The sequence below is a fragment of the Salvelinus namaycush genome, unplaced genomic scaffold (assembly GCF_016432855.1).
Source record: "Salvelinus namaycush isolate Seneca unplaced genomic scaffold, SaNama_1.0 Scaffold28, whole genome shotgun sequence".
Taxonomy (NCBI): Eukaryota; Metazoa; Chordata; class Actinopteri; order Salmoniformes; family Salmonidae; genus Salvelinus; species Salvelinus namaycush.
The window spans coordinates 569,636-641,724 of record NW_024059674.1 but is presented as its reverse complement, the minus strand read 5'-3'; the positions used below and the strand labels follow the sequence as shown (position 1 = coordinate 641,724).

Below are 72,089 nucleotides of genomic sequence, written 5' to 3'. Positions count from 1 at the left end.
CCGGCGGCAGCTAACGTGGCCATGTTTTTCTCTCACAAGATTTTATCTCAAGTAGAATAGCAGCCTACACAAGAAATAACTTCTACTGATCACCAACTAGATGCCACCTTGATACATAGCCTACATGCTACTAAATGGGGGGGCATGAACGGCAACGCCGGGACACAGTGCCCTTCGCTCCCGCTTGACAAGCACTACTGTCCAGCAACGGCGTGGGAAGTAGCTACCTAGTAGCCAATAGCAGGATGACAGTCACAGTAAGCACACACATGCAACTCATGAAGCATTTTAATCAAAAATATACAATCGTCAGTGAAAATGTATAATTATTTGTGTAAAAACGAACAATGAAATACGACTGACTCATCCTCTGGCTTCAGAACAGAAGTCCAAACTCTCGGGGTATGGAAGCTCAATGTACGGTTGTTGCGTTTTAAGAAACGGAAAAAACACAACTTATAGCAGAGTGCTTTTGACACACCCACTACTTTCCTTTCGACACACCCACCCCTTTTGACACGCCCACTACTTTCCTTTCGACACACCCACCCCTTTTGACACACCCACTACTTTCCTTTCGACACACCCACCCCTTTCTACACGCCCACTACTTTCCTTTCGACACACCCACCCCTTTTGACACGCCCACTACTTTCCTTTCGACACACCCACCCCTTTCTACACGCCCACTACTTTCCTTTGGACACACCCACCCCTTTTGACACACCTACCCCTTTTGACACACCCACCCCTTTCCTTTAAACTGATGGGCGATTCACGACATACAGTACCAGTCAAGAGTTTGGACACACCTACTACACCTTCCAGGGTTTTCCTTTATTTTTACTATTTACTACATTGTAGAATAATAGTGAAGACATCAAAACTATGGAATCATGTAGGAAACAAACAAAAAAATATTTATTTATTTGAGATTCTTCAAAGTAGCCACTTAATATTCTCTCAACCAGCTTCATGAGGAATGCTTTTCCAACAGTCTTAAAGAAGGTCCCACATATGCTGAGCACTTGTTGGATGCTTTTCCTTCACTCTGCGGTCCAACTCATCCCAAACCATCTCAATTGGGTTGAGGTCAGGTGATTGTTTGTAAACAAACACTATATAGTCCCAAAATATAGTTAAAACTGTAATTTAGATTTCATGGATGGCCAGTCCTTGCATCTATAGCTCTGTCAATGAATTTGAGAGTGGTTAGATTTCTCCTGCCCCATCCCTCCGCTTTTTATCAAAACAGGGTCGGGGATTACGCTTTGTTATTGTTTGAACTGCTGATCGGTGCTTTAAGTAAAAAATGTAAGATTGACAATCTAATGTTGAAAATGGTTTGATTTGACAGACTCCGCAATAATAGAATGCAGCTACACATCTAGATAGATGGTAAAAACTGTTTGTGTTTTTCACACCATGTTCTCCTATTTCCACAGGTGACCTCACAAGGAGATTCCACAGGTGACCTCACAAGGAGATTCCACTGCTCTGGTGACAGGAAGAAGATCTGGTGTTATGACAACTCCAGATATGGGTTCTCTATTTTTTTCTTAACACTTATTTTTCTTAAAACTGCATTGTTGTTGAAGGGCTTGTAAGTAAGCATTTCACTGTAAGGTTTACACATGTTGTATTTGGCGCATGTGAAAAATAACATTTGATTTGACACAGGAGAGAGACACAGCTCCATTCAATAACCAGTTCTTATTGCTACTTTTACCAAGAAACATTCAAACTCTGCTGGGACAAAAATGAATCGAGAGGAGGGAGCGTTGATGGATGAAATTGAAAAGAGTTTATGGAATTTGACTGAGGACAATTTACGTTACCTTTGTGAACGTTATGGCCAAGATGCATCCGAAGTTAAAGGCATGGATCACCGCTCGCTGAGGCGTAAAATCATGGAGGAAATGTGGGACAATACGGATTCAATGAAATTGAAGGAGCAGGGAATGTCTTGGTTAGTCCAACTGAAAGAGGACATCAGGAGGATACAGGAGGATGCTAGTGGTGCACCGTCGAGTCCCCTCCAGGCTGATGATGCTGTAGACTGGGATGAAGAGTGGAGCGGAGAGGGAAGGGCTGGGTTACCTAGCAACGGGTTGGAGGCGGAGTCCGTGAGTCCCAGACAATCCAACGACGCTGCAGACTGCGACGTGGAGGACGCGGATTGGTTACCTAGCAACAGACTGGAGGCGGAGTTATCTCCAGAAAGGCACACACTAGAGCAAAGAGTGAGAGGCGTGAGTATTTATTTTCCCAGTCGGAAAGGGAGTGTATTTTTTGTCCCAGTAAGAAAGGGAGTATTTATTTATTGTCCCAGTCGGAAAGGGAATGTTTGTCCCAGTCGGAAAGGGAATGTTTGTCCCAGTCGGAAAGGGAGTGTTTATTGTCCCAGTTGGAAAGGGAGTATTTATTGTCCCAGTTGGAAAGGGAGTATTTATTGTCTCAGTAAGAAAGGGAGTGTTTATTTTCCCAGTCGGAAAGGGAGTGTTTATTTTTTGTCCCAGTAAGAAAGGGAGTATTTATTTATTGTCCCAGTCGGAAAGGGAGTGTTTATTTATTTATTGGCCCAGTCGGAAAGGGAGTGTTTGTCCCAGTCGGAAAGGGATTGTTTATTTATTTATTGGCCCAGTCGGAAAGGGAGTGTTTATTGTCCCAGTCGGAAAGGGAGTGTTTATTGTCCCAGTCGGAAAGGGAGTGTTTATTGTCCCAGTCGGAAAGGGAGTGTTTATTGTCCCAGTCGGAAAGGGAGTGTTTATTGTCCCAGTCGGAAAGGGAGTGTTTATTGTCCCAGTCGGAAAGGGAGTGTTTATTGTCCCAGTCGGAAAGGGAGTGTTTATTGTCCCAGTCGGAAAGGGAGTGTTTATTGTCCCAGTCGGAAAGGGAGTGTTTATTGTCCCAGTCGGAAAGGGAGTGTTTATTGTCCCAGTCGGAAAGGGAGTGTTTATTGTCCCAGTCGGAAAGGGAGTGTTTATTGTCCCAGTCGGAAAGGGAGTGTTTATTGTCCCAGTCGGAAAGGGAGTGTTTATTGTCCCAGTCGGAAAGGGAGTGTTTATTGTCCCAGTCGGAAAGGGAGTGTTTATTGTCCCAGTCGGAAAGGGAGTGTTTATTGTCCCAGTCGGAAAGGGAGTGTTTATTGTCCCAGTCGGAAAGGGAGTGTTTATTGTCCCAGTCGGAAAGGGAGTGTTTATTGTCCCAGTCGGAAAGGGAGTGTTTATTGTCCCAGTCGGAAAGGGAGTGTTTATTGTCCCAGTCGGAAAGGGAGTGTTTATTGTCCCAGTCGGAAAGGGAGTGTTTATTGTCCCAGTCGGAAAGGGAGTGTTTATTGTCCCAGTCGGAAAGGGAGTGTTTCTTTTCCCAGTCAGTGTTTCTCAACAGTCCTTCATTGATTCCTCAACTTCCTTCTATAAAAGACATTGGAGGAGAATATCTGAGGATCTTCCTCTTGACCTTTCTCCTTTTTGAGAAGGAGGTTACATAATCGTGGATGAGGGGAATTTAAAGACTTTAAAATTAATTGACCGTTAGAAGAGCATTTCCCACCCTGATTAATTCCGTCTCTATTTTTGTGATTTACAGGACACGTCTCTCCCGAAGACCCTGTGTCGTGCCTCTCCCGGTAGCGTCTTCATTTTGGGTCTGAAGAGGGTGTCTGTGCAGCTGATGGACTGCAGGAAAACACCGGAGCAGAAAACCCGCAAGAAAACCCACTCCTGTGCTCAGTGTGGGAAGAGTTTTGCCACAAAAGACATTCTGGAGCGACATCTGCTAACTCACACTGGAGAGAAACAGAAAAATATATGTGCTGAATGTGGGGGAGTATTCAGTACATTTTCCAGCCTTACCAGGCATCTGAAAACTCATACTGGAGAGAAATGTCATGTTTCTGAAACCACATGCTCTGAATGCAGAAAGACATTCAGTACACATTCCAGTCTTAGGAGACATCTGCTAACTCACACTGGAGAGAAACCGTACGTTTGCGCTCGTGGGAAGAATTTCAATGATCCAGGAAACTTGAAGAAACACATCTTTAGAACTCACTCAGGAGAACATTTTGAAGAGGAACCTTCCAAAAACAATGTTGGTTCCTCAGAACATGATGTGGCCGTGAAGAAACAAGTCCTTCATCCATGTGCTCACTGTGGTAAGAAGTTGTCAACCAAAACAAGACTAAAGATTCACCTGAAGACCCACACTGGAGACAAACCTCACGTCTGCCCCGACTGCGGGAAGAGTTTTGCTTTCCGTCCCTCCTTGACCAAACATCAGAAACTTTGTCATTCAGAGCACGGAGGAGTGAAACGGCACAAATGTTCAGTCTGTGGGAAAGTCTTTAATCAGCCAGGAGCCTTGAGGTCCCATCAAAGAACCCACACTGGAGAGAAACCCCACCTCTGCTCCGACTGTGGGAAGAGTTTCTGTTTTCGTTCGTCTCTGAGAAGACATCAGGTACTCCACGCAGGAGACAGTGCGAAGCCCCACGTGTGCTCTGTCTGTGGGAAAGGCTTCAGAGATTCTGGATACTTAAAAAAACATCAATCTATCCATTCAGGAGAGAAACCTCACCTCTGCTCCGATTGTGGAAAAACTTTCACGTCCTTCCTTAGCTTAACAAATCATTCCAAATCACATCGTCTAGATAGAGACCAATTCCAATGCCCTGAATGTAAGCGCCATTTCCCAACAAAGGAAAGGCTGTCAAGCCACCAGAGGACGCATACTGGTGAAAAGCCTTTCTGCTGCTCCCAATGCCACAAGCGCTTCTCTCATTCAAATAGTTATCAAAGGCACCTTCGTATGCACTCCGGTGAGAAACCCTTTGTGTGTCCTCTCTGTGGGAAGCGATTTAACGACTCTTCGAACCTTAGAACACATGTTAGAAGACATAAAGGAGAGAAGGTAGGAAAGACACAGGTCTCTGAGCCATGCCCTCACTGTGGGAAGAGGCTGGCTTCTAAGGCAGGGTTAGAGACTCACCTGCGGATCCACACTGGAGAGAAACCTCACCTCTGCGCCAACTGCGGCAAGCGCTTTACCTTCCTCTCCGCCTTGAGAAGACATCAGAAAACGCAGCACAGAGAGCAAGTAGCAAAGCCACACGTCTGTTCTGTCTGTGGGAAAGGCTTCGTGGAGTCAGGAGCGCTGAAGAAACATGTGGTGACCCACGAGGAGAAACAGCACCTTTGCTCCGATTGCGGGAAGAGTTTCAGGGTGCTTCAGGCCTTGTCGATTCATCAGAAAACCAAGCATCAGAAAACAAATGAGCAAGTAAGAGAGAACAATTCGTACCTCTGCCTTACTTGCGGCCAGGAATTCAATTCAAAGCATAGATTGGTAATCCACGAGAGAAAGCACACAGGAGAGAAACCTTACCAATGCTCCCAGTGTGGCAGGTGCTTCGCTGATAAGACTAACATGAGACGTCACCAGACGGTGCACACAGGAGAGAAACCATTCCAATGCTCCGTCTGCGACATGAAGTTCTCTCAAGTTGCCTCTTTAATACGGCACCGGCTAATACACTCGGGTCAGAAACCGCACCACTGCACTTACTGTGACAAGAGTTTCTCTCAGTCGAACACGCTGAAAACGCACATACTAACCCACACCGGAGAGAAACCGTACCAGTGCCCCGACTGTGGGAAGGGTTTCACTGAAAAGAAAGCCATTAAGAAACACCAACGCGACACACACGGGACAGGGGCACACAGCAACACACTGCTGTCTCATAGAGATTGAGTCAAGACCGGAGCCCTCGAGCAAAGCCGTACCAATGTCCTGACTGTAGAAAATGTTCCTCCGAGAAAAGAGCTCTTGTGAAAAACCAGAAGACACACAGGAGACAGCACCCCCTATTGTTTCATTTTGATCTGAAGGTTTAAGAATGTTTTAAAATAAACATGTGATTTTTAAAATAATGTTTTTTTTCTCCACTTGGCCCCAATTGTGAGTCTGGTTTGGATACAGTCATGAATTTGAGCTCAGAACATTTTCTGGTCTTGAATGTGATGTTTATTTTTGTAGCTGTATAGATGAACCTCTCTGTCGCAGGCGTGCTGCTAGCGACCCACCTCGACAACATCCGGTGAAATTGCAGAGCGCCAAATTCAAAATACAGAAATAGTCATAATAAACATTCATAAAAAATACAAGTGTTATACATCGGCTTAAAGATTAACTTCTTGTTAATCCAGCCGCTTTGTCAGATTTCAAAAAGGCTTTACGGCGAAAGCATACCATGCGATTATCTGAGGACAGCGCCCACTTACAAAAGCATACAAACATTTTCCAACAAAGTAGAGTAGTCACGAAAGTCAGAAATAGCGATAAAATCACTTACCTTTGAAAATCTTCATCTGGTTGCAGTCACAAGAGTCCCAGCTACACAATAAATGTTTGTTTTGTTTGATAAGGTCCCTCTTTATATCCCAAAAACTCTGTTGGCGCGTTTTGTTCAGTAATCCACTGGCTCAAAGGGGCTCAAAACATGCAGACGAATACATCCTAATAGTACCGGTAAAGTTCGTCGAAAAACATGTCAAACGATGTTTATAATTAATCCTCAGGTTGTCAATTTTCTAAATAATCGATAGAATTTCAACTGGACAATATTCAATAGAAAGGAAAAACAACGGCCACGCACGCAAAACAGTACTGCTTCCTCAGTCCACTGACAGAAAGGTCTCATTCTTCTTCATTTTCCAGAAAACAAGCCTGAAACAATGTCTAAAGACTGTTGACATCTAGTGGAAGCCATAGGAACTGCAATCTGGGTCCTAACCCATTAGATAGTCTATAGGCATTCAATTGAAAACCACCCACATCAAAATAATCCCACTTCCTGGATGGATTTTCCTCAGGTTTTCGCCTGCCATATCAGTTCTGTTATACTCACAGACATTATCTTAACAGTTTTGGAAACTTTAGAGTGTTTTCTATCCAAATCTACCAATTGTATGCATATCCTAGCTTCTGGGCCTGAGTAACAGGCAGTTTACTTTGGGCACGCTTGTCATCCAGACGTCAAAATACTGCCCCCAAGCCCAAAGAAGTTAATCATCTGGAAGCTAAAGTGGTCTCAAGTGGATAGAAACATGGATTTATATATTGATATTTCAATAATACTATTGCATTCATCTGCTGGTTTTTGGCAAATTGCTCAATCATAAACATAAACATTCTAACCAAACTAGTGAAATCACCAGCAAACTGACCATCCTTTCTGAGCTGTATCATCATGACATGGGCGTTTACCCAGCGTAGGTAAAACAGATCATTTCATGGGTACGTGTATTTACTCAACAATCATCCTATTGAGTGTTAGGTTTTATGTAGCGATGCAGTGTGTCCATGTCCTCGATGAGGACATCTTCATTAGTTTTCTCCTCTCGCACCTCTTTACATGTGATAGGAAAGCATCCAACAGGAAGGTGGGATTACTGCCAGGAAACAGAGACAGTGGAGCATGTTCTGATACAGTGTGGTCAGTAGGAGAGAGACTGATACAGTGTGGTCAGTAGGAGAGAGACTGATACAGTGTGGTCAGTAGTAGAGACTGATACAGTGTGGTCAGTAGTAGAGACTGATACAGTGTGGTCAGTAGTAGAGACTGATACAGTGTGGTCAGTAATAGAGACTGATACAGTGTGGTCAGTAGTAGGAGAGACTGATACAGTGTGGTCAGTAGGAGAGAGACTGATACAGTGTGGTCAGTAGTAGAGAGACTGATACAGTGTGGTCAGTAGTAGAGAGACTGGTCAGTAGTAGAGAGACTGATACAGTGTGGTCAGTAGTAGAGACTGATACAGTGTGGTCAGTAGTAGAGAGACTGATACAGTGTGGTCAGTAGGAGAGAGACTGATACAGTGTGGTCAGTAGTAGAGACTGATACAGTGTGGTCAGTAGTAGAGAGACTGATACAGTGTGGTCAGTAGTAGAGAGACTGATACAGTGTGGTCAGTAGTAGAGAGACTGATACAGTGTGGTCAGTAGTAGAGACTGATACAGTGTGGTCAGTAGTAGAGAGACTGATACAGTGTGGTCAGTAGGAGAGAGACTGATACAGTGTGGTCAGTAGGAGAGAGACTGATACAGTGTGGTCAGTAGTAGAGAGACTGATACAGTGTGGTCAGTAGTAGAGAGACTGATACAGTGTGGTCAGTAGTAGAGAGACCGATACAGTGTGGTCAGTAGTAGAGAGACTGATACAGTGTGGTCAGTAGGAGAGAGACTGATACAGTGTGGTCAGTAGGAGAGAGACTGATACAGTGTGGTCAGTAGGAGAGAGACTGATACAGTGTGGTCAGTAGGAGAGAGACTGATACAGTGTGGTCAGTAGGAGAGAGACTGATACAGTGTGGCCAGTAGTCAAATCTCCCAGATAACATTCCTTAATAAAAAATTATATGGGGTGCCCCAGAGCGAGACATTTCACTGCCTAATTTCTTCTGGGCAGGCAAGCGGGGAGGGGACAATAAGTAGACCAGAGCCAGCCAATAGCCATGAGCTCACGCGAGAGAGGGAATGCCCACTTACACTGCCAGGAACCTTGAATATTCTTTTAGCGGTAAATGGCCTGAATAAGCTATCTTATTTATCCACCATCTTTGGAAGTACAAAATATTCATATCAAAAGATTGGAGACTATCTAATGATGTTCTGGGCTGCTTGGGTGGGGGCCACAAACAATCTGAACATCATGAGGGGTTCACAGCGGCTCAAGGGTCTGCATACCCACATCCATACCCCCCCCCCCCCCCTCCCTTTGACAGAGGAGATCAAATGTTGCCGTTTTAAAGTAAGTTGGTTGCAATTCTACACATTTTGATATGAGACAGAGAAGATTTTGCAATTTGATATCTAATTCCATGGAATTCTACTCATTTTGACATGGGACAGAGAGAAGATTTTGCACTTTGATATGGAATTCTACACATTTTGACATGGGACAGAGAAAGCCACTTGCTGTTTTACAGCAAATTTCCTTCTACACATTTTACCATCGGGTGGAGAGAGATGTTTGCTGTTTTTAATATAATATTTGAGTGACTAACAAAATCAATGGGGGTCCCAGCGGTCGATAATTCGCCCACGATTACAAGAAGTTTAGATAGCTGGTTAGACTAATTTACAGATCTAAAAAATGTTAGCTGACATGGGCTAGTTGAGGGACTGACATAACAAGAGAAAAACTGCTGAGTTTATTAAATATCCAAATGTCACCTTGTGTATTCTACTATTCTAACTCTCAACAGGAAGTTGATACCCCGACTGAGTCCCCCCCCCCCCCCAAAAAAATCTTACAAAAATAAATTAAAAAAACATTTGTTTTGGAAATTGATGGGCCAGCAGTTGCCCATCCCTGTTGTACATGAACAGTGGAGTCAGAGTGACCAGATGCAACCTGGACTCATGGGTAGACGTAACATAGTAAATGGAAACAGTCCAATTAGTATGATATGGTACATATTAATTTGTGGATGTCCATTATCCATTTCTTATATGTCCCGAATTAAAATCCGTATGATATGTTACGAATGGAAATTAGTACAATATGTTATGAATGTTAATTTGCACAATATGTTATACACTTAAAGGGTTAGGTTAAAAGGTTATGGTTAGGTAATGGTTAGCTAACATGCAAAGTAGCTAAAAAGTAGTAATTAGTTGCAATGTTGCTAAAATGCTGAAGTTGTCTGTGATGAAATTCGAACACGCAACCTTTGAGTTGCTAGATGTTATTGTACATTTTTGCCTGTAACCATACCAAAACGTAACATATCATACTAATTTGAGTTTTCCCGGATTTACGTTCACTATGTTACATCTAATCTATGCGGCCAGGCTGCCAGACGTGGGCTGGTTCTGATTCATTGTATTTCTGAAGAACAGAAGAAAATTGCACAAGGACTCGCAACCATCGCAAATTCCCAAGTAACGTGCTTTGAACTTCAGATTATTTTCTTGAGGTATTCAGCCTCAACTGCCAAAGACACCCAGGAGATGATTCCTTTAACAGGGACCCTACTCTGGTGTGGTTGGTGCCCGTTGCCTGAGATGATTCCTTTAACAGGGACCCTACTCTGGTGTGGTTGGTGCCCGTTGCCTGAGATGATTCCTTTAACAGGGACCCTACTCTGGTGTGGTTGGTGCCCGTTGCCTGAGATGATTCCTTTAACAGGGACCCTACTCTGGTGTGGTTGGTGCTTGTTGCCTGAGATGATTCCTTTAACAGGGACCCTACTCTGGTGTGGTTGGTGCCCGTTGCCTGAGATGATTCCTTTAACAGGGACCCTACTCTGGTGTGGTTGGTGCCCGTTGCCTGAGATGATTCCTTTAACAGGGACCCTACTCTGGTGTGGTTGGTGCTTGTTGCCTGAGATGATTCCTTTAACATGGACCCTACTCTGGTGTGGTTGGTGCCCGTTGCCTGAGATGATTGGGGAACAGTAATACACATGAATCTAAAAGAGAAAGATGCATATGTGATGGGATGTATAGACATTATGGACAGTATGTGGAAAGAATATTTTGTATATCTAGAATTCGTAGGATAGAGTACTATATGTACAGCAATAGTTGAATAGAATACCGTATGTACATATGAAATGAGTGTTCCCTTATTAAAGTGAGGCGGATGGGTTTGTTTCATGATTAACAACTCATGGTGTGATTGTGGTAACGTACAGGAACTCAAGTCCTTCTGTTCTCCGGATCTGAAATACCTCACCATCTTATGCCGACCGCATTACTTCACGAAAATGGTTTTATTTGGTCGTCGTCACTGCCGTGTATATTCCCTCCCCAAGCCGACGTCGCAACGACTCAAGGAACTACACTTGACTATTTGCAAACTGGAAACCGCATTTAATGTTGCTAGGGACTTAAAACCCTTTAACAGGCAGCTCAAACCTGCAGTTGAGCTAATTTGAACAGCAAATTTATGAAATTAAACATATACATTTTGTTTGTCATATTTTATCATCTCAAACAATGCTATTTATCAGACTCACATATTTTTATACACCCAGTCAAAGGTGGTTGAAAACCAGGAAGTAAACGTGAGCAAAACCAAACCTCATTTACCACAAATGTTTTTGTACTAATTGTGTATAAAATGGGAAATTACAAGGTTGTAATGTAATTTAAGGATGATTAAATTACTAATATGTTGTTGTTTTACAATTTTAAAGAACTCTTTAAAAATATGCTCTACCAGGTGGTTGAGTTGCCCATTAAAGGAATGGTATTAAGTCAAAACTAGTGATAATGGGACAATGGAGAAATATTGTTACGGGATCTTGTTGTCTGTGCAAGTACAAAAATCCTTTCAAATCCATATCTTTATTTACAGTCTGCCTGTTATCTTCAATATGTTTCACAACATCATTCAGTACATGTCATTTTACTGGTATTCTAAGCATATACAGTGCATTCGGAAAGTATTCAGACCCCTTGACTTTCTCCACAAATTGAGCTCAGGTGCATCCTGTTTCCATTGATCATCCTTGAGATGTTTCTACAACTTGATTGGAGTCCACCTGTGGTTCACAAGGTGGATTGGGGAAGGGTACCAAAAAATGTCTGCAGCACTGAAGGTCCCCAAGAACACAGTGGCCTCCATCATTCTTAAATGGAAGAAGTTTGGAACCACCAAGACTCTTCCTAAAGCTGGCCGTCCAGCCAAACTGAGCAAACGGGGGAGATGGGCGTTGGTCAGGGAGGTGACCAAGAACCTGATGGTCACTCTGATAGAGCTCCAGAGTTCCTCTGTGGAAGATGGGAGAACCTTCCAGAAGGACAACCATCTCTGCAGCACTCTGCTAAATCAGGCCTTTATGGTGGAGTGGCCAGACGGAAGCCGCTCCTCAGTAAAAGGCACATGACAGCCAAAAGGCACCTAAAGACTCAGACCGTAAGAAACGAGATTCTATTGTCTGATGAAACCAAGAATGAACTCTGGCCTAAATGGCAAGTGTTACGTCTGGAGGAAACCTGGCACCATCCCTACGGTGAAGCATGGGGGTGGCAGCATCATGCTGTGGGCAAGTTTTTCAGCGGCAGGGACTGGTTGACTAGTCAGGATCGAGGCAAAGTACAGAGAGATCCTTGATGAAAACCTGCTCCAGAGCACTCAGGAGCTCAGACTGGGGCAAAGGTTCACATTCCAACAGGACAACAACCCTAAGCACACAGCCAAGACAACGCAGGAGTGGCTTCGGGACAAGTCTCTGAATGTCCTTGAGTGGCCCAGCCAGAGCTCAGACTTGAACCCAATCTAACATCTCAGGAGAGACCTGAAAATAGCTGTGCAGCAACGCTCCCATTCCAACCTGTCAGAGCTTGAGAGGATCTACAGAGAAGAATTGGAGAAACTTCCCAAATACAGGTGTGCCAAGCTTGTACCGTCATACCCAAGAAGACTTGAGGCTGTAATCGCTACCAAAGGTGCTTCAACAAAGTACTGAGTAAAGGTTCTGAATACTTATGTAAATGTGGTGATTATTCATTTATTTTTTTTTATTTTTTTTTTAATTGTTAAAATGTCTTAACCTGTTTTTGCTTTGTCATTATGGGGTATTGTGTGTAAATTGATGAAGGGGGGGGAAACAATTTAATACATTTTGGAATAAGGCTGTAACGTAACAAAATGTGGAAAAAGTCAAGGGGTCTGAATACTTTCCGAATGCACTGTAGATAGTTGTGATATACATTTTATAGATAAAAGGATAAGTAGCATATCGTTTGCATGCTTTTCTCCTTCGAGAAAACAGCTGATTCAAAGGGGGCGTGGCATATTTTAGAAAACTTCCGCGTGTGCCACTTCGAGGATACTCTTGTTCATCCTCTGCCGAAGTAGGACATCGAGCAGTGGAGAAGACTCATTTGTATCGCCTACTAACAAATTGACACCCTCCTCATTGAGAATCTCCCAAAGAGTGGAATGATAGAACATATCTAAACAGACTGTTACCCAGGCTCCTCCGGGAGTCTCAGTTCTATATTTTAATTGGAGGGGGAAGTTATCGATGTTGCCATGTCTGAAACATTTGTGAATCTAAAGTTTGATTTTGATCTGAAGGTTTGTAAATGTTTCAAAAATAAACATGCATTTTTTTTTTTAAATAATGTTTTTTCTCCGCTTGGCCCCAGTGCTAAGTCTGGTTTGAATAAAAATTCATGAATTTGAGCTCGGAACATTTCCCGATCTTGAAAGTGAAGTTTATTTTTATATATTTAGCTGTATAGATTAATCCTCTGGAAGCGAAAGTTGTTTCAAGTGGATAGAAACATGGACTCGTTTATATATCTTTCAATAAGACTATTTTAATGGGCTAAATTTAGGGTCACACAGAGTGTTTCTTGTAAGTCTTAAACAAATCTACTTTGAAACAAGTACATATACCTCACACACATGGTTATAGGCTTATAGAGTTGAGTTGAAATGTATTCAATTTAGAGATTGCATCCCAATATTACACTTTACACTTTATATACATCACAGAAGACTGAAATATAACAAAACCGTTTGACATAAAAACACCAGATTTTCTGCTGTTTAAAAAATATATAAAAATATTTATTATGTAATTATGAAAAATATGAATAACATTTCACCCATGAGGCCACTAAGTAATTTGACTGCAGGAAAGGGCTACAGGGCAATCTGCAGTTCAAACAATAACAAAGTGGGCACCCTGTCATTGTTATGGTAACAAGCTGAGGGATAAGGTTTGGAGAAATGTAGCCACTGTCAAATTGATAGACAGAGCTATAGATGCAAGAACTCACCATTCATGATATCAAAATGATAGTTTTAATAATGTTTTGAGGCTATACAGTGCTTGTTTGTTTACAAACAATGGAGTAAAACAAGATGTGTATTTGGGGTTTTGATAGGGTACGATAGTTGAACTAAAGCTCATGAGGTATTTATAAGTTATTTTCTTCAAGGATCAATGGGTATATGGAATTAATTAGTCCAAAAATGAATGGACCAATCACAGATTGAACCTTTAAAGTTTGCATTCATCTGCCGGTTAAGGCAAATTGCTTTAAAGTTTGCATTCATTTGCCGGTTTTGGTAAACTGCTCAATCATAACCATTGTAAACAAACTAGTGAAAATCATCCAGGAAACTCAATGAACACTCCTCTTTGTCACTGTGCTGTGTCATTACATAGGCAAGGGGTTAATAAAAGACACATTAATTCATTTGTACGTATATTGAGTAATGTTACTTTTTATTTAGCTATGATGCAATATAACGTGTGTCCATGTCCTCAATGAGGATAGCTTCATTAGTTTTCTCTCATCTCTCACTCATTATGCCCGTGGTTCCCAACCTTTTTCGGTTACTGTACTACCAACTGAATTTTGCTCTGCATTTTAACAGAAAGCCTATGGTCTCATGAATCTTCTCAAGTACCCCCTGTGGATGGGCCGAGTACCCCCAGGGGTCCTAGTACCTGTGGATGGGCCGAGTACCCCCAGGGGTCCTAGTACCCCTGGTTGAGAACCACTGCTCTCCTCTCATGTCAAGTCCTTTCTCAGCCTCCGTACTTTCTGTTGGGCCCGCCCCTTTGTTTCTTTTCTCCTCGAACGTGAACAGGTCGCGTTTGAAAAGCTAGCTAGCTAATAGTACACTGCTAAATACAGGGAAATATTTTTTCTTAAATCGAGCTGGTAAGTTAAGTATTAGGTATCTACCAACAGTCATAAAGGGCCTCTAAACGTTGTTATTAGTTGATAGGTTTGCATATCCGTTAGCTAGGCTAGCTACCTGCTCTGCTTAGCTGCTGTTTAGCTTGGTAACGTTAGCTAGCTAGCTAATTGCTCCTGCTAACTAATTTGAAGCTGTGCTCAAATTGAGTCGATATAACAATACAAGTATTGTTTTCTGCTGACTGGTATCGATTGTAGCTGTGTATAATCAATTAGTTACTGTTGTACTTTCTGTTCCTCTTTTCTTAGCTTGTTAGCTAGCGGAATAATGCTTCCGGGTTGTATCCTTCAAAATAAAACCCCTCATGGGAACATTGAAATGTTATTAAATCGGTAAATAAATGTGTCACTGATATTGTTCTATTAAGTAAAAATACAAATTCATTATACAAAAGGTATATATTTGACACACTTGACAAAAAGTAGAATCGGACTATACATGTAGATATTGAATGGCACAAGCAGTTTTTGTTTCACTCCATATCCTCCTATGTACACAGGTGACCATACAAGATCTGGTGTTATGAGACTCCAGTTCCAGAAGACTTGTGAATAAACACAGCCCACTTGGCACACACTGATTGGTGTTATGAGACTCCAGTTCCAGAAGACTTGTGAATAAACACGGCCCACTGGGCACACACTGATTGAATCGGCGTTGTTTTCACATCATTTTAATTCAATTACTTTGAACCAACATGGAATAGACCTTGAATTGACGTCTGTGCCCAGCGGGAGGAGAGACACCTCAAACTTGTGACAGCTCCATTCAATAACTAGGTGTTATTATTGCTGTTTTTACCAAGAAACGTTCTAACTCAACAGACAATATGAGTCAAAAGAAGGGAACATTGATGGATGAAATCGAAAAGACTTTATGGAATTTAACTGAGGACAATTTACGCTCCCTTTGTGAATGTTATGGCCAAGATGCATCCGAAGTTAAAGGCATGGATCACCGCTCGTTGCGGCGTAAAATCATGGAGGAAATGTGGAACAATACTGATTCAATGAAATCAGTGGAGCAGGGAATGTCTTGGTTAGTCCAACTGAAAGAGGACATCAGGAGGATACAGGAGGATGCTAGTGGTGCACCCGTGAGTCCCAGCAAAGCCGATGATCCTGTAGACTGCGATGAAGAATGGAATGGAGAGGGAGGGGCTGGGTTACCTAGCAACAGGTTGGAGGTGGAGCCCATGAGTCTCAGCCAATCTGATGATGATGATGCTGCAGACTGTGACGCAGGGGACACGGATTGGTTGCCTAGCAATGGGCTGGAGGCGGAGTCCATGAGTCCCAGCCAGTCCGATGATTGTGATGCTGCAGACTGCGATGAAGAATTGGACAGGGAGGTCAGGGATTGGATGGTTTGCGATGGGCTGGAGGTGGAGTTATCTCCAGAGAAGCACACACCAGAGCAGAAGGTGAATATTTATTTTCCCATTCAGAAAGTGAGTATTTATTTTTCCCAGTCAGAAAGTGAGTATTCATTTTCCCAGTCAGAAAGTGAGTATTAATTTTCCTAGTCAGAAAGTGAGTATTAATTTTCCCTGTCAGAAAGTGAATATTTATTTTCCCAGCCAGAAAGTGAATATTTATTTTCCCTATCAAAAAGTATTTATTTTCCCAGTCAAAAAGTGAGTATTTATTTTCCCAGCCAGAAAGTGAATATTTAGTATTCATTTTCCCAGTCAAAAAGTGAGTATTTATTTTCTCAATACTTTCATTGATTCCTCAACAACTTCTGCAAAAGGCTTTGGGAGAATATCGGATGTTCTTCCTCTTAGACTTTCTCCTTTATTGAGGAGGTTGAGGAGGATGAAGTTGAGGAGGATGAGGAGGTTGAGGAATCGAGGAGGAGGTTGAGGAGGAGGAGGTTGAGGATGAGGTTGAGGAGGAGGATGAGGTTGAGGAGGAGGAGGATGAGGTTGAGGAATCGAGGACGAGGAATTGAAAGACTTCAAAGTTCATTGACAGGTAGGAGAGGGTTTCCCATCCTGATTAATTAAGTCTCTTTTTTTGTGATTTCTAGGACAAGTGTCGCCCACCGAAGACCCTGTGTCGTGCCTCTCCCGGTAGCGCCTTCATTTTGGGTCTGAAGAGGGTGTCTGTGCAGCTGATGGACTGCAAGAAAACACTGGGGCAGAAAACCTGCAAGAAAACCCACTCCTGTGCTCAGTGTGGGAAGAGTTTTGCCACAAAAGACATTCTGGAGCGACATCTGCTAACTCACACTGGAGAGAAACAGAAAAATATATGTGCTGAATGTGGGGGAGTATTCAGTACATTTTCCAGCCTTTCCAGGCATCTGAAAACTCATACTGGAGAGAAATGTCATGTTTCTGAAACCACATGCTCTGAATGCGGAAAGACATTCAGTACACATTCCAGTCTTAGGAGACATCTGCTAACTCACACTGGAGAGAAACCGTATGTTTGCCCTCGTTGTAAGAAAGGTTTCAATGATCCAGGAAACTTGAAGAAACACATCAGGAGAGCTCACCCAGGAGAGAAGTTGGGTGTGGAGAGGCTCTACCGTGAACCGTGTCCTCACTGTGGGGAGAAGTTTCCCACAAAGAAGGCTTTGGAGGAGCACCTGGTAACCCACACAGGAGAGAAACCTCACCAGTGCTCTGACTGCGGGAGGGGATTCAATGAATTGTCTAGTCTTAAGAGGCATCTGAGAACTCATACTGGGGAGAAACCATACATTTGCCCTCGTTGTGGCAAGCCTTTTAATGATCCAGGAAACTTGAAGAAACACATAAAAAGAACTCACTCCGGAGAACATTCCAAAGAGAAACCTTCTGAGAACAATGTTGGTTCTTCAGAACAGGAGGAGACAGTAAAGAAGCCAGTCCTTCATCCATGTTCTCACTGTGTGAAGAAGTTGTCAACCAAGACAAGACTAAAGATTCACCTGAAGACCCACACTGTAGAGAAATCTCACGTCTGCCCCGACTGTGGGAAGAGCTTTGCTTTCCGTCCCTCCTTGACTAAACATCAGAAACTTAGTCATTCAGAGCACGGAGGAGTGAAAAGGCATGAATGTTCAGTGTGTGGGAAAGTCTTTAATCAGCCAGGAGCCTTGAGGTCCCATCAAAGAACCCACACTGGAGAGAAACCTCACCTCTGTGCTGACTGTGGGAAGAGTTTCTCTTTTCAGTCGTCTCTGAAAAGACATCAGGCACTTCACGCAGCAGGTAGTGCGAAGCCCCACATGTGCTCTGTCTGTGGGAAAGGCTTTAGAGATTCTGGATACTTAAAAAAACATCAAGCCATCCATTCGGAAGAGAAACCTCACCTCTGCTCTGATTGTGGAAAGACTTTTGCATCCTTATTTACCTTAACAAATCATTCCAAATTGCATCGTTTAAACAGAGACCAATTCCAATGCCCTGAATGCAAGCGCCATTTCCCAACAAAGGAAAGGCTGACAAGCCACCAGAGAACGCATACCGGAGAGAAACCATTTCGCTGCTCCCAATGCCACAAACGCTTCTCTCACTCAAGTAGTTATCAAAGGCACCTTCGTATGCACACTGGGGAGAAACCCTTCATTTGCCCCCTTTGCGGGAAGCAATTTAACGACTCTTCGAATCTTAGAACACATGTTAGAAGACATAAAGGAGAGAAGGTAGGAAAGACACAGGTCTCTGAGCCATGCCCTCACTGTGGGAAGAGGCTAGCTTCTAAGGCAGGGTTAGAGACTCACCTGCGGACACACACTGGAGAGAAACCTCACCTCTGCGCCGACTGCGGCAAGAGCTTCGGCTTCCACTCAGCTTTGAGAAGACATCAGAAAACGCAGCACGGAGAGCAATTAGCGAAGCCGCACGTCTGTTCTGTCTGTGGGAAAGGTTTCATGGAATCTGGAGCGCTGAAGAAACATGTGGTGACCCACGAGGAGAAACAGCACCTCTGCCCTGACTGCGGGAAGACCTTCAGGGTGCTTCAGGCCTTGTCAAATCATCAGAGAACCAAGCATCAAAAAACGAACGAGCAAGTAAGAGAGAAGAATCCGTTCCTGTGCCTTACTTGCGGCCAGGAGTTCAATTCAAAGCATCGATTGGTAATCCACGAGCGAAAGCACACAGGCGAGAAGCCTTACCAATGCTCCCATTGCGACAAACGCTTCACTGAGAAGTCTTACATGAAACGTCACCAGACTGTGCACACGGGAGATAAACCTTTCCAATGCTCCGTCTGCGATATGAAGTTCTCGCATGGTGCATCTTTAATACGGCACCGCCTAATACACTCAGGTGAGAAACCGTACCACTGCACTTACTGCGACAAGAGTTTCTCTCAGTCAAATACTCTGAAAACACACATACTAACGCACACCGGAGAGAAACCGTACCCATGCCCCGACTGTGGGAAGCGTTTCACTGAAAAGAAAGCAATGAAGAAACACCAACGCGACACACACGGGTCAGGGGCACACAACTCTGCTTTCTCTTTGCCTGGTAAAAAACAGAGATTGAGTCAAGACCAGAGCCCTCGAGCAAAGCCGTACCAATGCCCTGACTGTGGCAAGTGTTTCTCCGAGAAAAGAGCTCTTACGAAACACCAGAAGACACACCGGAGAGACACCGCCCCCTATTGGTCCGGTATACTGCAGCGATGGAGTCAAGATCCGCAACACTCTAATACTGACTCAGACTCTGACCAAGACCAAGACTGGACCTCTTTATAAAGACTCAGACCAAGACTCAAAGACAGGACAGACTAAGACTCAAACCAAGACTCAGACCTCTTTATAAAGACTCAGACCAAGACAGGACCTCTTTATAAAGACTCAGACCAAGACAGGACCTCTTTATAAAGACTCAGACCAAGACAGGACCTCTTTATAAAGACTCAGACCAAGACAGGACCTCTTTATAAAGACTCAGACCAAGCCTGGACCTCTTTATAAAGACTCAGACCAAGACAGGACAGACCAAGACCTCTTTATAAAGACTCAGGCAGGACCTCAGTATTGACCCCCCCAGTCAGATGAGACCAGGACCTCATTTAAACAGGGCAGATATGATTGTGTTGTTTTGGCCAGCAGTTCTCCAGGCTTTTTCCCCTTCTTCACACTATGTCAACCTTCAGTATGCCAATTCTGTTTAATTAGGAGACATTTTGTTTCGTTGCATGTTGTATTGAGACTTGAGATTTTGCCCAATTATATAACATAATATCTATCATTTAAGAAGAGTAATTGCACCAAGAGCAATGAGAAGATCATCTGGTCGGGAGTCTGGAAACACCAAGAACATGAGATCATCTGGTCTGGAGTCTGGAAACACCAAGAGCAATGAGAAGATCATCTGGTCGGGAGTCTGGAAACACCCAAGAACATGAGATCATCTGGTCTGGAGTCTGGAAACACCAAGAACATGAGATCATCTGTTCGGGAGTCTGGAAACACCAAGAGCAATGAGATCATCATCTGGTCTGGAGTCTGGAAACACCAAGAACAATGAGATCATCTGGTCGGGAGTCTGGAAACACCAAGAACATGAGATCATCTGGTCGGGAGTCTGGAAACACCAAGAACATGAGATCATCTGGTCGGGAGTCTGGAAACACCAAGAACAATGAGATCATCTGGTCGGGAGTCTGGAAACACCAAGAACATGAGATCATCTGGTCGGGAGTCTGGAAACACCAAGACCAATGAGATCATCTGGTCGGGAGTCTGGAAACACCAAGACCAATGAGATCATCTGGTCGGGAGTCTGGAAACACCAAGAACAATGAGATCATCTGGTCGGGAGTCTGGAAACACCAAGAACAATGAGAAGATCTGGTCGGGAGTCTGGAAACACCAAGAGCAATGAGAAGATCATCTGGTCTGGAGTCTGGAAACACCAAGAACAATGAGATCATCTGGTCTGGAGTCTGGAAACACCAAGAACATGAGAAGATCATCTGGTCTGGAGTCTGGAAACACCAAGAACATGAGAAGATCATCTGGTCTGGAAACACCAAGAACATGAGAAGATCAACTGGTCTGGAAACACCAAGACGACCAGATCAACATTCCATCTTCGGTATAAACAAGCTAAGGGACGGGAATGGGGGAAAACAACCTCAAATTCATAGGCAGACATGGCAACAGAAAACTGCCCATAGCATTTTACACAGCTAACAACCATTGGATTTAAAATGGATTCATTCATTGACTGTTCTTTGTCCTAACAACCATTGGATTTAAAATGGATTCATTCATTGACTGTTCTTTGTCCTAACAACCATTGGATTTAAAATGGATTCATTCATTGACTGTTCTTTGTCCTAACAACCATTGGATTTAAAATGGATTCATTCATTGACTGTTCTTTGTCCTAACAACCATTGGATTTAAAATGGATTCATTCATTGACTGTTCTTTGTCCTAACAACCATTGGATTTAAAATGGATTCATTCATTGACTGTTCTTTGTCCTAACAACCATTGGATTTAAAATGGATTCATTCATTGACTGTTCTTTGTCCTAACAACCATTGGATTTAAAATGGATTAATTAATTGACTGTTCTTTGTCCTAACAACCATTGGATTTAAAAATGGATTCATTCATTGACTGTTCTTTGTCCTTCAAGATAACATTTCCACAACTCTTTAGTTACCAGGAAACAAGACAATTAGAAACAAGCGCCCCCCTCCACCACACCCACATACCTAAGAGACTCAATGAACTTAGAGTATATTGACGTGTTTCACAGTTGTGTACAGCAAGTCATTTGTTTTACATTTTTAATGGCTCTATTCGATCAGATCCACTTTAGTGGTGTCGGAGGTGGAACTGCGTTAGAGCCGTCAAATCCACAAGCGGCTCCTGGCATTATACCTAAAGCGGACATTGCGATCGGTATTGCACAGTCACAGAACTCCCATGCTGCCTTGTTTAGAAGTTGGAACACTGTGTGATGTAATCTACAGCCAGTTGAATGATTTTTAAATCTTGAGTGTATTCTTGCCATGTATAGTCGACAGTTCCAACAGTTCCCCCTCAGACGCCGCCAGAACATCCGCTATGCCGGTTAATGATCTCATTGAATCTAGGCCTGAGTATATACTTTGGCAGATGATATTGAAGAATGTTGTGTGTTTCAAAGGATGTTTGAGTCTATGTAAAAACACCATGGAAACCGTGACAGTAAACGTGTTTGAACTGAGTTCTGATGTTCTAGTCTTCAGTTATTTGACTGTCTGGTCAGTGGAGAGTTTTACAGCAGAGATTATCAATATGGACATGAAGGTTATTTGACTGGTCAGTGGAGAGTTTTACAGCAGAGCCAGAGATGATCAATATGGACATGAAGTGTAATTAATTGGAGGTGAAGTTAGATAATTACATGTCATTCTGAGTAACACTGTCCAGATAGCATTACTATTGGTTTTCTAGCCTTTACTGCCGGGCAGTTGGGTGCCTTCGTTGGCAGGGACGTAAGAAACATTTAAATTGTGATGTGGTCTGCGCCATCATATCCACGACCAGGGTTGGCACTTCACAGGCAAACATTTAGAAAAAACTTCTTCCACTTGTAGAAATTGAAGGATAAACTGATTGGAGCTCATTTCTAATAAAAACACATGGCACCTTAAGGTTTGATTATATTTGTCAAGACGCAGGTGATGTGGATCTACGTCTATACAGGTTAGTGTTGAAACAATACTGAACTATAAGAAAACACCCACACCGACGGCTGAGATGTAACGTTGCCATGGATACAGAACAGTACTAAATAGATCCTACACCGACGGCTGAGATGTAACGTTGCCATGGATACAGAACAGTACTAAATAGATCCCACACCGACGGCTGAGATGTAACGTTGCCGTGGATACAGAACAGTACTAAATAGATCCCACACCGACGGCTGAGATGTAACGTTGCCGTGGATACAGAACAGTACTAAATAGATCCCACACCGACGGCTGAGGTGTAACGTTGCCGTGGATATAGAACAGTACTAAATAGATCCCACACCGACGGCTGAGATGTAACGTTGCCGTGGATACAGAACAGTACTAAATAGATCCCACACCAACGGCTGAGATGTAACGTTGCCGTGGATACAGAACAGTACTAAATAGATCCCACACCGGCGGCTGAGATGTAACGTCGCCATGGATACAGAACAGTACTAAATAGATCCCACACCAACGGCTGAGGTGTAACGTTGCCGTGGATATAGAACAGTACTAAATAGATCCCACACCAACGGCTGAGATGTAACGTTGCCGTGGATACAGAACAGTACTAAATAGATCCCACACCGACGGCTGAGATGTAACGTTGCTGTGGATATAGAACAGTACTAAATAGATCCCACACCGACGGCTGAGATGTAACGTTGCTGTGGATACAGAACAGTACTAAATAGATCCCACACCGACGGCTGAGATGTAACGTTGCCGTGGATATAGAACAGTACTAAATAGATCCCACACCGACGGCTGAGATGTAACGTTGCCGTGGATACAGAACAGTACTAAATAGATCCCACACCGACGGCTGAGGTGTAACGTTGCTGTGGATACAGAACAGTACTAAATAGATCCCACACCGACGGCTGAGATGTAACGTTGCCGTGGATATAGAACAGTACTAAATAGATCCCACACCGACGGCTGAGATGTAACGTTGCCGTGGATATAGAACAGTACTAAATAGATCCCACACCGACGGCTGAGTTGTAACGTTGCTGTGGATACAGAACAGTACTAAATAGATCCCACACCGACGGCTGAGGTGTAACGTTGCTGTGGATACAGAACAGTACTAAATAGATCCCACACCGACGGCTGAGATGTAACGTTGCCGTGGATACAGAATACTAAATAGATCCCACACCGACGGCTGAGATGTAACGTTGCCGTGGATACAGAATACTAAATAGATCCTACACCGACGGCTGAGTTGTAACGTTGCCGTGGATACAGAACAGTACTAAACAGATCCCACACCGACGGCTGAGATGTAACGTTGCCGTGGATATAGAACAGTACTAAATAGATCCCACACCGACGGCTGAGGTGTAACGTTGCCGTGGATACAGAACAGTACTAAATAGATCCCACACCGACGGCTGAGATGTAACGTTGCCGTGGATATAGAACAGTACTAAATAGATCCCACACCGACGGCTGAGATGTAACGTTGCCGTGGATACAGAACAGTACTGAACAGATGAAAAAGGACACAGTGGATTACTAAGAAACGTTCTTTAATTGTTCCTGTTCATAAGGAAATATTGGTTTTAACATTTTTCATACAAAAACAGCACATACGTATTCGTAACGTCGACACATTGCATTGATACAATATTTGACACAGTTGCAAGGGGGGAGGAGTTACAACGAGGGGAAAGTAAAGACAGCAAAAAATAGACATTTAAAACGGCCACAAAAATGTCTTCCATACAAAAGTAATAATGCCACAAGACTGTTGTAGGGAAAAGACCAACCACGTCTCTTGTTGTATTCACAAAATGGCTCCCTATTCCCTTTCTAGTACACTGCACTATACAGGGAACCATTTAGGATACACACCCTTGGAGAAGGTTCTAGCAGGATCTATAAAATTAGAGGGGAGGGGCTTTAACTTTATACATATAAAAAAAAAAAAGGAAGTTAATTTAAACTCCATTTAAAATATTATTACAGCACCGGGACAGTATTACACTAGAATCAGTCACGTGGCATTTGGGGGGGCGGGGTTTAAGAGACACTTAATGGATCACTATGAACGGGACACGGAGGCAACATTTTTACAGTTAAAAATAAACCGGTTTGGCACCGGTAACAGACACAGTGAGGGGGAAAGATTTCAGACTCGGTGACAGTAACTAGGTGGTCGTGGAACAACTAGCCTGGCCTGGTGTTCAGGACGATACAACGTAGAAAATACACACCAGATGAACGACGCGATTCCCTCTTCTATAGAACAAAGAAGCGCATCAAATCTAGATAGTCTATTTCTAGATGAATATTCTGTAACGTCGATCCTCATGGAACACAGACCCTGGCGGTGTACCAAATGGCCCCCCATCCCCTATATAGAGCACTAGTTTTGACCAGAGCGCTATAGACCCTGGTTAAGAGTAGTGGACCAGAGATCAGGCTGCCATTTCAGACCCTGATGTGTTGGGTGATTAGAACTACGCCTGGGTGTGAGTTCTCTCTCTGTATTGAACAGGTGTCCGTAGCACCACAACATGCAGAGTGGTAACTACCTAATCCATCACGATACAGGGGATTTATCAATCAATACATCAGAATTGAAAAACAGTGCGAGCAAAATAAAAAGACAAGTGGGGAAAAAAATATTGATTATGTCCCAAATGGCACCCTAATTCAATCCATAGTGCACTACTTTAAACCAGAGCGCTATTGACCGTGGTTAAAAGTAGTGCACTATATAGAGAATAGGGAGCCATTTAGGACTGTTTTTTCTTTCCTAAAGGAATATCCTGCTATGCCACATGCTGAGGACTCCTGTCATGAATTATGGCTTTAAGACGTTTCTCTCAGCCAGTCAGATTAGTGCAGCTGGTTGAAACTTCAGGCCTAGTTCCAAACCCGGTCCTAGGGGGTAGGAGTCAAGTGGCCAGGGGTAGGGAGCAGGAACCAAGGTGGTAAGGAGCCAGGGGCTCGGTTCCATCGCTACCAGACCTCAGGAACGTCGAACAGAGAAGAAGTCGTCTCTGCACCTAGAGGGAAAGATGAGAGATACAGAGAGACAGTCCCAGTCAGTCAACCTGAGGTACACCACTGGTGTTTTGTTGTACTGGTGACGTTGCTACGAGCAACTGTTCCAATACAGAGAGACAGTCCCAGTCAGTCAACCTGAGGTACACCACTGGTGTTTTGTTGTACTGGTGACGTTGCTACGAGCAACTGTTCCAATACAGGGAGACAGTCCCAGTCAGTCAACCTGAGGTACACCACTGGTGTTTTGTTGTACTGGTGACGGTGCTGCGGGCAACTGTTCCAATACAGAGAGACAGTCCCAGTCAGTCAACCTGAGGTACACCACTGGTGTTGTGTTGTACTGGTGACGTTGCTGGGGACAACTGTTCCAATACAGAGAGACAGTCAACCTGAGGTACACCACTGGTGTTTTGTTGTACTGGTGACGGTGCTACGGGCAACTGTTCCAATACAGAGCAGCAGAGAGCAAACGCACAGCCAAGTTTAAGCTCTTAGGCTCCAACTATCAGGGTCTGGCACCAGAGGCTGTTAGCGCCACAGATACACTATTAGTGATTTACATACTTGGATACTTCAACTTCCTGCAGCTGAATCAAGACCGAGGTTCTTATGACTGGAGCCGAAACAGAGAGAATCTGGCCACACATTTTAAAGGAACATTGATACAGAGAGACTCATCCTTTTATTACCAGCAGGCTTGACTACTGTAATGCTCTCCTGTCTGGTCTACTACCCAAGAAAGCCATTGGTCAACTGTAAAACATACAGAATGCTGCAGCATGGGTACTGACCAAGACCAGACGGACATCACACCGGTTTTAACGTCTCTGGACTGGCTGAGAGTTTTACAATTCATGTTAAGATTCTTCTATTGGTTTTTAAATCAATCCATGATTGTGCAACTCAATACATGTCAGACATGTCTTTAAGTGATGTACCCAGTAAGTCTCTCAGGTCCTCTGGCCTTTTAACTCTCCCAAAGCCAAGGACCAAGAGAAATGGAGAGGCAGCCTCTAGTTACTCTGCCCCCAGCCTCTGGAATAGCCTGCCAGAGAACCTGAGGGGACCAAGATGCATGGAGAGACAGCCTGTAGTTACTCTGCCCCCAGCCTCTAGTTACTCTGCCCCCAGCCTCTAGTTACTCTGCCCCCAGCCTCTGGAATAACCTGCCAGAGAACCTGAGGGGGGACCAAGAGGCATGGAGAGGCAGCCTGTAGTTACTCTGCCCCCAGCCTCTAGTTACTCTGCCCCCAGCCTCTAGTTACTCTGCCAGAGAACCTGAGGGGGACCAAGAGACATGGAGAGGCAGCCTTTAGTTACTCTGCCCCCAGCCTTTAGTTACTCTGCCCCCAGCCTCTGGAATAACCTGCCAGAGAACCTGAGGGGGGACCAAGAGGCATGGAGAGGCAGCCTCTAGTTACTCTGCCCCCAGCCTCTAGTTACTCTGCCCCCAGCCTCTAGTTACTCTGCCCCCAGCCTCTAGTTACTCTGCCCCCAGCCTGTAGTTACTCTGCCCCCAGCCTGTAGTTACTCTGCCCCCAGCCTGTAGTTACTCTGCCCCCAGCCTGTAGTTACTCTGCCCCCAGCCTGTAGTTACTCTGCCCCCAGCCTGTAGTTACTCTGCCCCCAGCCTGTAGTTACTCTGCCCCCAGCCTGTAGTTACTCTGCCCCCAGCCTGTAGTTACTCTGCCCCCAGCCTCTGGAATAACCTGCCAGAGAACCTGAGGGGGGACCAAGAGGCATGGAGAGGCAGCCTGTAGTTACTCTGCCCCCAGCCTCGAATAACCTGCCAGAGAACCTGAGGGGGGACCAAGAGGCATGGAGAGGCAGCCTGTAGTTACTCTGCCCCCAGCCTCTGGAATAACCTGCCAGAGAACCTGAGGGGGGACCAAGAGGCATGGAGAGGCAGCCTCTAGTCACCCTGCCCCCAGCCTCTAGTCACCCTGCCAGAGAACCTGAGGGGGACTTTTAGTTACTCTGCCAGAGAACCTGAGGGGGACCTTTAGTTACTCTGCCAGAGAACCTGAGGGGGACCTTTAGTTACTCTGCCAGAGAACCTGAGGGGGACCTTTAGTTACTCTGCCCCCAGCCTTTAGAGAACCTGAGGGGGACCAAACTGTGGACATTTGTAGCTCTGCATTTTCCTTCAGGTGTTTTTTAGTCGTTCAGTTGTTGTTGTGTTTGTTTATCCACTTGTGTTTGTTGTGTAGTAAATATTTCAGTTTCTATCTTCAGTGTTTTTAAGGTTTGTGGACGGTCATGTCTGAAATGTGCTGTTAGAAATAAAGCTTGATTTGATGGATCAATACAGACTTTAAAACAAGCCTTTCCAGGAACACACGGTTCTCTCACTCGTCTCACCGTCGGTCTTCCTCTTCTTGTTGTTCTTGCGGCTCTTCTTGCTCTGATTGGTAGAAGGCTGCTGTTGCCATTCGCCCGCCGCCGGATCACTAGCGTCGTCTACCGCCTCCGACCCCACCTCTTCCTGGATCGGGCTCATGCTCGACGAATCAGACCCAGACCTACAGGGAACAGCAACCAATCACAGGCTTAGCTGCCTTCAATGAACACCCAAGTAGTTTTTCCAAGTTGAAGGCCCCACTATCAGTACTGGAGTTACATGTTCAACTGTACACATCTTTACTTACTGAGTTTTCAGCCAGCCTTCTGACGTCCTACTGTCCACTACTCCTGCATACGTCCGTACACACACCCCTGGAGACATCAACACAGACCACATCAGATCCACACACCCCTGGAGACAACAGACCACATCAAATCCACACACTCCTGGAGACAACAGACCACATCAGATCCACACACCCCTGGAGACAACAGACCACATCAGATCCACACACCCCTGGAGACATCAACACAGACCACATCAGATCCACACACCCCTGGAGACAACAGACCACGTCAGATCCACACACCCCTGGAGACAACAGACCACATCAGATCCACACACCCCTGGAGACAACAGACCACATCAGATCCACACACCCCTGGAGACAACAGACCACGTCAGATCCACACACCCCTGGAGACAACACAGATCAGATCCACACACCCCTGGAGACAACACAGACCTGGAGACAACACAGACCACATCAGATCCACACACCCCTGGAGACAACACAGACCACATCAGATCCACACACCCCTGGAGACAACACAGACCACATCAGATCCACACACCCCTGGAGACAACACAGACCACATCAGATCCACACACCCCTGGAGACATCACAGACCACATCAGATCCACACACCCCTGGAGACAACACAGACCACATCAGATCCACACACCCCTGGAGACAACACAGACCACATCAGATCCACACACCCCTGGAGACATCACAGACCACATCAGATCCACACACCCCTGGAGACAACACAGACCACATCAGATCCACACACCCCTGAAGACAACAGACCACATCAGATCCACACACCCCTGGAGACAACACAGACCACATCAGATCCACACACCCCTGGAGACAACACAGACCACATCAGATCCACACACCCCTGGAGACAACACAGACCACAACAGATCCACACACCCCTGGAGACAACACAGACCACAACAGATCCACACACCCCTGGAGACAACAGACCACAACAGATCCACACACTCCTGGAGACAACACAGACCACATCAGATCCACACACCCCTGGAGACAACAGACCACATCAGATCCACACACCCCTGGAGACAACACAGACCACATCAGATCCATACTCCTGGAGACATCACAGACCACATCAGATCCACACACCCCTGGAGACAACAGACCACATCAGATCCACACACCCCTGGAGACAACAGACCACATCAGATCCACACACCCCTGGAGACAACAGACCACATCAGATCCACACACCCCTGGAGACCACATCAGATCCACACACCCCTGGAGACAACACAGACCACAACAGATCCACACACCCCTGGAGACATCAACACAGACCACATCAGATCCACACACCCCTGGAGACAACACAGACCACATCAGATCCACACACCCCTGGAGACAACACAGACCACATCAGATCCACACACCCCTGGAGACAACAGACCACATCAGATCCACACACCCCTGGAGACAACACAGACCACACACCCCTGGAGACAACACAGACCACATCAGATCCACACACCCCTGGAGACAACACAGACCACATCAGATCCACACACCCCTGGAGACAACACAGACCACATCAGATCCACACACCCCTGGAGACAACACAGACCACATCAGATCCACACACCCCTGGAGACAACACAGACCACATCAGATCCACACACCCCTGGAGACAACAGACCACATCAGATCCACACACCCCTGGAGACAACACAGACCACATCAGATCCATACTCCTGGAGACATCACAGACCACATCAGATCCACACACCCCTGGAGACAACAGACCACATCAGATCCACACACCCCTGGAGACAACAGACCACGTCAGATCCACACACCCCTGGAGACAACACAGACCACATCAGATCCACACACCCCTGGAGACAACACAGACCTGGAGACAACACAGACCACATCAGATCCACACACCCCTGGAGACAACACAGACCACATCAGATCCACACACCCCTGGAGACAACACAGACCACATCAGATCCACACACCCCTGGAGACAACACAGACCACATCAGATCCACACACCCCTGGAGACAACACAGACCACATCAGATCCACACACCCCTGGAGACATCACAGACCACATCAGATCCACACACCCCTGGAGACAACACAGACCACATCAGATCCACACACCCCTGGAGACAACACAGACCACATCAGATCCACACACCCCTGGAGACATCACAGACCACATCAGATCCACACACCCCTGGAGACAACACAGACCACATCAGATCCACACACCCCTGAAGACAACAGACCACATCAGATCCACACACCCCTGGAGACAACACAGACCACATCAGATCCACACACCCCTGGAGACAACACAGACCACATCAGATCCACACACCCCTGGAGACAACACAGACCACATCAGATCCACACACCCCTGGAGACAACACAGACCACAACAGATCCACACACCCCTGGAGACAACACAGACCACAACAGATCCACACACCCCTGGAGACAACAGACCACAACAGATCCACACACTCCTGGAGACAACACAGACCACATCAGATCCACACACCCCTGGAGACAACACAGACCACATCAGATCCACACACCCCTGGAGACAACACAGACCACATCAGATCCATACTCCTGGAGACATCACAGACCACATCAGATCCACACACCCCTGGAGACAACAGACCACATCAGATCCACACACCCCTGGAGACAACAGACCACATCAGATCCACACACCCCTGGAGACAACAGACCACATCAGATCCACACACCCCTGGAGACCACATCAGATCCACACACCCCTGGAGACAACACAGACCACAACAGATCCACACACCCCTGGAGACATCAACACAGACCACATCAGATCCACACACCCCTGGAGACAACACAGACCACATCAGATCCACACACCCCTGGAGACAACACAGACCACATCAGATCCACACACCCCTGGAGACAACAGACCACATCAGATCCACACACCCCTGGAGACAACACAGACCACACACCCCTGGAGACAACACAGACCACATCAGATCCACACACCCCTGGAGACAACACAGACCACATCAGATCCACACACCCCTGGAGACAACACAGACCACATCAGATCCACACACCCCTGGAGACAACACAGACCACATCAGATCCACACACCCCTGGAGACAACACAGACCACATCAGATCCACACACCCCTGGAGACAACACAGACCACATCAGATCCACACACCCCTGGAGACAACACAGACCACATCAGATCCACACACCCCTGGAGACAACACAGACCACATCAGATCCACACACCCCTGGAGACATCACAGACCACATCAGATCCACACACCCCTGGAGACAACACAGACTACATCAGATCCACACACCCCTGGAGACAACACAGACCACATCAGATCCACACACCCCTGGAGACATCACAGACCACATCAGATCCACACACCCCTGGAGACAACAGACCACGTCAGATCCACACACCCCTGGAGACAACACAGACCACGTCAGATCCACACACCCCTGGAGACAACACAGACCACGTCAGATCCACACACCCCTGGAGACAACACAGACCACGTCAGATCCACACACCCCTGGAGACAACACAGACCACGTCAGATCCACACACCCCTGGAGACAACACAGACCACATCAGATCCACACACCCCTGGAGACAACACAGACCACATCAGATCCACACACCCCTGGAGACATCACAGACCACATCAGATCCACACACCCCTGGAGACAACACAGACCACATCAGATCCACACACCCCTGGAGACAACACAGACCACATCAGATCCACACACCCCTGGAGACAACACAGACCACATCAGATCCACACACCCCTGGAGACAACACAGACCACATCAGATCCACACACCCCTGGAGACATCACAGACCACATCAGATCCACACACCCCTGGAGACAACAGACCACATCAGATCCACACACCCCTGGAGACAACACAGACCACAACAGATCCACACACCCCTGGAGACAACACAGACCACAACAGATCCACACACCCCTGGAGACAACACAGACCACAACAGATCCACACACCCCTGGAGACAACACAGACCACATCAGATCCACACACCCCTGGAGACAACACAGACCACATCAGATCCACACAGACCACATCAGATCCACACACCCCTGAAGACAACAGACCACATCAGAACCACACACCCCTGAAGACAACAGACCACATCAGATCCACACACCCCTGGAGACAACACAGACCACATCAGATCCACACACCCCTGAAGACAACACAGACCACATCAGATCCACACACCCCTGGAGACAACAGACCACATCAGATCCACACACCCCTGGAGACAACACAGACCACATCAGATCCACACACCCCTGGAGACAACACAGACCACAACAGATCCACACACCCCTGGAGACAACACAGACCACATCAGATCCACACACCCCTGGAGACAACACAGACCACATCAGATCCACACACCCCTGGAGACAACACAGACCACATCAGATCCACACACCCCTGGAGACAACACAGACCACATCAGATCCACACACCCCTGGAGACAACACAGACCACATCAGATCCACACACCCCTGGAGACAACACAGACCACATCAGATCCACACACCCCTGGAGACATCACAGACCACATCAGATCCACACACCCCTGGAGACAACACAGACTACATCAGATCCACACACCCCTGGAGACAACACAGACCACATCAGATCCACACACCCCTGGAGACAACACAGACCACATCAGATCCACACACCCCTGGAGACATCACAGACCACATCAGATCCACACACCCCTGGAGACAACACAGACCACGTCAGATCCACACACCCCTGGAGACAACACAGACCACGTCAGATCCACACACCCCTGGAGACAACACAGACCACGTCAGATCCACACACCCCTGGAGACAACAGACCACGTCAGATCCACACACCCCTGGAGACAACACAGACCACATCAGATCCACACACCCCTGGAGACAACACAGACCACATCAGATCCACACACCCCTGGAGACATCACAGACCACATCAGATCCACACACCCCTGGAGACAACACAGACCACATCAGATCCACACACCCCTGGAGACAACACAGACCACATCAGATCCACACACCCCTGGAGACAACACAGACCACATCAGATCCACACACCCCTGGAGACAACACAGACCACATCAGATCCACACACCCCTGGAGACATCACAGACCACATCAGATCCACACACCCCTGGAGACAACACAGACCACATCAGATCCACACACCCCTGAAGACAACAGACCACATCAGATCCACACACCCCTGGAGACAACACAGACCACATCAGATCCACACACCCCTGAAGACAACACAGACCACATCAGATCCACACACCCCTGGAGACAACACAGACCACATCAGATCCACACAGACCACATCAGATCCACACACCCCTGAAGACAACAGACCACATCAGAACCACACACCCCTGAAGACAACAGACCACATCAGATCCACACACCCCTGGAGACAACAGACCACATCAGATCCACACACCCCTGGAGACAACACAGACCACATCAGATCCACACACCCCTGGAGACAACACAGACCACAACAGATCCACACACCCCTGGAGACAACACAGACCACAACAGATCCACACACCCCTGGAGACAACACAGACCACAACAGATCCACACACCCCTGGAGACAACACAGACCACAACAGATCCACACACTCCTGGAGACAACACAGACCACATCAGATCCACACACCCCTGGAGACAACAGACCACATCAGATCCACACACCCCTGGAGACAACACAGACCACATCAGATCCACACACCCCTGGAGACATCACAGACCACATCAGATCCACACACCCCTGGAGACAACACAGACCACATCAGATCCACACACTCCTGGAGACAACACAGACCACATCAGATCCAAACACCCCTGGAGACAACACAGACCACATCAGATCCACACACCCCTGGAGACAACAGACCACATCAGATCCACACACCCCTGGAGACAACACTGACCACATCAGATCCACACACCCCTGAAGACAACAGACCACATCAGATCCACACACCCCTGGAGACAACAGACCACATCAGATCCACACACCCCTGGAGACAACACAGACCACATCAGATCCACACACCCCTGGAGACAACACAGACCACATCAGATCCACACACCCCTGGAGACAACACAGACCACATCAGATCCACACATCCCTGAAGACAACAGACCACATCAGATCCACACACCCCTGGAGACATCACAGACCACATCAGATCCACACACCCCTGGAGACAACAGACCACATCAGATCCACACACCCCTGGAGACAACAGACCACATCAGATCCACACACCCCTGGAGACATCACAGACCACATCAGATCCACACACCCCTGGAGACAACACAGACCACATCAGATCCACACACCCCTGGAGACATCACAGACCACATCAGATCCACACACCCCTGGAGACAACACAGACCACATCAGATCCACACACTCCTGGAGACAACACAGACCACATCAGATCCACACACCCCTGGAGACAACACAGACCACATCAGATCCACACACCCCTGGAGACAACACAGACCACATCAGATCCACACACCCCTGGAGACAACACAGACCACATCAGATCCACACACCCCTGGAGACAACAGACCACATCAGATCCACACACCCCTGGAGACAACACTGACCACATTAGATCCACACACCCCTGGAGACATCAACACAGACCACATCAGATCCACACACCCCTGGAGACATCAACACAGACCACATCAGATCCCCACCCCTGGAGACATCAACACAGACCACATCAGATCCACACCCCTGAAGACAACACAGACCACATCAGATCCACACCCCTGGAGACATCACAGACCACATCAGATCCACACCCCTGGAGACATCACAGACCACATCAGATCCACACACCCCTGGAGACATCACAGACCACATCAGATCCACACCCCTGGAGACATCACAGACCACATCAGATCCACACACCCCTGGAGACAACAGACCACATCAGATCCACACACCCCTGGAGACAACAAAGACCACATCAGATCCACACACCCCTGGAGACAACAAAGACCACATCAGATCCACACACCCCTGGAGACAACACAGACCACATCAGATCCACACACCCCTGGAGACAACACAGACCACATCAGATCCACACACCCCTGGAGACAACACAGACCACATCAGATCCACACACCCCTGGAGACAACACAGACCACATCAGATCCACACACCCCTGGAGACAACACAGACCACATCAGATCCACACACCCCTGGAGACAACACAGACCACATCAGATCCACACACCCCTGGAGACAACACAGACCACATCAGATCCACACACCCCTGGAGACAACACAGACCACATCAGATCCACACCCCCCTGGAGACAACACAGACCACATCAGATCCACACACCCCTGGAGACAACACAGACCACATCAGATCCACACACCCCTGAAGACAACAGACCACATCAGATCCACACACCCTTAGAGACAACACAGACCACATCAGATCCACACACCCCTGGAGACAACAGACCACATCAGATCCACACACACCTGGAGACAACAGACCACAACAGATCCACACACCCCTGGAGACAACAGACCACATCAGATCCACACACCCCTGGAGACAACAGACCACATCAGATCCACACACACCTGGAGACAACACAGACCACATCAGATCCACACACCCCTGGAGACAACAGACCACATCAGATCCACACCCCTGGAGACAACACAGACCACATCAGATCCACACACCCCTGGAGACAACACAGACCACATCAGATCCACACACATGGAGACAACACAGACCACATTAGATCCACACACACCTGGAGACAACAGACCACATCAGATCCACACCCCTGGAGACAACACAGACCACAACAGATCCACACACCCCTGGAGACAACACAGACCACATCAGATCCACACCCCCCTGGAGACAACACAGACCACATCAGATCCACACACCCCTGGAGACAACACAGACCACATCAGATCCACACCCCCCTGGAGACAACAACACAGACCACATCAGATCCACACCCCCCCGTGGAGACATCACAGACCACATCAGATCCACACACCCCTGGAGACAACACAGACCACATCAGATCCACACCCCCCTGGAGACATCACAGACCACATCAGATCCACACCCCCCTGGAGACAACACAGACCACATTAGATCCACACACACCTGGAGACAACACAGACCACATTAGATCCACACACCCCTGTAGACAACAACACAGACCACATCAGATCCACACACCCCTGTAGACAACAACACAGACCACATCAGATCCACACATCCCTGGAGACAACACAGACCACATCAGATCCACACACCCCTGGAGACAACAACACAGACCACATCAGATCCACACACCCCTGGAGACAACACAGACCACATCAGATCCACACACCCCTGGAGACAACACAGACCACATCAGATCCACACACCCCTGAAGACAACAGACCACATCAGATCCACACACCCCTGGAGACAACACTGACCACATCAGATCCACACACCCCTGGAGACAACACTGACCACATCAGATCCACACCCCCCTGGAGACAACACTGACCACATCAGATCCACACCCCCCTGGAGACAACACTGACCACATCAGATCCACACCCCCTTGAAGACAACACTGACCACATCAGATCCACCCCCCTGGAGACAACAGACCACATCAGATCCACACACCCATGGAGACAACACTGACCACATCAGATCCACCCCCCTGGAGACAACAGACCACATCAGAACAGGTGTTTCTTGATTCTTGTTTTCCTTTAAAACATTTTGTCATGATTTGTACTCTGGTGGATATATACACTTAGTTACTGTCCGTCTTCTAGCAGGGGAGTGTGTCTGTCTCTGTGTGTGTGTGTCCTTACCGTCGGTCCTGATCTTCTTGCTGCCCGTGTCGGAGTGTGTGTGACAGTGTGTGTGTGTGTGTCCTTACCGTCGGTCCTGATCTTCTTGCTGCCCGTGTCAGAGTGTGTGTGAGAGTGTGTGTAGCCACTCCATCCGTCAGCGTGTCTCTGAGCCTCTCCGTCTGTAGGCTGCTCCTCCTGGATAGGACTGACGCAGCGCTTCCCCAATGACGGCCTGACACGTACAACAAGGTACAACACACTTCACATTTAAACATCAACCTGCCTTAGAGATTCCACGGAGAACGCTGGAGGACAAGGTACAACACACGGACCGGCCTTCACATTTAAACATCAACCTGCCTTAGAGATTCCACGGAGAACGTGTAGAAAGCTGGAGGACATCCTGAGCTTCTTTTAATAACAAACATGGACATTTTCTTTGACTGAAGCCTTTCAAGACACTCTTCCATTAAAAAGTCCATCAAATGAAGTGGTGTGTGTGTGTGTGTGTGTGTGTGTAAAAGAGGCGTGTACCTGTTGTGACCGTAGCTGTAGCCAGTAGGACCAGCACCAACGGTAGAGGGGGAGGTGTAGTGGGGTTTAACCCAGCCGTCCTCATCCCAGGACTGGGTAGAGTGGCCCTGGCTCTCCCTGACCTGCCGTCTGCCCTGGACGTACTCTGCATACGTCTGGATACGGTAGCTCTCCGCATAGCGACTGGTGTTAATCGCTAGACACACAGAGGAGAGAACGGGAGTCAGTCAGAATAAATATCAACTTTGACTCATTTGAAGTGAAATGTTCAGTTGTTTTCGAGAACAGTGTTGGTCAACCTGGTGCCACATCAACCTCTGGTTCAAGGGCAGGGGAACCGGGTCAGGCCTCTGGTTCAAGGGCAGGGGAACCGGGTCAGGCCTCTGGTTCAAGGGCAGGGGAACCGGGTCAGGCCTCTGGTTCAAGGGCAGGGGAACCGGGTCAGGCCTCTGGTTCAAGGGCAGGGGAACCGGGTCAGGCCTCTGGTTCAAGGGCAGGGGAACCGGGTCAGGCCTCTGGTTCAAGGGCAGGGGAACCGGGTCAGGCCTCTGGTTCAAGGGCAGGGGAACCGGGTCAGGCCTCTGGTTCAAGGGCAGGGGAACCGGGTCAGGCCTCTGGTTCAAGGGCAGGGGAACCGGGTCAGGCCTCTGGTTCAAGGGCAGGGGAACCGGGTCAGGCCTCTGGTTCAAGGGCAGGGGAACCGGGTCAGGCCTCTGGTTCAAGGGCAGGGGAACCGGGTCAGGCCTCTGGTTCAAGGGCAGGGGAACCGGGTCAGGCCTCTGGTTCAAGGGCAGGGGAACCGGGTCAGGCCTCTGGTTCAAGGGCAGGGGAACCGGGTCAGGCCTCTGGTTCAAGGGCAGGGGAACCGGGTCAGGCCTCTGGTTCAAGGGCAGGGGAACCGGGTCAGGCCTCTGGTTCAAGGGCAGGGGAACCGGGTCAGGCCTCTGGTTCAAGGGCAGGGGAACCGGGTCAGGCCTCTGGTTCAAGGGCAGGGGAACCGGGTCAGGCCTCTGGTTCAAGGGCAGGGGAACCGGGTCAGGCCTCTGGTTCAAGGGCAGGGGAACCGGGTCAGGCCTCTGGTTCAAGGGCAGGGGAACCGGGTCAGGCCTCTGGTTCAAGGGCAGGGGAACCGGGTCAGGCCTCTGGTTCAAGGGCAGGGGAACCGGGTCAGGCCTCTGGTTCAAGGGCAGGGGAACCGGGTCAGGCCTCTGGTTCAAGGGCAGGGGAACCGGGTCAGGCCTCTGGTTCAAGGGCAGGGGAACCGGGTCAGGCCTCTGGTTCAAGGGCAGGGGAACCGGGTCAGGCCTCTGGTTCAAGGGCAGGGGAACCGGGTCAGGCCTCTGGTTCAAGGGCAGGGGAACCGGGTCAGGCCTCTGGTTCAAGGGCAGGGGAACCGGGTCAGGCCTCTGGTTCAAGGGCAGGGGAACCGGGTCAGGCCTCTGGTTCAAGGGCAGGGGAACCGGGTCAGGCCTCTGGTTCAAGGGCAGGGGAACCGGGTCAGGCCTCTGGTTCAAGGGCAGGGGAACCGGGTCAGGCCTCTGGTTCAAGGGCAGGGGAACCGGGTCAGGCCTCTGGTTCAAGGGCAGGGGAACCGGGTCAGGCCTCTGGTTCAAGGGCAGGGGAACCGGGTCAGGCCTCTGGTTCAAGGGCAGGGGAACCGGGTCAGGCCTCTGGTTCAAGGGCAGGGGAACCGGGTCAGGCCTCTGGTTCAAGGGCAGGGGAACCGGGTCAGGCCTCTGGTTCAAGGGCAGGGGAACCGGGTCAGGCCTCTGGTTCAAGGGCAGGGGAACCGGGTCAGGCCTCTGGTTCAAGGGCAGGGGAACCGGGTCAGGCCTCTGGTTCAAGGGCAGGGGAACCGGGTCAGGCCTCTGGTTCAAGGGCAGGGGAACCGGGTCAGGCCTCTGGTTCAAGGGCAGGGGAACCGGGTCAGGCCTCTGGTTCAAGGGCAGGGGAACCGGGTCAGGCCTCTGGTTCAAGGGCAGGGGAACCGGGTCAGGCCTCTGGTTCAAGGGCAGGGGAACCGGGTCAGGCCTCTGGTTCAAGGGCAGGGGAACCGGGTCAGGCCTCTGGTTCAAGGGCAGGGGAACCGGGTCAGGCCTCTGGTTCAAGGGCAGGGGAACCGGGTCAGGCCTCTGGTTCAAGGGCAGGGGAACCGGGTCAGGCCTCTGGTTCAAGGGCAGGGGAACCGGGTCAGGCCTCTGGTTCAAGGGCAGGGGAACCGGGTCAGGCCTCTGGTTCAAGGGCAGGGGAACCGGGTCAGGCCTCTGGTTCAAGGGCAGGGGAACCGGGTCAGGCCTCTGGTTCAAGGGCAGGGGAACCGGGTCAGGCCTCTGGTTCAAGGGCAGGGGAACCGGGTCAGGCCTCTGGTTCAAGGGCAGGGGAACCGGGTCAGGCCTCTGGTTCAAGGGCAGGGGAACCGGGTCAGGCCTCTGGTTCAAGGGCAGGGGAACCGGGTCAGGCCTCTGGTTCAAGGGCAGGGGAACCGGGTCAGGCCTCTGGTTCAAGGGCAGGGGAACCGGGTCAGGCCTCTGGTTCAAGGGCAGGGGAACCGGGTCAGGCCTCTGGTTCAAGGGCAGGGGAACCGGGTCAGGCCTCTGGTTCAAGGGCAGGGGAACCGGGTCAGGCCTCTGGTTAAAGGGCAGGGGAACAGGGTCAGGCCTCTGGTTAAAGGGCAGGGGAACAGGGTCAGGCCTCTGGTTAAAGGGCAGGGGAACAGGGTCAGGCCTCTGGTTAAAGGGCAGGGGAACAGGGTTAGGCCTCTGGTTAAAGGGCAGGGGAACAGGGTTAGGCCTCTGGTTAAAGGGCAGGGGAACAGGGTTAGGCCTCTGGTTAAAGGGCAGGGGAACAGGGTTAGGCCTCTGGTTAAAGGGCAGGGGAACAGGGTTAGGCCTCTGGTTAAAGGGCAGGGGAACAGGGTTAGGCCTCTGGTTAAAGGGCAGGGGAACAGGGTTAGGCCTCTGGTTAAAGGGCAGGGGAACAGGGTTAGGCCTCTGGCAGTGCTCCACAAGGCCTGAAACAGCTGTTCATCCTGGACCATTAATATGTAGCTGCAGGAACTCTGCAATAGTTCAACGTATTCTATAAGGAGGTGCCAGAACTCAAGCAGTAGAACATTTGAGGTGCTGCTGGCCCGGTACTCCGATCATGTGAGCTGAGGTGCTGCTGGCCCGGTACGCCGATCATGTGAGCTGAGGTGCTGCTGGCCCGGTACTACGATCATGTGAGCTGAGGTGCTGCTGGCCCGGTACTACGATCATGTGAGCTGAGGTGCTGCTGGCCCGGTACTACGATCATGTGAGCTGAGGTGCTGCTGGCCCGGTACTACGATCATGTGAGCTGAGGTGCTGCTGGCCCGGTACTACGATCATGTGAGCTCCGGCCCAAGTCAAGTACTGGTCTCTGGGTCAAAGGTAGTGCACTATATAGGGAACAGGGCTGGTCTCTGGGTCAAACGTAGTGCACTATATAGGGAACAGGCTTATGGATAGGCCAGTACTCACCGATCTGTACCTGGTCTGTCTGACTCAGACACACAAACGCTGACGTGTCATCAATCCACGACACCTGGATGTTACCTAGGAGACATGTGGGAAGACATGGGAATTAAAAAGGTTCTGGTGTGGTGGCCCAGTTGGCCGCGACCGGCCCAGTTGGCCGCGAGGCCAGGACGGTGGCTTTGATTCCCACTGGGACCACCAATGCCAAATTGTACGTTGTTTTGGATAAAAAGTGTCTACTAAAACGGCCTATATTATTATTATCATCATATTATGTGGTGTGTCTTACCGAAGGCACTGAACAGCTGGTAGAGGTCACTGGTCTTCCACTCCTTAGGGAAGGTGACGTACAGAACATGATCCCTCTTGGGCTGGACTGTAGAGGGGGATGAAGGGAAGGGGGGGATAAAGAGGGGGGGGGGGGGGGGGAACAAGGAATGTTCTCAGTCACCACTGACCAATGATAGGTTTATATACATCATTGCCACGGCCCATTTCTATATGCCATCTTTAATAAATCCTCGCCATTTTCCTTTGGCTGCAGACGAGGTAGTGTCTAATACTACTGAGCTGTAGGATATGGTGTTGTACTACAGTATATAGTATCACATTAAACTACTAATACTACTGTGTTGTACAGTATATAGTATCACATTAAACTACTAATACTACTGTGTTGTACAGTATATAGTATCACATTAAACTACTAATACTACTGTGCTGTAGGATATGGTGTTGTACAGTATATAGTATCACATTGAACTACTCACGGTCTGGTCCGCTGATGTTGAGGTAGGGAATATCTATGATCCTCATCAGGAACAGTCTGGCGAAGACATGAGACATCAATGTAGCATTATAACGCTTCATACAGCTGACAGATGCGTTATAACTACACTAAGACTAAGTTGAGGTAGAGGATATACGAGTCCCCACAGGAGAGGTAAAGAAACTGAAGAAAACAACAAAGATCTTACTTGTTGACGAAGGGCTGGATGAGTTTAGATTGGGATGGGATGTGGGCTCTGGGGGGAGTCAGGAAAGTACCTGACAAGGAAAGAGAAAACGTTTTAAAGATTGAGAAACAGCCACCGATGACCAAACACATATTACAGCAGCTACTGCTATAGTCTACACGGCATCATAGAGATTCAACGCTGTCCATGGAACTGTTCCCCCCATCCGTTTTCACTAACGGTAAGCGGTAGTGTTACCATGGAGATGGCCTTTTCTCCATTTGGATTTGCTCAACTCCCACATCCTCTCACGCCTCCTTTTGGAAAAGGTCAGAGGTAAATCGAGGAGAGGCAGCGATGAGGGAACGTGTATGTAATGAGTTCTCCACTAGCACCACGAGGCAAATGACATTTACAGGGGTGGGATCTCATAAGAAAATGTGTAATGTGACGAAAACAAATTAAGTTGTGGAGGACTTTTTATAGATGAAAACAATAAGCAGCATATTGTTTTTAAGTGAGTACATGCTCGTCTCCCCCGACAACACCTGATTCAAAAGGGGTGTGGCAGATCAACTCTTCCGTGAAGGACTTAGGGTAGGAAACACTTCACTATCCTCAATGGAAAAGGTGGCTGTCGAGGAGGACTTCCGTTCCCTACTAACCAATTGACATCTTTGACCACAGGAGGAGAGAAAGAAGGAGAGCAGACTTTTGCCCAAATGAAAAAAGGCCATTGAAGTACAGGCCAGCGGTGTAGGGTTAGAGCCACGGGCCAGCGGTGTAGGGTTAGAGCCACGGGCCAGCGGTGTAGGGTTAGAGCCACGGGCCAGCGGTGTAGGGTTAGAGCCACGGGCCAGCGGTGTAGGGTTAGAGCCACGGGCCAGCGGTGTAGGGTTAGAGCCACGGGCCAGCGGTGTAGGGTTAGAGCCACGGGCCAGCGGTGTAGGGTTAGAGCCACGGGCCAGCGGTGTAGGGTTAGAGCCACGGGCCAGCGGTGTAGGGTTAGAGCCACGGGCCAGCGGTGTAGGGTTAGAGCCACGGGCCAGCGGTGTAGGGTTAGAGCCACGGGCCAGCGGTGTAGGGTTAGAGCCACGGGCCAGCGGTGTAGGGTTAGAGCCACGGGCCAGCGGTGTAGGGTTAGAGCCACGGGCCAGCGGTGTAGGGTTAGAGCCACGGGCCAGCGGTGTAGGGTTAGAGCCACGGGCCAGCGGTGTAGGGTTAGAGCCACGGGCCAGCGGTGTAGGGTTAGAGCCACGGGCCAGCGGTGTAGGGTTAGAGCCACGGGCCAGCGGTGTAGGGTTAGAGCCACGGGCCAGCGGTGTAGGGTTAGAGCCACGGGCCAGCGGTGTAGGGTTAGAGCCACGGGCCAGCGGTGTAGGGTTAGAGCCACGGGCCAGCGGTGTAGGGTTAGAGCCACGGGCCAGCGGTGTAGGGTTAGAGCCACGGGCCAGCGGTGTAGGGTTAGAGCCACGGGCCAGCGGTGTAGGGTTAGAGCCACGGGCCAGCGGTGTAGGGTTAGAGCCACGGGCCAGCGGTGTAGGGTTAGAGCCACGGGCCAGCGGTGTAGGGTTAGAGCCACGGGCCAGCGGTGTAGGGTTAGAGCCACGGGCCAGCGGTGTAGGGTTAGAGCCACGGGCCAGCGGTGTAGGGTTAGAGCCACGGGCCAGCGGTGTAGGGTTAGAGCAACGGGCCAGCGGTGTAGGGTTAGAGCAACGGGCCAGCGGTGTAGGGTTAGAGTAACAGTAGGATTAATAGTAGTAGAGAGAGCAGAGACAATAGCGGTATACAGTGTAAAAGGTAGTACCTATAGCGGTATACAGTGTAAAAGGTAGTACCTATAGCGGTATACAGTGTAAAAGGTAGTACCTATAGCGGTATACAGTGCAAAAGGTAGTACCTATAGCGGTATACAGTGTAAAAGGTAGTACCTATAGCGGTATACAGTGTAAAAGGTAGTACCTATAGCGGTATACAGTGTAAAAGGTAGTACCTATAGCGGTATACAGTGCAAAAGGTAGTACCTATAGCGGTATACAGTGCAAAAGGTAGTACCTATAGCGGTATACAGTGCAAGAGGTAGTACCTATAGCGGTATACAGTGCAAGAGGTAGTACCTATAGCGGTATACAGTGCAAGAGGTAGTACCTATAGCGGTATACAGTGTAAAAGGTAGTACCTATAGCGGTATACAGTGTAAAAGGTAGTACCTATAGCGGTATACAGTGCAAAAGGTAGTACCTATAGCGGTATACAGTGTAAAAGGTAGTACCTATAGCGGTATACAGTGTAAAAGGTAGTACCTATAGCGGTATACAGTGCAAAAGGTAGTACCTATAGCGGTATACAGATCAAAAGGTAGTACCTATAGCGGTATACAGTGCAAAAGGTAGTACCTATAGCGGTATACAGATCAAAAGGTAGTACCTATAGCGGTATACAGATCAAAAGGTAGTACCTATAGCGGTATACAGTGCAAGAGGTAGTACCTATAGCGGTATACAGTGTAAAAGGTAGTACCTATAGCGGTATACAGTGTAAAAGGTAGTACCTATAGCGGTATACAGTGTAAAAGGTAGTACCTATAGCGGTATACAGTGTAAAAGGTAGTACCTATAGCGGTATACAGTGTAAAAGGTAGTACCTAGGTAGTTGGCCATGGAGATGAAGCAGAGGCCAGTGATATAGGCATCGTAGCCCGCCTCGTGGAGCTGTTCCTGGGCTGTATCGTAGCTGGGGAACCCCTCCGCCGTTACTGGACCACGGAGGAAAGAAGCAGGGATAAATCAGACATTACATTAGCCGTGGACGGAGACCTGTCCTATTCTACTGTAATCAGACATGGACAGAGACCTGTCCTATACTACTGTAATCAGACATGGACGGAGACCTGTCCTATTCTACTGTAATCAGACACTACATTAGCCGTGGATGGAGACCTGTCCTATTCTACTGTAATCTGACACTACATTAGCCGTGGACAGAGACCTGTCCTATTCTACTGTAATCAGACATGGACGGAGACCTGTCCTATACTACTGTAATCAGACATGGACAGAGACCTGTCCTTTTCTACTGTAATCAGACATGGACAGAGACCTGTCATATTCTACTGTAATCAGACACTACATTAGCCGTGGATGGAGACCTGTCCTATTCTACTGTAATCAGACATGGACAGAGACCTGTCCTATTCTACTGTAATCAGACACTACATTAGCCGTGGATGGAGACCTGTCCTGTTCTACTGTAATCAGACATGGACAGAGACCTGTCCTATTCTACTGTAATCTGACACTACATTAGCCATGGATGAGACCTGTCCTATTCTACTGTAATCAGACATTACATTAGCCATGGACAGAGACCTGTCCTATTCTACTGACGTACATAGGTATATAACGTAAGTACATGACGTAATGACGCCACGAAAAATACAGCGCGACACAGAACAAAACCAGAAACACAGTAAATGCACACTTCCAACAACTAAACAACTTCAAGTCGAGCAGTCATTTGAAAGAGTAATTACATTTCAGCGAGACAACTCAAAAGGCGAAATCCATTAACGCCAAGATAACGGAATTCATGATGCTGCTTGCTATGGGCGTCACGACTTCCATTTGGACCTGCGATATCATCCCCATGGGCATGCGGAGTCTGACAGCACAGTGGGTCGATGAGGATTTCCTACTGAGGAAAGCCGTATTGCTGAAGAATGTGCTGGTTCTCATTCCACTGCTGCCATTTCAATGGCATTTGAGAACATGTTTAAAACATGAACACTCCTAGCACCATTCAAACAACTGACTAGAGAAATAAGCTCATCAACTGCGTCTGCAGCAGACGTGATTCCCTCTCATGGCATTGAAACGTCCGCTCAACAAAACTGCCGACAGACCGTGGGGTTAACTTGGAAAAGTACTCGAAGCTGTGAACAAGCGATTCGGTGGCATTCTCTCTGAGCCTCTTTACGGCGTCGCCACCATGCTCGATGCTAGGTACAAGGACCGCTACTTCGATGCAGACAAGAAACAGGGTTTACGTGAAACGTTACATACACAGCTGGACAAGATGGAAAGCTCTTGATTTGATTTCGACTTGCGTTAACGCTCCGTGGTTCGACGTCGATAGTTGTTTAGCAGTTTTAAAAAATGGCGTTAACATGAACTTACATGACCTACAGCATAGTCAAGCAACTGTTTGTTACGTGCTAAATGATTTGTGGACATCACCAGACAGATGTTGCTGTCCGGTTTTGTGATGAAACAAAAAAAAGTGTGTTTGAATTCATTCTGCCACTGTGTTATTGTCTGGGCCTTAGGCCTATATAACACAGTGGCAAGGCATATGAACTAACAGGTTATAGAGCGAACAAAGCAAGTATCACAACAGGTTTTTTCCCATGAGCTTGGCCTCATGTCTATTACAGCATATTGATGACTGTCATTCATATTCCATTCACCCAGTTCAATGTAACATCAATAGGTTTAGGTTACTGTCATTCATATTCCATTCACCCAGTTCAATGTGACATCCATAGGTTTAGGTTAATGTCATTCATATTCCATTCACCCAGTTCAATGTGACATCAATAGGTTTAGGTTACTGTCATTCATATTCCATTCACCCAGTTCAATGTAACATCAATAGGTTTAGGTTACTGTCATTCATATTCCATTCACCCAGTTCAATGTAACATCAATAGGTTTAGGCTACTACATGATACTCACATTGTCCCTATGCCCATCATGAGGTTGCTACAACATAGGTTGCACACAGGTCGAGATAAACATTTGAGGTGACCGTGACACATTGAACAATGCCTTGCACACTCTTGCCTGCATCTGGCGGATGTAATCATTAGTCCAAGTTGCATAGAAGAGTTTCTATTGGACACATTCAGGTATGTTTAACCTCGTTTTGTTCCATTTGCTTTTTTAAAAGAAAAGTTAACAGAATCGGATAAATGAATACACCCCCTTATCACGTGTTGACTTTCATAGCAGCCACGTTGTATTCCTTCTCACATTCGCTCTCCTCCTCTCATCCCTTCGCTTGTGGACTTCAATGCACAACACATCAGCTGTGTGTGACCAGGCGAAAAACAACCTTCCAAGCCATACCATATAACCGCTACACAAGATCTACATCGTTGTCACATATTAGCTAAAGTAACGTCATAGTCAACATAGCTAATAGAACTAACGCGTTAGTAAACCTGCTACAATAATGCAGTAACGTTACAGTGTACAGCCAGTAAGTAGTTTAGCAGTTACACAAGCGAGCCCCGGTGGCAATAAATAAGTAAAACCAAAAGCTTGACTTGGAAGAGTTCCAGTGTTGTGTTGGATAGTCACAGCCAGCTAGCTAACATAGCATCCCTCTGAGCAGCGTGTTTCAGTAGGCTAAACTAGGTAACTGCATTTGCTAGCTACGCGAGTAAAACTGAAAATAACTAATCTCTAGCTTCTTTATTTTGGAAGAAATTACTTTGTTCAAAAATGTTCAACTATTGTATTTCTCTCTTTGAGTCAACTATTCACCGCAGTGCTAGCTAGCTGTAGCTTCTACTTTCAGTACTAGATTCTGACATTCTCTGATCCTTTGATTGGATGGACAACATGTCAGTTCAGTTCATACAAGAGCTCTGATAGGTTGGAGGACGTCCTCCGGAAGTTGTCATAATTACTGTGCAAGTCTATGGAAGGGGGTGAGAACCATAAGCCATAAACCAAAACGTGCACCCTTTGGGGTCTCGAGGATAGAGTTTGGGAAACGCCGACATGGGTTGGTTATACATTTAATTTCTTTCTGGCTCTGCTTCCCCAGTGATTTTGTCCACACACTGCTACTGCTTGCAACCCAAAATCTAATGACGATAAACTTAGATTTTTGTTAGTACATGGTCCCATACAATAATCTGTACTCCTAATAAAAGAGACCCCACTGCAGTTGCCCTGGGGTCGGTTCCCCGACTTTGAATACCACTGCATTACAGTATCTACACAGGTCCTATAGATCAATGGTTCTACCTCGGTTAAAATACCAAGTATATTTTGCTCTGTCCAGACTACCCCTGAAGTACTCCCTCTTGCATTTTAACAGTAAGCCTATGGTATTAGGAGCCTTCTCAAGCACCCCATGTGGATAGGTCTAGTACCGCCAGGGGCTCCGAGTACCCCTGGTTGAGAACCACTGCTATAGAATCTTGTCCTTTTACTATAGACAATATAGGTTGAGTAAGTTAGAATTTTGTACACAAATGTACCACCATTTCTATTATATGTTAAAAGTTGTATGATTTAGTTCATGTGATGTAGTTATTTTGTTAGATACTCCTCCCTATTAGCTGAAATCGTATTTTTTCAAAGCCATTTTAGCCTTTGCGTCAGGTGTCTGAGCGCCAGCTGTCCTAGCGCCAGCTGTCCGAGCGCCAGCTGCTAGCTTTTGAATTAACTTCCTGTTCCTTTAACATGGTGTAGATGTCATGTTCTCTTACCAACTTTCGGAGATTTGAAGGGGCTCTCTTTCAGCTGTTTCTGCAGCTCTGCTAGAGATGTGATGTTGATCAACTCCTAGAAGGGTTCAAATAAAGTCACAATAAATATTCTTCAGACTTCCACAGGGAGTTTCATGACATCCTTTATTAACCTGACATCTAAATACTTGAAATAGTTTTACCTTGAAAGGTTGCGTAGTGGCCATGAGCTTGGTGTCCAACAGCCTGAGGAAACAATAGAGAAAATACTTGGTCCATTGGTTAGAGAGGAACATCTGCCTTTACCAACAGCACCAGATATACACACGCATTGAGGGGGAGGGCGACGCGCTGAGGGGGAGGGCGACGCGCTGAGGGGGAGGGCGACGCGCTGAGGGGGAGGGCGACGCGCTGAGGGGGAGGGCGACGCGCTGAGGGGGAGGGCGACGCGTCGAGGGGGAGGGCGACGCGTCGAGGGGGAGGGCGACGCGTCGAGGGGGAGGGCGAAGCATTGAGGGGAGGGCGAAGCATTGAGGGGAGGGCACCGGGTCAGACGCAGAGCAGAGCTCCTGGATGAAAAACGTGGTGGGTTAAGTGGCTTGCACAATGGCAGGAGATGGTACATGGGATCAGCAGCCTTCCAGCTGCCAGTTCATTCCCATGTGTGTCGCCGGCTCTTCCAGCTGCCAGTTCATTCCCATGCGTGTCGCCGGCTCTTCCAGCTGCCAGTTCATTCCCATGCGTGTCGCCGGCTCTTCCAGCTGCCAGTTCATTCCCATGCGTGTCGCCGGCTCTTCCAGCTGCCAGTTCATTCCCATGCGTGTCGCCGGCTCTTCCAGCTGCCAGTTCATTCCCATGCGTGTCGCCGGCTCTTCCAGCTGCTGGTCCCCCTCTCCAACCTCTGGGCTACTGGAGAGGTTTCTAGATCAACAGTGCACCAGATAAATACACTGACTCCCAGAGAGGTTAGGTTAAAGTAGTGGGAAGCCTTGTCGGCGCCAGAACGGCCCATAGAGAGAAGTAGTAGCAGAATGTATTTACCCGGGGAAGACCCGCCGACACCCTGACGCAGCAGAATGTATTTACCCGGGGAAGACCCACCGAAACCCCGACGCAGCAGAATGCATTTACCCGGGGAAGACCCACCGAAACCCCGACGCAGCAGAATGTATTTACCCGGGGAAGACCCACCGACACCCTGACGCAGCAGAATGTATTTACCCGGGGAAGACCCACCGACGCAGCAGAATGCATTTACCCGGGGAAGACCCACCGACGCAGCAGAATGTATTTACCCGGGGAAGACCCGCCGACGCAGCAGAATGTATTTACCCGGGGAAGACCCACCGACGCAGCAGAATGTATTTACCCGGGGAAGACCCACCGACGCAGCAGAATGCATTTACCCGGGGAAGACCCACCGAAACAGCAGAATGTATTTACCCGGGGAAGACCCGCCGACGCAGCAGAATGTATTTACCCGGGGAAGACCCACCGACGCAGCAGAATGTATTTACCTGGGGAAGACCCACCGAAACCCTGACGCAGCAGAATGTATTTACCCGGGGAAGACCCACCGACACCCCGACGCAGCAGAATGTATTTACCCGGGGAAGACCCACCGAAACCCCGACGCAGCAGAATGTATTTACCCGGGGAAGACCCACCGAAACCCCGACGCAGCAGAATGTATTTACCCGGGGAAGACCCACCGACACCCTGACGCAGCAGAATGTATTTACCCGGGGAAGACCCACCGACACCCTGACGCAGCAGAATGTATTTACCCGGGGAAGACCCACCGACACCCCGACGCAGCAGAATGTATTTACCCGGGGAAGACCCACCGACACCGACGCAGCAGAATGTATTTACCCGGGGAAGACCCACCGAAACCCCGACGCAGCAGAATGTATTTACCCGGGGAAGACCCACCGAAACCCCGACGCAGCAGAATGTATTTACCTGGGGAAGACCCACCGAAACCCCGACGCAGCAGAATGTATTTACCCGGGGAAGACCCACCGAAACCCTGACGCAGCAGAATGTATTTACCCGGGGAAGACCCACCGACACCCTGACGCAGCAGAATGTATTTACCCGGGGAAGACCCGCCGACACCCTGACGCAGCAGATTGTATTTACCCGGGGAAGACCCGCCGACACCCTGACGCAGCAGAATGTATTTACCCGGGGAAGACCCGCCGACACCCCGACGCAGCAGATTGTATTTACCCGGGGAAGACCCACCGACACCCTGACGCAGCAGAATGTATTTACCCGGGGAAGACCCACCGACACCCCGACGCAGCAGAATGTATTTACCCGGGGAAGACCCACCGAAACCCTGACGCAGCAGAATGTATTTACCTGGGGAAGACCCGCCGACACCCCGACGCAGCAGAATGTATTTACCAGGGGAAGACCCACCGACACCCCGACGCAGCAGAATGTATTTACCTGGGGAAGACCCACCGAAACCCCGACGCAGCAGAATGTATTTACCCGGGGAAGACCCACCGACGCAGCAGAATGTATTTACCCGGGGAAGACCCACCGACACCCTGACGCAGCAGAATGTATTTACCTGGGGAAGACCCACCGACACCCTGACGCAGCAGAATGTATTTACCCGGGGAAGACCCACCGACACCCCGACGCAGCAGAATGTATTTACCCGGGGAAGACCCACCGACACCCTGACGCAGCAGAATGTATTTACCAGGGGAAGACCCGCCGACACCCCGACGCAGCAGAATGTATTTACCAGGGGAAGACCCACCGAAACCCTGACGCAGCAGATTGTATTTACCCGGGGAAGACCCACCGACACCCCGACGCAGCAGAATGTATTTACCTGGGGAAGACCCACCGACGCAGCAGAATGTATTTACCCGGGGAAGACCCACCGACGCAGCAGAATGCATTTACCCGGGGAAGACCCGCCGACACCCCGACGCAGCAGATTGTATTTACCTGGGGAAGACCCACCGACGCAGCAGAATGTATTTACCCGGGGAAGACCCACCGAAACAGCAGAATGCATTTACCCGGGGAAGACCCACCGAAACCCCGACGCAGCAGATTGTATTTACCCGGGGAAGACCCACCGACACCCCGACGCAGCAGAATGTATTTACCCGGGGAAGACCCACCGACACCCCGACGCAGCAGAATGTATTTACCAGGGGAAGACCCACCGAAACAGCAGAATGTATTTACCCGGGGAAGACCCACCGACACCCCGACGCAGCAGAATGTATTTACCCGGGGAAGACCCACCGAAACCCTGACGCAGCAGAATGTATTTACCCGGGGAAGACCCACCGACACCCTGACGCAGCAGAATGTATTTACCCGGGGAAGACCCACCGAAACCCTGACGCAGCAGAATGTATTTACCTGGGGAAGACCCACCGAAACCCTGACGCAGCAGAATGTATTTACCCGGGGAAGACCCACCGACACCCTGACGCAGCAGAATGTATTTACCTGGGGAAGACACACTGAGTGACTTCTTTAAAGTCATTCAGGTCCTGTGGGGGAAGAAAGAAAAGACTTTGTCAAATAGAAAAGATACAAGGTTCTTCTGAAACACCGTGTTTCCGATTCTAAACCACCGTGTTTCCGATTCTAAACCACCGTGTTTCCGATTCTAAACCACCGTGTTTCCGATTCTAAACCACCGTGTTTCCGATTCTAAACCACCGTGTTTCCGATTCTAAACCACCGTGTTTCCGATTCTAAACCACCGTGTTTCCGATTCTAAACCACCGTGTTTACGGCCTCATTCCGTCAGTAGAGGACGCCTGGTTATTCTTTAAAAGTACTTTCCTCACAATCTTAAATAAGCATGCCCCATTCAAAAAATGTAGAACCAGGAACATATATAGCCCATGGTTCACTCCAGACCTGACTGCCCTTGACTAGCGCAAAAACATCCTGTGGCGTACTGCATTAGCATCGAATAGACCCTGCGATATGCAACTTTCAGGGAAGTTAGGAACCAATATACACAGGCAGTTAGGAAAGCTAAGGCTAGCTTTTTCAAACAGAAATTTGCATCCTGCACAAACTCCAAAAAGTTCTGGGACACTGTAAAGTCCATGGAGAATAAGAGCACCTCCTCCCAGCTGCCCACTGCAATGAGGATAGGAAACACTCACCGATAAATCCACGATAATTTAGAATTTCAAAAAGCATTTTTCTACGGCTGGCCATGCTTTCCACCTGGCCACCCCGACCCCGGTCAACTGCCCTGTACCCCCCACAGCAACTTGCCCAAGCCTCCCCCATTTCTCCTTCACCCAAATCCAGATAGCTGATGTTCTGAAAGAGCTGCAAAATCTGGACCCCTACAAAACAGCCGGATTAGACAATCTGGACCCTCTCTAAAATGATCAGCCGAAATTGTTGCAACCCCTATTACTAGCCTGTTCAACCTCTTGTATCGTCTGAGATCCCCAAGGTGTGGAAAGCTGCCGCGGTCATCCCCCTCTTCAAAGGGGGACACACTCTAGACCCAATCTGCTACAGACTATCTATCCTACACTGCCTTTCTAAGGTCTTCGAAAGCCAATCCCACCGTACCTTCTCCGCTATGCAATCTGGTTTCCGAGCTGGTCATGGGTGCACCTCAGCCACGCTCAAGGTCCTAAACGAAATCATAACCTCCATCGATAGGAGACAATACTGTGTACCTGTATTCATCGACCTGGCCAAGGCTTTCGACTCTGTCAATCACCACATTCTTATTGGCAGACTCGACAGCCTTGGTTTCTCAAATGATGCCTCGCCTGGTTCACCAACTACTTCTCAGACAGTTCAGTGTGTCAAATCGGAGTGCCTGTTGTCCGGACCTCTGGCAGTCTATGGGGGTGCCACAGAGTTCAATTCTTGGGCCGACTCTTTTCTCTGTATACATCAATGATGTTGCTCTTGCTGCTGGTGATTCTCTGATCCACCTCCACGCAGACGATACCATTCTGTATACTTCTGGCCCTTCTTTGGACACTTAAACCTCCAGACAAGCGTCAATGCCATACAAATCTCGTTCCGTGGCCTCCAACTGCTCTTAAATGCAAGTAAAACTAAATGCATGCTTTTCAAACGATCGCTACCAGCACATGCTCGCCCATCCAGCATCACTACTCTGTTCTGACATCTACAAATACCTAGGTGTCTGGTTAGACTGTAAACGCTCCTTCCAGACTCACATTAAGCATCTCCAATGCAAAATTACATCTAGAATCGGCTTCCTATTTCGCAACAAAGCATCCTTCACTCATGCTACCAAACATATCCTCATGAAACTAACTATCCTACCGATCCTCGACGTTATTTACAAAATAGCCTTCAACACTCTACTCAGCAAATTGGATGCAGTCTCACAGTGCCATCCGTTTTGTCACCAAAGCCCCATATACCACCCACCACTGCGACCTGTATGCTCTCGTTGGCTGGCCCTCGCTTTATATTTGTCGCCAAACCCACTGGCTCCAGGTCATCTATAAATCGTTGCTAGGTAAAGCCCCGCCTTATCTCAGCTCACTGGTCACCATAGCAGCACCCACTCGTAGCACGCGCTCCAGCAGGTATATTTCACTGGTCACCCCCAAAGCCAATTCATCCTTTGGCCGCCTTTCCTTCCAGTTCTCTGCTGCCAATGACTGGAGCGAATTGCACAAATCACTGAAGCTGGAGACTCATATCTCCCTCACTAACTTTAAGCATCAACTGTCAGAGCAGCTCACAGATCACTGCACCTGTACATAGCTCATCTCTAAAATAGCCCATCCAACTACCTTATCCCCATACTGTTATTATTTTATTTGTTTGCTCCTTTGCACCCCAGTATTGCTACTTGCACATTCATCTTCTGCACACCTATCACTCCAGTGTTTAATTTTATTTTGTCGGTTTTGTGCAAGCTATTTTGGCAGGGAGTAAATTGCGTTGTTTGGCTACTGTAGTGAGCTAATAGAAATATATAGTGTTTTCGCTGAAACACTTAAAAAATCGGAAATATTGGCTGGATTCACAAGATGTTTATCTTTCATTTGCTGTACACCATGTATTTTTCATAAATGTTTTATGATGAGTATTTATGTATTTCACATTGCTCTCTAATTATTCTGGCTGCTTTGGTGCTATTTGTGATGGTGGCTGCAATGTAAAACCAGGATTTGTAGCTATAAATATGCACATTTTCGAACAAAACAAATGTATTGTATAACATGTTATAAGACTCATCTGATGAAGTTGTTCAAGGTTAGTGATTAATTTTATCTCTATTTGTGGGTTTTGTGAAGGCTACCTATGCGGTGGAAACATGGTGAAAATATGCCGTTGTGTGTTTGGCTATTGTGGTTAGCTAATATAAATATATATTGTGTTTTCGCTGTAAAACATTTTAAAAATTGGAAATGATGGCTGGATTCACAAGTTGTTTCTTTCATTTGCTGTATTGGACTTGTGATTTCATGAAATTATATGATATCCCTGTCCCGTTAGGCTAGGCTATGCTAGTCAGCTTTTTTGAGGAGGATCCCGGATCCGGGAGAGAGAAGCGGTAGAGGTTAATTGCTAAATTGTAATCATTTCGCCACTATGGCCTATTTATTGCCTTACCTCCCTTATCTTACCTCATTTGCACAGACTGTATATAGACTTTTTTCCTATTGTGTTATTGACTGTATGTTTGTTTATTCCATGTGTAACTCCGTGTTGTTGTTTGTGTCGCACTGCTTTGCTTTATCTTGGTCAGGTCGCAGTTGTAAATGAGAACTCGTTCTCAACTGGCCTACCTGGTTAAATAAAGGTGAAATAAATACCACATTTTTAAAAAATGAACCATTGTGTTCATATAAATGGTGTGTGTTTGTACCTCTGGCAGTACGCAGTAGAACTGATGGATGGTGTGCATGACGTCCAGCAGCATGTTGTGGCCAACCACCAACTTTCCCTGGGTTGGAGAGAGGGGGAAAAGAGATGAGTCCCATCCTAAAAGTATAGCGCCCAAGAGAGATAAAGGAGAACTCACTCAAATACAATATTCCTTATAGTTTCAGTGCTGGATTGCAAAGGCAGTTGGCATATACTGTACATCGTAACATAACAGAAGACACAGATTAAAACTAAAACAACAAGTTGATAACAGGTTGTCAGGGTAACTCACAGATTTGGAGATGGCGTGTATGACCCTGGAGAATCCCACAGCGTCATTCAGCTCCTCCTGGAGGGATTGACGAGGGTCATGTTCAGTAGGGAACACAGCAAAACATTGCAAAGAAACTACAAAAGGAATGTCTCTTATTGGACAAGTCATCTCCCAGATTCAAAACGTTGCCCCTCCTGATCGTGTTTCTTCTAGGGGGGGGTGGGGAGGGGGGGGTGAAGGTTTGGAACATTTCAAGAAGAAATGTTCCGTCTCTGCTTTTTAGATCCAGTAGAAGGGAATTCAGCTGGTCATGTGAATTAGGAGTTAGTGTGTTCAGACTGGTTCCATCTAGAACACCACAGGGAGAAATGTTCTGGAATGTTGGTTCGCTTTGTAGAAAGACAAGAGTAGAAGGAACGTCACCTGTTCTCTCTCCTGTTTCTGCCGTTCTCTCCTCTTCCGCTCCTCGTCGTCCACCTTGCTGATCTGGATGTAACGCTCTTTCTGAAACACCGTATATCATCACATGATACACCCGTCTATGATGTACATCAACACACACCTACTGGTTATATAACACCTACTGACTGGAGACAAGCCCACAGCATCACTCACATCACATGATAGTATTTCTGTACTCTAAGCATTGTGTTATTCCTTCTAGATCTGGATGAGACCAAGAACACTGGCAGGAGGTCAGACCTAGAACACTGGCAGGAGGTCAGACCTAGAACACTGGCAGGAGGTCAGACCTAGAACACTGGCAGGAGGTCAGACCTAGAACACTGGCAGGAGGTCAGACCTAGAACACTGGCAGGAGGTCAGACCTAGAACACTGGCAGGAGGTCAGACCAGGGCTCTGGCAGGAGGTCAGACCAGGGCTCTGGCAGGAGGTCAGACTAGGGCTCTGGCAGGAGGTCAGACTAGGGCTCTGGCAGGAGGTCAGACTAGGGCTCTGGAATAGATCAAATACATGGACTGGCTGGGGGTCCCCCCCGAGGAGAGGTTTGAGAACCACTGATCTAGCTGGCAGACTGACCTTCTCTGTCTCCAAGGTCTCAACATGAAGGCCCTTTGGGAACCTATAGGAGATTAGATCAACATTATCCTTCTATAAAGATATGTCATCTCTGTACAATATACACACTCAGTACTGGTAAATATATAAACATTATATTATTAACATTAACTGTGACTAAGCAGCGTTAAAACTACAGTTATAAACCCCAATTCATTTGTTTTAGAAATAGCAGAATGTAAACAAACAATTAAAAAGTGGATTTCCTTCATCTCCCTGTATTGACGGGGTGGAACACTGAATTATATCTGCAGAGTTCTAGAACATTGCTGCTCTTGAAGGACAGGAAGTACTTACTTGGAGTTGAGTGTCTGGTAGATCAGTTTCCTCTGAAACCTGGAGTGGAGCAGAGAACAGGGGGAATGGAGGTTTTTAATAAACAAAACCATGGTCAATGTTGCTGGGGGATCAGGAGAACCATGTTAACTTGGTAAAGCACTTTGAGACTGAAAGAAAAGTGTTGTATACATGCACATTTCTCTCACACACACGTTTCTTTACCCAGTGCATGGCTCCAGGTCCACAGTCTTCTCTGAGGTAGTGAACAGAGACTCCACCTTCGTTCTGCAAGGGACAAAAGGAAAGACTTAACAAAACGACTACAGGGTTGCATTCAGGGCTGGAGCTGAAGGGTGGTGTCTGGACTGTTACCATGGATTTCTACTCCGCTAGACATAAATCAGTACCATGTGACCACACTGTGGACCGTAGGACGGGTTCCGCACTTAGGCTATAACACCCGTTTGGAGGAGTTTAAACCATGCCTTATATGAAGGACAACTATGGAGGAACTGGTGTCAGCAGGTGGCTAGGGAGGGAAAGGGGCTAGGGGTGGCTGGAGGAACTGGTGTCAGCAGGTGGCTAGGGAGGAAAAGGGGCTAGGGGTGGCTGGAGGAACTGGTGTCAGCAGGTGGCTAGGGAGGGAAGGGGCTAGGGGTGGCTGGAGGAACTGGTGTCAGCAGGTGGCTAGGGAGGAAAAGGGGCTAGGGGTGGCTGGAGGAACTGGTGTCAGCAGGTGGCTAGGGAGGAAAAGGGGATAGTGGCGGCTGGAGGAACTGGTGTCAGCAGGTGGCTAGGGAGGGAAAGGGGCTGGTGGTGGCTGGAGGAACTGGTGTCAGCAGGTGGCTAGGGAGGGAAAGGGGCTAGTGGTGGCTGGTGGCTGGAGGAACTGGTGTCAGCAGGTGGCTAGGGAGGAAAAGGGGCTAGGGGCGGCTGGAGGAACTGGTGTCAGCAGGTGGCTAGGGAGGGAAGGGGCTAGGGGTGGCTGGAGGAACTGGTGTCAGCAGGTGGCTAGGGAGGGAAAGGGGCTGGTGGTGGCTGGAGGAACTGGTGTCAGCAGGTGGCTAGGGAGGGAAATGGGCTAGGGGTGGCTGGAGGAACTGGTGTCAGCAGGTGGCTAGGGAGGGAAAGGGGCTAGTGGTGGCTGGAGGAACTGGTGTCAGCAGGTGGCTAGGGAGGGAAAGGGGCTAGTGGTGGCTGGTGGAACTGGTGTCAGCAGGTGGCTAGGGAGGAAAAGGGGCTAGTGGTGGCTGGAGGAACTGGTGTCAGCAGGTGGCTAGGGAGGGAAAGGGGCTAGGGGCGGCTGGAGGAACTGGTGTCAGCAGGTGGCTAGGGAGGTAAAGGGGCTAGTGGTGGCTGGTGGCTGGAGGAACTGGTGTCAGCAGGTGGCTAGGGAGGGAAAGGGGCTAGGGGCGGCTGGAGGAACTGGTGTCAGCAGGTGGCTAGGGAGGAAAAGGGGCTAGGGGCGGCTGGAGGAACTGGTGTCAGCAGGTGGCTAGGGAGGGAAAGGGGCTAGGGGCGGCTGGAGGAACTGGTGTCAGCAGGTGGCTAGGGAGGGAAAGGGGCTAGTGGTGGCTGGAGGAACTGGTGTCAGCAGGTGGCTAGGGATGGAAGGGGCTAGGGGTGGCTGGAGGAACTGGTGTCAGCAGGTGGCTAGGGAGGGAAGGGGCTAGGGGTGGCTGGAGGAACTGGTGTCAGCAGGTGGCTAGGGAGGAAAAGGGGCTAGTGGCGGCTGGAGGAACTGGTGTCAGCAGGTGGCTAGGGAGGGAAAGGGGCTGGTGGTGGCTGGAGGAACTGGTGTCAGCAGGTGGCTAGGGAGGGAAAGGGGCTAGTGGTGGCTGGTGGCTGGAGGAACTGGTGTCAGCAGGTGGCTAGGGAGGAAAAGGGGCTAGGGGTGGCTGGAGGAACTGGTGTCAGCAGGTGGCTAGGGAGGGAAAGGGGCTAGTGGTGGCTGGTGGCTGGAGGAACTGGTGTCAGCAGGTGGCTAGGGAGGAAAAGGGGCTAGTGGTGGCTGGAGGAACTGGTGTCAGCAGGTGGCTAGGGAGGGAAAGGGGCTAGGGGCGGCTGGAGGAACTGGTGTCAGCAGGTGGCTAGGGAGGGAAAGGGGCTAGTGGTGGCTGGAGGAACTGGTGTCAGCAGGTGGCTAGGGAGGGAAAGGGGCTAGGGGCGGCTGGAGGAACTGGTGTCAGCAGGTGGCTAGGGAGGGAAAGGGGCTGGTGGTGGCTGGAGGAACTGGTGTCAGCAGGTGGCTAGGGAGGGAAAGGGGCTAGGGGCGGCTGGAGGAACTGGTGTCAGCAGGTGGCTAGGGAGGGAAAGGGGCTAGTGGTGGCTGGTGGCTGGAGGAACTGGTGTCAGCAGGTGGCTAGGGAGGGAAAGGGGCTAGTGGTGGCTGGAGAAACTGGTGTCAGCAGGTGGCTAGGGAAAGATGCAGATTTGGGACCAGGCTGTCATCTCTCTCACCACTCCGTTACCACATGCAACTACAATCTAAAGTTGTAACTAGAAATGGGAGTCGGGTTTAAACTTACACCACTCGTCCGATGTACTCCCTGTGCTCCTCGGGGATGCTGCCGGGGCCTTTGTTTGAGTTGGGGGAGATGTAGGAGGGGTTTCCTGATCCGTTACTCTGACTCCGCCTCTCCTCATACTGCTCCCGCAGCTGCACTTCCTCTTCTTGGTTCAGGTACGGGATCCCTACGGCAACCAGAAAAGGAGGCGGGGTTAGATGGCGGCGTGTTGGTTAGCTTAAATCAATCACTTAGTCATCTTTATTGTCCCAGTTGGAATATCTAGAGCAACCAGAACAGGGGAGGGGTTAGCTAGAGTAGCTTCAATCAATAAAATCAATCGATCATCTTTATTGTCCCGGTTGGGATTTCTACGGCAACCAGACAGAATGCCACCTACCATGACGGAACACTTTGTTGAAGTCAAAACCCTGACTGGCCAGGAAGTCTATGCTGGAACTCTGAAATAACAAACACAAACATATTTAAGGAAGCACCGCCAGGGGCAACATGGGTCCTATTCTCCAGGAATGAAAGGGAAGCAAAAGGGCTGAAACGAGGAGTGACTACCTAGACCTGTCCAATAAGAAATGCTTGTACCACCCAGATTAAATAAAACAGACCAAGGTTTTCTAACCTGGCAGATGAACTTGGTGTCTGGTGAGGTTCTGTTGAATGGCTTTGGGAATATATAAAAATTAAAAGTCTTTATGACGTACCTGTGGGGACAAAAACACCGGGAGAGAAAGAACAGCAGGTCAGGTAGGTTAAACATTCCTATAGCCTGCTGCATAGAGATCACATCATTCAATATAGCTGACTTAGACTTCTATTTAACACTAAATCAGCCTTCTATTTCATTCTGTGGCAGACTGGTCCCAGACATGTATTTCAGACACAACCCGTTTGTTATGACAGTGTCACAACACAGCAGAGAAGAGTTGGCTAAATCACTAACTGATCTGGAGTCAGGTCAGGGGTCCTATGTGTCAAGCTTATCTAAGTAAGAGGGCTGATATAGGATCAGGTCCATATGGAATCTCATTCAGAACGAGCCGAAAGGCTACAAACTGATCCTAAATCAGCACTCCAACACTCTGAGACGCTTCATGTTACTCAGATGTCACTCAGTTCAAAACCGACTATGTGTTAAAGGTTAAAGGTTAAATCTAAGAGCTAAATCCCACTCACTTGGACTCTGCCTGGTCATATGTGAACGTACACAGTCCAAACTGAAACAGCAAGAAGTCCATGGAATGCTGGATAAGAGGGGGGGGGGGGGGGGGGGGGGGGGTGGAGAGCCAGAGTCGACGACAGAGAGTCAAACGTGTACATTTAAAGCAGGACCGATAGCACGTGGCCTTGTGGCCCATACATAGACTCCAGGAATCTAAAACACCCGAAAACCATGATCATACAAAAAGTTATGCGAGCTACCTCGCTATATTATTAGTCATATACAGACGGAAGTTTACATACACTTAGGTTGGAGTCATTAAACCTCGTTTTCAACCACTCCACACATTTCTTGTTAACAAACTATAGTTTTGACAAATCGGTTAAGACATCTACTTTGTGAATGACAAGTAATTTTTCCAACGATTGTTTACAGACAGATTATTTCACTTATAAATCACTGAATCACAATTCCAGTGGGTCAGAAGTTTACATACACTAAGTTGACTGTGCCTTTAAACAGCTTGGAAAATTCCAGAAAATGTCATGGCTTTAGAAGCTTCTGATTGACTCAAATGATGTCAATTAGCCTATTGGAGGTGTACCTGTGGATGTATTTCAAGGCCTACCTTCAAACTCAGTGCCTCTTTGCTTGACATCATGGGAAAATCAAAAGAAATCAGCCAAGACCTCAGAAAACAAATGGTAAACCTCCACAAGTCTGGTTCATCCTTGGGAGCTATTTCCAAACGCCTGAAGGTACCACGTTCATCTGTACAAACAATAGTACGCAAGTATAAACACCATGGGACCACGCAGCTGTCATACCGCTCAGGAGTCTCCTAGCGATGAATGTACTTTGGCGCAAAAAGTGCAAATCAATCCCAGAACAGCAGCAAAGGACCTTGTGAAGATGCTGGAGGAAACAGGTAAAAAAGTATCTACATCCACAGTAAAACAAGTCCTATATCGACATAACCTGAAAGGCCGCTCAGCAAGGAAGAATCCACTGCTCCAAAACTGCCATTAAAAAGCCAGACTACGGTTTGCAACTGCACATGGGGACAAAGATTGTACTTTTTGGAGAACTGTCCTCTGGTCTGATGAAACTGAAATATAACTGTTTGGCCATAATGACCAACGTTATGTTTGGAGGAAAAAGGGGGATGCTTGCAAGCCGAAGAACACCATCCCAACCGTGAAGCACAGGGGTGGCAGCATCATGTTGTGGGGCGGCTTTGCTGCAGGAGGGACTGGTGCACTTCACAAAATGGATGGCATCATGAGGCAGGAACATTATGTGGATATATTGAAGCAACATCTCAAGACATCAGTCAGGAAGTTAAAGCTTGGTCGCAAATGGGTCTTCCAAATGGACAATGACCCCAAGCATACTTCCAAAGTTGTGGCAAAATGGCTTAAGGACAACAAAGTCAAGGTATTGGAGTGGCCATCACAAAGCCCTGACCTCAATCCTACAGAAAATGTGTGGGCAGAACTGAAAAAGTGTATGCGAACAAGGAGGCCTACAAACCTGATTCAGTTACACCAGCTCTGTCAGAAGGAATGGGCCAAAATTCACCCAACTTACTGTGGGAAGCTTGTGGAAGGCCAACCAAAACGTTTGACCCAAGTTAAAGCAATGCTACCAAATAATAATTGAGTGTATGTAAACTTCTGACCCACTGGGAATGTGATGAAAGAAATAAAAGCTGGGGGAAAAAAATTCACTCCACTATTATTCTGGCATTTCACATTATTAAAATAAAGTGGTGATCCTAACTGACCTAAAACAGGGACTTTTTACTAGGATTAAATGTCAGGAATTATGAAAAACTGAGTTTAAATCTTTGGCTAAGGTGTATGTAAACTTCCGACTTCAACTGTAGCTACTCACTCAGTACCTGACCGACAGTTATAACCAGGGCCATATATTTAGTGTTAGGCAATCTGTTAGAGTTTTGAATATCGTTCTCATTCTAGACATTCCGTTCCATAGCATTGTTAAATATTCCCCGTGTTAAACTAACGGGGAACCAACATGGCTGCCATAAAATGTTGTAGTGTCAAGTAAATGCAGCATAATGCAGAAACCGCATTGCCCCCAACTCTAAACGCATGCCTCTCTTGACAATTACCTTTTTTAGCTTCATGTAGCGCTCCTCCGGCGTGTCCAACCCGTTAGTCAGTGCGCTGACGTTGGGCCCATCGCTAATACCTGAAACCGAAAAGAGTGTATTTTCTACTGTATTAACTAGAAAAATATGAAGATGTCAGAGTTCAAAACCGACTGCGCGTGTGGCTTGTAGCAGCCACGAGAACTGGTTGGCCAGCGAGCTAGCTAAGATGTAACTATAAACGTTTGCCAGTTAAATAGCTAGCTAACAATGGCTTACCTGAAAATTCCCCATCGATTGCGAGAAAGTCTGCTTCCTCTATTGCGCTGTACACAGTGCTTAAACTGTCTTTGAAATCTGTAATACAAAAACAACAATCAGCCAACATGCGTTGGTGGTTACTCAACACGCAAGCTAGCTAGTTAGCTGGTTAGCATTCACAACCTCGCGGACGTGAACGGAATCATATTCGTGCGATTGTGCGGTGAGAAACGACAGCTAACGTTGTGTATCTAATAGCATATTAATATAATCTTGGTGTATATTATCTATAAGGGTGCATAAAGAGGTTAATTACTTGTTCGTGTCACCTCCATCCCTACAGAAAGAAAAAAAATACAATGTACCAAACCGCTGCTGTCACTCAAGAGGATTTTAATCTTTCCAACAAACACTTCCGGCGTAGTGACGTTTTTGACACGGCGTCAATCAAAATATGGCTACGACAAAATAAAAGCCGTATGATGCACGAATCACGTTTACGCGCTTTCTATGTATGTACAGTATGGATTTATTAGTCGTGCGGTGAGCATAACTGAACATGTTATAATGAGTGTGTCCCCCATTTTGAATAGCATTTTTAATTTGTCTTTTCACGTCATCAACAGTCACCCAATGCAAAAGCACAAAACTCTGCCATGAAAGACGGACTGAAATGAAGATCGACATTTTTTAGATAGGTGACAAATAATGGTAGTATAGCAATCTTATCCGGATTAATGTGTGTTTATGTAAAAATTACACATATGACTATTGTTATCTAACTTAAGATAGAATTACACCTTTATTGTCATTATTGATCAATTAACAAATAATTACAAATCTAAGATTTTAATTTCTGTCCTCACAAAATGTTGATGTAACACTACATACATGCACTTTGCCTGTGACGCTTGAACCCTTGGTTATACTAGGACCCTAAATTATACTAGGACCCTAGATTATGCATAATCCTTCTTACTCATAAAGATCTACTCTAACAACACATTGCTGTCACCATTTTTATTAACTCTAGTTGGTGTTCAGCAATAAATTGAAAACATTCCTTGAAATGGACAACATACACTACATGACCAGAATTATGTGACCTGCTCGTCAAACATCTCATTCCAAAATGACGGGCATCAATATGGAGTTGCCCCCCCTTTGCTGCTATAACAGCCTCCACTCTTCTGGGACGGCTTTGGTACATTGTTGCGGGGACTTGCTTCCATTCAGCCACGAGCATTAGTGAGGTCGGGCACTGATGCTAGTAATTAGGCCTGGCTTGCGATTAGGCCTGGCTGAGTGAGGTCAGTGCTCTGTGCAGGCAAGTCAAGTTCTTCCACATCGATCTCGACAAACCATTTCTGAATGGACCTCGCTTTGTGCACAGGAGCATTGTCATTCTGAAACAGGAAAGGTCTTTCCCCAAACTGTTGCCACAAAGTTGAATCATCTAGAATGTCATTGTACGCTGTCGTGTTAAGATTTCCCTTTACTGGAACTTAAGAGCCTGAACCATGAAAAACAGCCACAGACCATTACTTATCGTAGGCTTGTGTGCAGCTGCTCAGCCATTGAAACCCATTTCCTAAAGCTCCCGACGAACAGTTATTGTGCTGATGTTGCTTCCAGAGGCAGTTTGGTACTCGGTAGTGAGTTTTGCAACCAAATTCAGACGATTTTTACACGCTCCGCGTTTCAGCACTCGGTGGTCCCGTTCTGTGAGCTACCACTTCGCGGCTGAGACGTCGTTGCTCCGAGATGTTTCCACTTCACAATAACAGCACTTACAGTTGACCTGAGCAGCTCTAGCAGGGCAGAAATTTGATGAACTGACTTGTTGGAAAGGTGGAATCCTATGACGATGCCACGTTGAAAGTCACTGAGCTCTTCAGTAAGGCCATTTTACTGCCAATGTTTGTCTATGGAGATTGCATGGCGGTGTGCTCGATTTTATACACCTGTCAGCAACAGGTGTGGCTGAAATAGCCAAATCCACTCATTTGAAGGGGTGTTCACATACACAAGTATCTTAACATCAACTCTTAATACAAAAACTCAATTTGAACTCAACTTGAACAGGGAGCCGAGCAGCATTATTTCAGTTTGAGACAGATTGACAAAATATAATTTAATTCCCAAGTTATACATACAGGATACAACAGCATGGCATTTTTGAATGTATTATGAACTAGTCATGGTGGTAAGACTGCTGACAAGTCTTTTAAAACCAGAACTCAAGACACATGGACCCAATGGGCCCAGTCCTAAATTCCCCCTAGACCCTAGACCTAGATCCTAGACACTAGATCCTAGACCCTAGAGCCTAGCCCCTAGTCCTTAGACCCTAGTCCTAGACCTTAGACCCTAGACACTAGACCCTAGCCCCTAGCCCCTAGTCCTAGACCCTAGACCTTACGCCATATGCACTTGTGGAGATCGGAGAGGTTTTGTCAGGTGTAAGCAATATGGTAATAGCTCTACCACTCAATGATAGGCGGAAGTCATACCATATTGCTTACAACCAATTAGATTATCTTACATCTCCACAAGTGCATAGGGTCTAGATGTCAATTTGGGATTGGGCCCTTCTCCAATGGTCCAATGATAGGAAGTCAGCTGTATAGAGTTGTACATTCAGCCGTTTGTCTCTGGTAACCTCAGTCATCTAGATCTGCCAACATGGAGGGGTTGTCAAGGTGACGGTATTACCACCAGACCGGCGGTCACAAGCCATGACGGCAGTCAAATTCCACGTGACTGTTTAGTCACGGTAATTAGGCTTTTCTGATGCTCCAGATTGTCTTTAGTAGCCTAACCAAACTCGCAAACTGCCTGGTACTCAGCACTGTATTGTCCCTTTAAATCACTCTGACATCAATGCAAATGTAATGTAAAATCTATTCAAAACACTTCATGAGAGTCCTTTTCAACATTTCTATAGGCTATGTAATTGCGTGAGAAAACAGAGTGATGGCCTCTATTAAAAAGAGGAGGATCCCATCAGCTTTCTGTAGGCTAGGCCTATTATATTTATAAACTTTCCTTATATTAAGCACATTGCTTCTCTTTACAATAGGAGTATAGCCAACCTGGCTGGCATGAAAATGAACCACAGGAAAAACGTCCTCCATTTCGCTATTTAAGTGCATAGTTGACACATTCTTTTCCCCCATATCCCTGTTTCGATACAGGTGCATGATAATGGTCCATTCTAAATCAAAACTAAATTTCACACATATTCTTTAGTATATGTAAATACAACATTAAATTAAGAATAGTCTGATGGGTGACAATATTAGCCTATCACTTGTGAATGATATATTATCACTTGTGAATGATGCCCAGCTTCTGCAGTAAGGCAAAGAATAACTCATGCGTTTTATTGCGACTTTTTCAAATCATAGTCGCACACCGTATGTAGCCCAGCCCATAGGCCTATATGGCTTGATAAGGTTTTTATCACAACTAAAGTGGCCAAATAACTCCTTAAAATGAAGCACAGGAAGACCAGGTAGCCTAGTGGTTAGAGCGTTGGGCCAGTAACCGAAAGGTTGCCAGATCAAATCCCCGAGCTGACAAGGTAAAAATCTGTCATTCTGCCCCTGAACCAGACAGTTAACCCACTGTTCCCTAGGCCGTCATTGAAAATAATAATTTGTTCTGAATTGACTTGCCTAGTTAAATAAAGGTAAAATAATAAACATTAAACCGCTTTATAACCGGTGTAGAGCCTAATAAGCTGTGTGTGAGTTTCAAGCTTGGGGAAGATCATTTTCACCATAACTATGCACCTTTATAATAGACTATTACATGCACAATCGTATTTGCCTTCACCTTCGGGAACAGTGTTTTCCTGCTAATTGATTGCATTTTGGAACATTCGCACTCATATGCGCATTAATACAGTTCTAATATGAAGAAATAGCCTAATAGTTTATCAACATTTTGAGCTAAAGGTTCTGATCTGTTGCACCAGCCTCGTTGCTTTAAAAAATATATATGTGTTTGGAGGCAAGTTGCTGTATTCATTTGGGATCTATTGCATTCTACAAGCTGTCCTAGAGTATGTTCGGCATATTTATTCCTTGCACAGAAGAACAGTTAACCAATAGCATAGATCAACTTTTGCACTATGGAGGGAGGATAGTACATTGGCATAAGCTAGTGCTGTTGCTGTTGGTTAGACCGACTCATCTGATTGGTTGACGAAAAGTAAAATGTGGACAGTTGTAACATTTTCAATATGCGCCTCGGAATTTGACGCGCGCAGTGACGCCCCCGATGTGTCTGTCTTCATTCACTTTTAGCCTACATCTTAGCTGAAATGACTGTGACATGGACCCGATCACGTGACGGGCATTGGCTACATCTGAAGGAGCCATGTGAGTGAGAGTAATTATAATTATTATAACACCCACATTGGCCATAAAAGGCACAGATTTTTTTTATGGGGCCTTACAGCCACACAAGGGGGATGCCTCCGGGAAATTCGAGGCCTGGTGAGAATATTGTCAAGTGCTTGTCAAATTGTGAATGAGAGACTGATGAAGTGTGTTCAGCTTGCGACTTTTTTCAAATCATCAGAGTCCCATCATGCAGCCTTATAATATGTTAAGAATAAGAACATATCTCAACGTTCGTATCACAACGAAAGTCGAATTAATAACTCTGAACGAAGCATATGGGAGGACCAGTTTCTTTGTTAACCGCTCAACACAGAATAGTGTTCATTTCCTTTGAAATTGTTTGGGGAAAATATCCTTTCTATTTTATTAAGCTGTGTTCAATTGTGATATATTAAATTAAATGTTTATACTTATTTTAAATGTATTTTTTTATTTTCACTAGGCAAGTCAGTTAAGAACAAATTCTTATTTACAATGACGGCCTATCCCGGCCAAACCCTAACCCGGACTACGCTGGGCCAATTGTGCGCCGTCCTATGCGACTCCCAATCAAGGCCAGTTGTGATACAGCCTGGAATCGAACCAGGGTCTGTAGTGACGCCTGTAGCACTGAGATGCAGTGCCTTAGACCGCTGCGCCGCTTGGGAGCCCAAACGTCTGCATCAGTGGCTTGTAGGTTAAGCGTGGAAGCCAGGAGATTCTAAACATGTTTATGATAATTAAACGGTCAATTGCCATGAGACCGGCAGTTATTTACTTGGCAGTTATTTGCTTGACAATTACCTGCTGACAAAATGTCATGACCGCCACAGCCCTAGTGAAGGCCGAGCAAGGGCACGTGGTAGGTAGGGGTTTGGGACGTCCTGAATCCCAAATGGCACCCCATTGAGCAGGGGTCAAAAGTAGTGCACTATATAGGACATAAGGTGGTATTTGGGACAGGCTGAGTCTAGGGCCGTGTTCCAATACTTTAGAAATGCTTCCTTCTGTACATGGCCTGTAGTCTTGTGGTAACACAGCTGGATGCTCTATGTATGCCTCAGCCTCCCCACTGGAGACCAGGGTTCAATCCCTGCATCTACTCTTCACTGTCTTCCCTGCTCATCTGTCTCCCCCTCTACTTCTAACCTGTCTCCATTAAAAACAATTACAACATCAAATATACCCCCCTTTAAAAAACAAATCCTTCACATCTTGTCTTCTTGAAGTAGTAAACACATCTATAAGGGATTGGACAGGTGTAAACCAGGTTACAATGGAGTCTGATGTGGGTAGGGATAAGGGACATGCCGATTGTGGGTAGGGATAAGGGACATGCTGATTGTGTGGTGGGTAGGCATAAGGGACATGCTGATTGTGTGGTGGGTAGGGATAAGGGACATGCTGATTGTGTGGTGGGATAAGGGACATGCTGATTGTGTGGTGGGATAAGGGACATGCTGATTGTGTGGTGGGATAAGGGACATGCTGATTGTGTGGTGGGATAAGGGACATGCTGATTGTGTGGTGGGTAGGGATAAGGGACATGCTGATTGTGTGGTGGGTAGGGATAAGGGACATGCTGATTGTGTGGTGGGATAAGGGACATGCTGATTGTGTGGTGGGATAAGGGACATGCTGATTGTGTGGTGGGGTAAGGGACATGCTGATTGTGTGGTGGGTAGGGATAAGGGACATGCTGATTGTGTGGTGGGTAGGGATAAGGGACATGCTGATTGTGTGGTGGGATAAGGGACATGCTGATTGTGTGGTGGGATAAGGGACATGCTGATTGTGTGGTGGGGTAAGGGACATGCTGATTGTGTGGTGGGTAGGGATAAGGGACATGCTGATTGTGTGGTGGGATAAGGGACATGCTGATTGTGTGGTGGGTAGGGATAAGGGACATGCTGATTGTGTGGTGGGAAGGGATAAGGGACATGCTGATTGTGTGGTGGGATAAGGGACATGCTGATTGTGTGGTGGGTAGGGATAAGGGACATGCTGATTGTGTGGTGGGTAGGGATAAGGGACATGCTGATTGTGTGGTGGGATAAGGGACATGCTGATTGTGTGGTGGGTAGGGATAAGGGACATGCTGATTGTGGGTAGGGATAAGGGACATGCTGATTGTGTGGTGGGTAGGGTTAAGGGACATGCTGATTGTGTGGTGGGATAAGGGACATGCTGATTGTGTGGTGGGATAAGGGACATGCTGATTGTGTGGTGGGTAGGGATAAGGGACATGCTGATTGTGTGGTGGGTAGGGATAAGGGACATGCTGATTGTGTGGTGGGTAGGGATAAGGGACATGCTGATTGTGGGTAGGGATAAGGGACATACCGATTGTGTGGTGGGATAAGGGACATGCTGATTGTGTGGTGGGAAGGGATAAGGGACATGCTGATTGTGTGGTGGGATAAGGGACATGCTGATTGTGTGGTGGGTAGGGATAAGGGACATGCTGATTGTGTGGTGGGTAGGGATAAGGGACATGCTGATTGTGTGGTGGGTAGGGATAAGGGACATGCTGATTGTGTGGTGGGTAGGGATAAGGGACATGCTGATTGTGTGGTGGGTAGGGATAAGGGACATGCTGATTGTGTGGTGGGTAGGGATAAGGGACATGCTGATTGTGTGGTGTGTAGGGATAAGGGACATGCTGATTGTGGGTAGGGATAAGGGACATGCTGATTGTGTGGTGGGTAGGGATAAGGGACATGCTGATTGTGTGGTGGGTAGGGATAAGGGACATGCTGATTGTGGGTAGGGATAAGGGACATGCTGATTGTGTGGTGGGTAGGGATAAGGGACATGCTGATTGTGTGGTGGGTGAGCTCTTTTCATGTGTCTCTTTAATAACTCCAAGCCTTCCCACAATGAAGGGCACCTCCCGTTTCGTTACATTCTTCTTTGCGGTCTGCAACGTCATCATCGGATTGGCTGGGACTCATGGGCTCCGCCTTCAGTCCGATGCTAGGCAACCAATCTCTGTCCTCAACGTTGCAGTCTACATCATCAGCATGAGCCTGGCTGAGACTCACAGGTGCACCACAAGCATCCTCCTCTTTCAGCTGGAGTGACCAAGATGTTCCCTGCTCCTCCGATTTAATTGAATCCACATTAATTTCCTTCCTACTTCCTGTAGGGTCACTCCTCTGAGTGTCGAGCATCTTAACAACCATCTCCTTTCCTGGGTGAGTTTTTCTCATGTGTCTCTTTAAGTTTCCAGAATCACTCCAAGCCCTCCCACAACGAGGGCAGACGAACGGTTTCTCCCCCGTATGAGTTCTCAGGTGTCTCTTAAGACAGCCAGCCTGATGGAATCCCTTACCACATTCAGAGCACACATGTGGGTTCTTCAGAGGATCACTTGGCGGGTGTTGTGTTTTCATGTGTGATTCCAGTCTTTCTGCAGTTATGAAGCTCTTCTTACATTGACCACAACGGTGAGGGTGATCTGTGTGAAAAACTAGCCGGTGATGTTTCAGGCTTGATTTTACAATGAATTGTTTCCCACAATCCGAGCAGTGGTGAGGTTTCACTGTGTGTTGTTTAACAGTATGCCTTCTCATGTGTCTCTTTAAGTTTCCATAATCACTCCAAGCCTTCCCACAACGAGTGCAGATGTACGGTTTCTCCCCCGTATGAGTTCTCTGGTGTGTCTTAAGACTGCCGGCCTGTGTGAATCTCTTTCCGCATTCAGAGCACATGTATGGTTTCTCTCCAGACAGATACAGTAAGTGTCTTTTCAGATTGGTTGCTGTGGTAAAATTCTTCCCACAGTGATCACAGATATGGGATCTAGGCCTGTTTCCTGAGAGGGTTTTGTGTTGTTCAGCATTAGACGAGCTGTGGGGTTTCTCTCCTGTCTGTGTTGCCTTGTGTATTATAAGGCCACTCTGCCCCGGGGTCTTCCTGCAGTCGACAAGCCGCACAGACACCCTCTTCAGACCGCATAATAAGGCGCTACCGGGAGAGGCACGCCCCGGGGAATCTGGGAGGGTGGAGGAGGGCCAGAGAGGCTTGTCCTGGAATTCAGAAAAATAGACATGAAATCAAAAATCATGGTGCAGGGATTTTTCTTCCATTGAAGTCCTGGAAAAACAGTTTCAGGGTAAAGGACTGAAACCAGATAGAAAGTAGAAAAGATAACAGACCGATTACATGTATCAATAATGTCATCTGAGAACTAACAATCAAAATAAACACTAGACAGTCAGGGAGAATAAACAACGGGAAAAACAATTAAATTAGCAGGAATAAGATTTTTTTTGTTTGAGCAGAATAACACAGCATTAACCATGGCAAAATGCATATAGTTCAAGGAAATTAGCTTCAAACTGCAAAATCTTCTCTCAGGTCCATGGCAGAATACATAGAAACGCAAAAAAAAATGTTGCTTTAAAAATGTGTTAAAAATCTCTCTCAGCTCCATGGAGAAAATTGGCTTAAAAATGCTAAGAATTCTGTACACCGCCAAGATGGGGGCCTCTAAAATGCTGTCCAAAATTCAACTGAGCCAATG

At 47.6% G+C, this 72,089-nt stretch overlaps 3 protein-coding genes across 6 annotated transcripts in view; 2 read left to right on the top strand and 1 right to left on the bottom strand.

Annotated features, from left to right (window-relative positions):
• LOC120039562 (zinc finger protein 665-like) overlaps positions 1-5,920 on the top strand; it is an 8,076-nt gene extending 2,156 nt beyond the window's left edge. For all 3 annotated transcript variants that reach the window (XM_038984977.1, XM_038984976.1, XM_038984975.1), the window contains 2 exons: positions 1,446-2,252; positions 3,592-5,920. In XM_038984977.1, the coding sequence (XP_038840905.1) occupies positions 1,761-2,252; positions 3,592-5,754 (2,655 nt within the window). In that variant the 5' untranslated portion in view covers positions 1,446-1,760 and the 3' untranslated portion in view covers positions 5,755-5,920. The remainder of the gene's footprint in view (positions 1-1,445; positions 2,253-3,591) is intronic.
• Positions 5,921-16,046: 10,126 nt separating this feature from the next.
• Positions 16,047-21,915, top strand: LOC120039558 (zinc finger protein 585A-like). The gene is made up of 2 exons (XM_038984971.1): positions 16,047-16,163; positions 16,772-21,915. Exons 1-2 carry the CDS (start codon positions 16,104-16,106, stop codon positions 19,436-19,438), a joined length of 2,727 nt encoding a protein of 908 aa, XP_038840899.1. The 5' UTR covers positions 16,047-16,103; the 3' UTR covers positions 19,439-21,915.
• Positions 21,916-23,956: 2,041 nt separating this feature from the next.
• Positions 23,957-63,931, bottom strand: LOC120039547 (poly(A)-specific ribonuclease PARN-like). 2 transcript variants are annotated; one of them, XM_038984958.1, is made up of 26 exons: positions 63,487-63,918; positions 63,189-63,266; positions 62,931-63,010; positions 60,808-60,875; positions 60,254-60,335; positions 60,017-60,077; positions 59,638-59,803; positions 57,332-57,394; positions 57,128-57,166; positions 56,792-56,834; positions 56,176-56,256; positions 55,771-55,827; positions 55,480-55,557; positions 52,086-52,129; positions 48,797-48,839; positions 48,615-48,690; positions 44,757-44,867; positions 42,134-42,203; positions 41,927-41,982; positions 41,446-41,532; positions 41,160-41,234; positions 37,660-37,855; positions 37,212-37,357; positions 28,104-28,170; positions 27,817-27,977; positions 23,957-25,454 (listed from the first exon to the last, which is right to left on the bottom strand). In XM_038984958.1, the coding sequence occupies exons 1-26, from the start codon at positions 63,503-63,505 to the stop codon at positions 25,408-25,410; spliced, it is 2,094 nt and encodes a 697-aa protein (XP_038840886.1). In that variant the 5' UTR covers positions 63,506-63,918; the 3' UTR covers positions 23,957-25,407. The 2 variants fall into 2 exon arrangements, with proteins under 2 accessions (XP_038840886.1, XP_038840887.1); XM_038984959.1 differs by lacking the exon at positions 23,957-25,454 and having other exon boundaries at positions 27,860-27,977; positions 37,144-37,357; positions 63,487-63,931.
• Positions 63,932-72,089: the final 8,158 nt, after the last annotated feature.

Excerpts from the sequence above, each read along its gene's own strand:
- LOC120039558 (XM_038984971.1), top strand. The coding sequence starts at position 16,104 with ATGGTTTGCGATGGGCTGGAGGTGGAGTTATCTCCAGAGAAGCACACA. Across the intron at positions 16,164-16,771 it reads AGCACACACCAGAGCAGAAG|GACAAGTGTCGCCCACCGAA; the intron begins GTGAATATTTAT and ends TGTGATTTCTAG.
- LOC120039547 (XM_038984958.1), bottom strand. Across the intron at positions 52,130-55,479 it reads TCTACTGCGTACTGCCAGAG|GACCTGAATGACTTTAAAGA; the intron begins GTACAAACACAC and ends CTTCCCCCACAG. Across the intron at positions 37,358-37,659 it reads TACAGCTACGGTCACAACAG|GCCGTCATTGGGGAAGCGCT; the intron begins GTACACGCCTCT and ends TGTACGTGTCAG.